This window comes from Dipodomys merriami, unplaced genomic scaffold (assembly GCF_024711535.1).
Source record: "Dipodomys merriami isolate MVZ:Mamm:240054 unplaced genomic scaffold, mDipMer1.0.p SCAF_2, whole genome shotgun sequence".
In the NCBI taxonomy this organism is placed as follows: Eukaryota; Metazoa; Chordata; class Mammalia; order Rodentia; family Heteromyidae; genus Dipodomys; species Dipodomys merriami.
This window is the reverse complement of record NW_027203381.1, coordinates 86,996,512-87,068,600: the sequence shown is the minus strand read 5'-3', so window position 1 is coordinate 87,068,600 and position 72,089 is coordinate 86,996,512. Positions and strand designations below refer to the sequence as shown.

The window sequence follows — 72,089 nt, the reverse complement described above, 5'->3', positions numbered from 1 at the left end:
TAGGATTTATCTAGGTCATCAAAAAACACAGGGAAGATGAGATATGGTGTGTGTGTGTGTGTGTGTGTGTGTGTGTGTGTGTGTGTGTGTGTGTGTGTGTGAGTGCGCACTCACATATATCTGGAAGTGACAGAAAAGTAACTAAATCAAACCCACACTAATTATTTTTCTACTGATATTTTCATGTCAGATGACACACTAAAAAACCTCTGTCAATAGCCTGCCTATCATATACTCATTCCTATCGCTCTAAGTAGGTCTTCCAAAAAATGTCTTTATTTTGCTTATGTTCAGAAGTTCTAAGATAAAGCAGGTGGACCTATCAAATATATTCAGTGAAACAAAAGAGAATAGGTGTCAGTATGTCCACTTGTAAATTAGAACCATAATATTCAGCAGGTACTACCATTATCTTTTCATAGTGTATAGTATCTGAATTAAATCTCTTCTGCATTATATGGGTTCTTAGAATACTGAGGTACTCATTGAACAACCATCAGTGTGTAGAATATTTCAACACTTAAAATTGTTTTTATTTGGTTTTCCTTATTTTATAAGCTGAAAAAGATACAATCTAATGTGTAGTTCATTTGTCCAATCTTTGTTTAGTTCCAAATGCTATATATTAAATCTTCACAAGTCACGTTGTGACACTGGAAGACACTTGGGCTGGTGGATGTGGTATTTTGAGTCCTCCAAAATAGAGTAGGTGATACTCAGAAATACCTGAAAAGGATAAAGTATATGATATTGTGATCTGCAGAATAAATATGAATATATGAAGACAATGTATTTCATATCCTAGTTAATAATTACATTATCCCATGGAGAAGAGCAACTTCAAGGAAGAATCAAAGGATGTCAGAGTAATGGAGAATGGTGAGTGACAACTTTAAAAGATATCTCTTGTCCTTCAGAGAGAAATATGTTTTTCCTTCCTGTGGCATATAACATACTTTTATACCACTATAATAAATATTACCTTTGCGTGTTTCTTAGTCAACTTGGTATATCATACCTACTTAAAAGCAGTAATGAGATCTTACCAAGCCTGGATTAGCTCTAGTACTAATCCAATATTTTAATCTAATTAAGGTGTTAGGAGAAAAGGTAAAACAATATATGTTAGTTGCTGTCATATGATATATGCCTACTAAATCACTAAAAGTAAAATAACACATGATGGCATTTAGAGAGTTTTTTTCTTTTTCAACAGAGCAAGAAGAAACAGATACCTAAATGACAGACAATATAATGTTTTCATCTGGAATATATGCTGTGTCTTCAATATCTTCCTAAACTAGATTTTGGAACCTCTGTTTGTGTTTACCATTTGTAGTCCTGTTTGTTCAGGATGACCACAATACATAGTTAATAGTTGGAAGAGCTAAGGACAGACATAAAGATCACAGCTCTTGAATCAAAATGATTTCTGCTAGAAAGGAGACAAGAGAGAATCAGTTAATGCACCTGAGCAAGGCATGTGATCTCAGAATATATTAACATCCAGATTTAGCAATGTATGCACAAATAGAAAAGGTCTGGCTCCTCAGAAACAATACCAACGAGATACATGAATATGGAAACACAGAAAAAAGAGAGAGCATGTTTTACCAAGGACCCTCATGACTTCTCAGTTCTCAACTATCAGTATTTTTATTTTGGTGTCTGATTTACAAAAATACATCTTTTTTGTGAGTATTGAGATTTGAACTCTGAGGTTTGAACTTGATAGGCTGGCATTCTACCACATGAACCATGTTTTTCACTGTTTATTTTGGTGATGGAATCTAGCTAATTTTCTCCCTGGATAGCCTTGAACCATGATCTTCTATATCTCAGGTGCCTGAGTAGCTAGGATTACAAGTACAATCCACCTGTGACTGGCTCAGAATAAATTCTTGACCTTCATTTTCTGGTGGTGTGTTTCTATTATTAAAATATATTATTTATTATTTTTCTATAAGCTTCCAATTTCCTTTCTGTCAGATCTCATCAAGACTTATCTCATTAAGATAATTAAAAGAGTTACCAAAGAGCTACTTATTATTCTGTGTTATCATTATCTGATGCTTGGTCTATATAGTCCTATAATATATTTAATCTTACATATTTCCCTTCTGATTCTGACATTCATATTCTAAAATCTAATAATTTAGGTGGGTTACACAAAATAGAATGCTTTGTAAAATGAAAAGATGAGTTTTTAAACGTTTATATATAATAACATTTGATGTAAAATTGAGTCTTTAAAAAAATTTAAAGATGCTGTACAGAGAGGTTACAGTTACATGAGTAATGTAATGAGTACATTTCTTGCTGAGATAATTGAGTCCATTAATTCACGAAATATTTGTTATTGACTATTTGTACTTATAGCCACAATCTTATTTCTTTGACTGTTTTAGTTGAAACATTAGAATTGGGTTGAATGCTAAAATTCAGATGTTTATTTCAGCTCTATACATGGTCTTACCCATCCACACAATTCTCTTACCAATCACATACATTGATTCACCCAGAACTTTTAACAAGATTAAATCCATTCACAGAATGAAAAGCTATGTGCAAAGGCATAATGAAATGGCTCCTCTGTTATATGCTGAATTGGTAGTAAGCACCTGCCCATATAATGCTAATGTTTCAGTGCAGTACTGTTCAATAAATTAGAAACAAACTAGTCCAACAAATGGCTTATTCAATTATAGGGTAAGGTGAAATTTAGGCAGAAAAGGTAACATGTTTGAGATGAGGTATTTGGCTGGGCACTTCCTTAATCACAGAGGACACAAATAGTGATAGTGCTTTCATGGACACAATCCCAAATAATTCTCATTGGAATTCCTTTGACTCACAGGTGATAGGTAATTTTAATGATGTGTGAATAGTCTGTTGAGAATAAAGACATGCCTTTCATACTGTAGACGGAAGGTAGAATGTTGTAAGCAATACATAGCATAAGCCATTTTTACATAATGTTGTTTGCATTTTTATTTGAATAGATTACTTTCTTTTCAGAACATGTTTATGTGATTTGTGCCCGTATAAAAGAGATGTAAAGGTAGGTCCTTGTTCCTTCCACGTGTTCAGCCATTTGAGGAAATAGAAGTTGCCTCTTTGAAGAATACAGTCCTGATCAGTCCTTTCTGTGCCTTTCCTATGCACTGTCCCTGCCTATTTTTGCTCAAGGCTGGCACTCTACCTTTTAAGCCACAGCTTTTACACCCAGCTTTTTGGTAGTTAATGACCAGTTAACTACCAAAAAAACCTTGTCTGACAGACTTTATGCCTGGGCTGACATCAAACCCCAATCCTCAGATCTCAGCCTCTTGAGTAGCTAGGTAGGATTATAGGCGGGAGACATCAATATCCAGCTTAAGGTCCTTTCAAAAAACAAAAAACTTAATTATACAGCAGACCTTATTTTGATATTTCCATATACATATATAATTTGCTTTGATGATTTCCTTTTTTTTCATACTATTAATCTTTCTTATTCTCTTGATCTTCTCCATAGAGTTTAATGTATTTCATTATAATTTTTCCATATATGCAAATAAGGGTAATTTTTATCATACTCACTCTGCATTTTCTATAATTACTGTTTTGAATATCTTCTGGTAGCAGTCTAACTAGAGTAAAGCACTCACAAGTGGGAGAGAAGGGATGATAGGGGAAAAACAAAGGAGGAGGCAACAATGCTGGATAGGAAATGTACTAATTACCTTGCTCATGTAACTGTATCCCCTCTGTACAGTATTTTTACAATAAAAATGTACAAAAAGGTGCCTCTCCTTATAGCTTGCTTTCCTCTTTCTCATACCAACATTCTCCAGTCAAAGTATGTCTAAAATCCTTCATTCTCTTTCTTCTTATTATAAAGTTTCTCAACTACTCTTTTTCTGAGTGCCTGCCAAACGCATGTGACAAAGTGATGGTATTTTCACTCATTTGCTATATCAAGTCTGAATAAATAGCATCTATTCTAATTTGAGTGACTGTTTTACCTTTCAAGTTTCCTGGAAGCTTCACTGAGATGATCCATAGTGGTCCTTGCTACAGAACCCAGCCCTCACCTAGCTCAACTACCAGGAAGGCTTTTTAGTGTGCTGCTTCTGGCTTAGTGGATCTGTATCTGTGTGTAACACAGCACTACTCTGTTCAATAATTTCTTCACTTCAGTCTCAGTGTAATATATATTCATATATAATCTATAATATATTATATTAATATATACCTAATCTTCACTTTATATGCTTGTTGAAATCCAAATATTTTTGTGTACTTTTGATGTTGTATTGTCTATACTTATGCTTTTTTTGTTTTTTGTTTTATTCAAAGAAGGAGCTATAGGACAGAACACAGTCACTGACACTCAAATATTTTGTTTGACTTGGCCTTTCACCTATTTTTTCCCTTTGGTTTTTCCCTAAACTACCATCCATTTGGATCAAGTTTGGTATAGATAATCAATGAAACAAGATGAGAATTTCTTGCTATCTTCATCTTTGGCTTTTGTTTCAAGATTGTGCACTGCACTTGATTTAGAGAGAGTATGCCTTGCTTTGATTTTCTATCTGCCAGGAGAATAGAAATATATACATGGTAGACTCTACTTTTGATGGTAGCTTTTCCAACTATTGAGTGCCCCTAATGTACAAAAGAAAATGGGGAATTTTGTATCTGCTATTGGCAGTTCTCATTGGAGACAACTAGGTTTAAATCCTCTCCTCGACATATATGTTATGTCTTATGTATATTCTTATAAACTTAATTCTTAAATGTAATTTTCTAATAGTATAACTATCTCAAGAATGATTTGATTCTTCAGTTGTCACACAAGGGAACACTACACATAAAAATAACTATCCATCTGAGATACACTTTAGTAAAGAAAGGGAATTACATTTATCAGTCTCAGTGCACAGGAGATTGGCATGCAGAGACATCCAAATCAAACTCTGAATAAAAGTTGTTTCACTTAATGATTCTTCTTCCAAGAGTAATACGTGATTTCAAACCTTAAGCAATAGTAAACTAGACTCTTTGCCTCCTTTCTTTCTTTCTTTCTTTCTTTCTTTCTTTCTTTCTTTCTTTCTTTCTTTCTTTCTTTCTTTCTTTCTTTCTCTCTTTCTTTCTCTCTCTTTCTCTCTTTCTTTCTTTCTCTCTTTCTTTCTTTCTTTCTCTCTCTCTCTCTCTCACCCTCCCTCCCTCCCTCCTTTCCTTCCTTTTCTTTCTTTCTCCCTCCTTCCTTTCTACCCTTTTCTTTCTTTCTTTCTTTCTTTCTTTCTTTCTTTCTTTCTTTCTTTCTTTCTTTCTTTCTTTCTTTCTTTCTTTCTTTCTTTCTCTCTCTCTCTCTCTCTCTCTCTCTCTCTCTCTCTCTCTCTCCCTCCCTCCCTCTCTCCCTCCCTACTATCCTTCCTTTCTTCCTTCCTTCCTTTCTTTCTTTTTTTCTTTTTTTTGCTGGACCTGGTGCTTAAATAATTCAGGGCCTGGGTGATGTCCCTGATGTTTTGTGTTTAAGACTAGCATTCTACCACTTGAACCATAACTCCACTTGTGGCTTTTTGATGGTCAATCAGACACAACAGTCTCATAGACTTTCTTTCCCAGGCTGATTCTGAATCACAATCCTCAGACTTCAGCCTTCTGTGTAGCTACAATTATATTTCAGCTATCACCATTTGACTTGACTGATTTCTTTAATAAAATTTCTGCTAATTTTCTCACCTGTTTTCAATTCTCCTTATATCTAATATCCCTTGCCTTATATTCCTTCATAACCTCCTTTTTTAAATTTTTTGCTGGTCCTGGTGTTTGAATTCATTCCCTGAGTCTGTTTGTGCTCAAGGCTAGTCATCTACCACTTGAGCCGCTGCCCCACTTATGCCATTTTCTGAGTAGTGTATTGGAGATAAGAGCCTCACAGACTTTTCTGCCTGGGCTGGCCTTGAACCGTGATCCTCAGATCTCAGACTCCTGAGTAGTGAGTTATGTTCTCCGAATGACTTTCTTGCCTCAATAAGTTAGAACCTTTAGCAACTCATTTTTCCCTGAGCCATGTCAATTTCAGGCTTTGTCTTGAACCTAGGATGAATGTAAAGCTGATTTGGATTTTCATGAATTCACAGCATCAATTATTACAAATATATGATCATTTTTGATATATGTGATATAGACATACACAATCTACAGCCATGATGGTCAGAACCTCAGGTACTGTGGTATGGATGGCAAAAGCTATTTGGACTGAAACAGACAGGGACCTATGTCTTCATTTTTTACCTTAAGAGTTAAAAAAAATGATCTCCAAGTCAATCGATGCAAACTTTTGAAACTCCATGTCTGGAACAGTTTTAATACAATAATTAGGCTATAAAATTAAGATGTGGAAAAAGAAAAGATAAATATAAGAAAATTTTCAGATATACTAGAAAAAATGTCAGTAACAGTTGAGAATTAAGGATGTTGTGGATGCAATAATAGCCTTTTCCTATCATTTTAAGTAGTTAAGCATGAAATTGGAGACTAAAGTTGATTCTCCAGTGAAAAACTATCCATTTTACCTTAACTGAACATTCTGAGATAGCTTCAAGACAAAAAGAAGATAAGTTCCAAAATAAGTGTATAGACCATATAGCTGGTTACTTTGCTTACTTATCAAGCTATCACCAATAAAGAACATTCATAGGTATTTATTGAACTACAAATAAATGATTGCTATACCTTTTAACATAAGCCAAGGAAAAAGAATTCCCTCAGTTCAGGTTGCTCTAAGAAAGGAAAAATGCCTTCTATTCCTACCTTTCCCTTAAACACTGAAGATGAATTAATTGGAAGTAGAAGTGGTTAGTTTCATCAGTTCTTCATAGACATGGGTGAGTATGTTCATTCTATAGTGAACTGTTTGCTCAGATATCCCTTCAACTGGTATGTATTTGCAATATAATTTTCTTATCTCACCCCTTTTACTTTAATCACTCAATTGTAGATTGAAAGAACCCTTTTTCTATTATTTTGCTGGTCCATCTTCTTTATGCATGTATGGTGTATTCAAGTGTCCATCTTTGAGAGGGTGCAGTGGGAGGTGTAGAACTTGAGGGGAAATAGGTGAAAAAGTGCAGCAGTGGAGGTCGCTGGACACTGACGAAAGTGAACCATATAGCTGATAGGCGGAGATGGGAGGGAGGGAGGGATAGGGAGAGAATGAGGGAACAAAAGACACCACACAAAAGGAAATCACTCTCTACCTGATTCACGTAATTGTAATCTCTCTGCACATCACTATTACAATCACAACAAAGTAAATTAATGAAAAACACTTTTTTTCTGATCAGTACAATTACAACAAAGCTTAACTTCCTTTGAAAATGCCATTGCAATACTAATTATACAAGGGAGATACTACCTTATCTCTGGAGTCTTAGAAATATCTACTATTTGTATTCAAGCTAAGACATTTCTCACTACACCTTTTCATTCCTCATTGTCATGGATGATGGATGATGGATGTTACAGATGTTTATCTTGGTACTATATTGATTAGATTTGGGTAAAAGGTTTCATAAAAATAATAATTTAAGCAGAACCCATTAAAGTTCACACAGGTCCATATAAACTAGTTATTCACACTCTAAGCCACCCCTAAATCCTTTGAGACAGAAAGCATAGAAAAGACTCAAACATGGGAATTAAAGCCTTCTATCTGAAAGTCTTTTCATGCTCCACACTAGCCCTGGTTATGTTCACATCTTTCCAGTAAAGAAAACAAATGGATGAGAATATTGATTTGTTCATGTCCTCAGGGCCTTCAACAAAATTGTTATTACTTACCTCCTAGTAGTAACTAACCCAGAAAGGATCCTGTCATTAATTTCACCGGAAGCCACTTGCTTCCCTGTAGTGGTTCTTTACTCTGCTTTTTTCAATGGATTTGAACAGTCAATAGGTTTGAACTGTCACCTGGGAAGGACAATAGTACCTCAGAATAACCATGTCCCAGTGCTTGCCCATGTTCCCTCCTAGTTTTCAAGCTCTCCATCAAGAATAAAAGGATTTTCAACATAGTGTCTTGTACATCTCATTGTTACAATGGGCCATTCTATATCCTTATTTAAGTATTTTGTTATTTCCATTCCCCTCCCCAAATTATAAAAATGTATATACAAGATGCAGGACACCAGAATCGGATATATATGTTGAAAATGAACTTTACAATTTTGGGGGGTGGGAAGGGAGGAATTGGGGATGTTAGGAGGGAAAGGATAGAGGGATAGTAGGGGAAAAACAAAGAAGGAGATCACAGCGCTTCATAGGAAATGTACTCATTACCCTGTTCATGGAACTGCAACCCCTATGTACAGTATTTTTACAATAAAATATATATGGAAAAAAAATCAAAGAAAAAAAAGGATAAAAAGGTTATTTCCTTTATAACTTAGTTCTGATTAATAGACCCGAAGTATGGTATATGAAAGATTGACTTCTTTGCGAAGTCACTGACAATTTAACCAAATGAATTTTAGGAACTTGAAACATATTTTGTCTAATGGGGAGTGGGGCTGAAGGAGACAGGGCTGGATAAATGGAGACAGAAATGGGGGCAGGGGAATAGAGTCATATTCAATGTACATATGTGAAAAAGGAACCAGTTTATTAAATTCTTATGAGATTATACTTCTCTCTCCTTCTCAGTTTTACACTCATCATTGTAGTTTCATGAATCCATTTTCCTGCTCAGAAAAAGCAATTCTTTTTTTTTAAAAATCTCATCCTTTATTTTACCAATCCACGTTCATTATCATAAATTCTTTTTTTTAAATTTAATTTTATTTTATTTGTGAACATACTGTACAGAGGGGTTACAATTACATGGGCAGGATAATGCATACATTTCTTACCAAGCATTGCAACCTACTCCTTTGGTTTACCCTTCACATCCCTTCCCAGCCTCCCCCCTCCTCCCCCCAATCCCAATCCTTCTCCTTCTCCCCCCTTCCCCCCCCCACCCCCCCACCCCCGCACCGACGTTGTAAAGCTCGTTTTGGACATGACAACTTGTACTTCTCATTGTTGCAACAGGTCCGCCTGTATCCTTAAACAACTGGTTTTTCCCCATCTACTCCACAAGTTATACTCACATCAAATATAGTGAAAGCAGGGGTTATACTGTGGGGGAGGGACATACAAAGCAACAAAGAGATAATCTTATAAATACATTAGAAACACATGCATGAAAGAAAAAAACATTAAAATACATATCTAAGGGTTCATTTTCCTGACATCACATTATCTGACCTTTTCTGCTTGACTCATACATATATTAGATATTGCAAATAAGGGAAACCATGGGATCTATGTTTCTTTGGGCCTGGCTTACTTCACTTAATATAATTTTTTCCAAGCCTTTCCATTTCCTAACAAATGGGGCAATGTCATTCTTTCTGATGGAGGCATAGAATTCCATTGTGTATATATACCACATTTTCTTGATCAATTCATCTACTGAGGGGCATCTGGGTTGGTTCCATATCTTAGCTATGGTAAATAATGCTGCAATAAACATTGTTGTGCTGGTAGCTTTAGTGTGGTCTTGTTTGTATACATTTGGGTAAATGCCCAAAAGTGGGATTGCTGGGTCATAGGGGAGTTTTATGTGAATTCTTTTGAGGAACCTCCATACTGCTTTCCAAAGTGGTTGAACAAGTTTACATTCCCACCAACAATGAAGTAAGGTTCCTTTCTGTCCACATCCCCTCCAGCATCTGTTGTTGTTAGAGTTCTTGATTTTTGCCATTCTAACTGGGGTGAGGTGATATCTCAATGTTGTTTTGATTTGCATTTTTTTTATGGCTAGGGATGTTGAACATTTCTTCATGTGTCTATTGGCCATCCTTCTTTCTTCTTCAGAGAAGTTTCTCTTTAAGTCTTTCGCCCACTTATTTATTGGGCAGTTGTTTCTTTGAGGATTTGTTGTTGGGGGGTTTAATTTTTTGAGTTCCAAGTGTATTTTAGATATGAGACCCTTGTCCGTTGTTTGGCTAGTAAAGATCTTCTCCCAATCCGTGGGCTTTCTATTGATCTCATTATCATAAATTCTATAGCATTCTACAATTTCTGTCCTAACTTTTAACCTATTCTGAATTCTGTTTTATTTTTATTTTTGTCCACTTAAATATGTTTTTAAAATTTTCTTTTTTATATAAATTTTTTATTGTAAATATACTGTACAGAGGAGTTTTAGTTACATGAGTAAGTTAACGAGTACATTTCCTATCCAGCATTGTTAGCCCCTCCTTTGTTTTTCCCCTACCATCCTTTCCCACCTGCCTCCCTCCCACCCAAACTCCTCCATCCTCCCCAAAGCAATTCTTTACTATTTTATAGGAAAAGGGATAACTTTCTCCACTTTGTTCAGATTTATTAGTGACTACTATTTAATATCAAATGCTTTTTCACAACCACTCTCTCAGGTGATAAACAAGATGATATGACAAAAAAGTGAGGTACAACTTGCAATATATTTGGCTATGGAGATGACTGAATAGTCCCTATGTGATAGCTTTATTGACTAGCAATGACCACACTTGAGGCAGAAGCAAATTAACAGAGGAATACCTTATTTTGCTCTCCATTTCACAAGTTTCAGTCCATCATAGTTGGAAGGGCATTGTGGAGCAGCTCATATTATGGTGGACACAAAACAGAATGGAGAAATAGCAGGAAGGATCTAGGTCAACACAGAACCCTCAAAAGCACACCATTCAGTGAGCTATCTCATCCAACCTGGATCAACAGCCTACAGTTTGTCTAGGTAGACAAATAATCTATTCAAAATGTGGATGTATTATGAATTTATTAGTTAAACATCCCCCAAACTAACTGTATCATGAAACACTCACAGACGCCAGTCAAGTTTAGAGTTAAGATTGTATAATGAAGAAATGTGTTGTTTTTTATACATATTTATTGGTCTTTATAAAGTGAGGAAATGATCATGAGAGTCCTGAGTCGCCAAATGTACAAAAGTTAGATAAATAGTGCAATAAGATGAAGGTAAGTAACATTATAAAATTCAAGAACTATGATGCTGTTACTCTAGGATAGGTGCTTTAGCTGTTTGAAATCTAAGGTGAGGAATTCAGTTCTACATGCATCCCAGGGATAAAGCCAGCCTAAACAGATAAACATGTCAAAAAGTCACAAAGGCAATGCTGATCTTGCTCATCAGTAGGACAGAGCAAGATAAAGAATATACCACTAGGTAAGGAAAACAAAATATCCGTAAGAGGGTAAAGTAAAAATTTCTGCTGGGCAAGACTATAATATACTTTTGTAACAAGTTGTAAGATGTCCCATAAATACACTGGTCTACAAGTACTTATTGATCATCTGTATATCAGTACTGAAGGATCCTCTGGTATACAAAACAGTTTAAATTCTCTGTTCACATAGAGCTCACAGTTTAAAATGTGATAGGTAAACTCAAATGTGTTATGTAAGCCTATGGAGATAAAGATTTTAAGAATAGTACTTAGAGTAAGAGAGAATCTATAATTTGGAAAATTTCTAGTTTGGCAGAAAGTTACTAACAAAGTGATAAAGCTTGAAAGGAGTACAGAAGAGAGGTGTGTATAAAGTAGGAATAGAAAATTTATTTCTGTTAGGTAGGTATTCTATGACCAGAGAAAAACCTTCAGCCTTTCTTGCATTCCTAGGTATTCTTTTTTAAAAATTTTTTATTGTAAAGGTGATGTACAGCGGGGTTATGGTTACATAGATAAGATAATGAGTTCCTTTCTTTTGGTATAGTGTTACCTCCTCCTTCCTTTTCTACCACTTCCCCCACAACTTTCCTCCCCTTCAAGTTGTAAAGTTCATTTCTAACATAATATCTAGTGAGTATCACTGTTGCATTGGTTCACCCTTTCCCACCATTTTTTGTACTTTTTTATTGTAAAAATGCTGTACAGAGGGATTACAGTTACATGAGTAAGGTAATGAGTACATTTCCTATTGAGCATTGTTGCCTCTTCCTTTGTTTTCCCCCTACCATCCTTTCCCTCCCACCTCCACAACTACCCCCCCACCAAAGTTGTAAAGTTCATTTTCAACATAGTGTTTTGTACATCTCATTGTTACAAGATGGGCTTCAAATCTAGGTCTTCCTAAACTCAGCTCCAGGAGTAGCTAGGAGTAGAGGCATGCATCATTGTTTATGGCTCAATGAAGCAGTTCTTGACCAGCTCTTCTCTGAGAATTGTAGTAACTTTATTAGAGGCAGCTGAATGTAGACTTGTGAATTTTTTGGTAACTTTTTTTTATTGTGAAGATACTGTACAGAGGGGTTACAGTTACATGAGTAAGGTAATGAGTATATTTCCTATCAAACATTGTTACCTCCTCCTTTGTTTTTCCCCTACCATCCCTTCCCTCCTTACCTCACCAACTCCTCCTCCCCCCACAAAGTTGTAAAGTTCGTTTTCAACATAGTGTCTTGTATATCTCATTGTTACAATGGGTCAGCCTGCATCCTTATTTCAGCATTATGTTATTTCCCTTCCCTTCCCCAAATTAGAAAAATGTATCTACAAGGACTTGTGAATTTTTAAAATTTTTTGTATTATGGCACTAATTTAGGTATAGCTTACCATCTAGCAATAGACAGCACCTAAAGAGCACACATGAAATTTAGTAGTATAGTTTCCCTCAAGTACAGTGGAGAAATAGGACAGTACCTAAAGAAAAGCATGGGACTAAGAACACATTTAAGAAATCAAAATATGAGCTAGGGATGGGAATACAAGCCTGTAGTGCTTCCAGCTCTCCATGACAAAAGATAGTAAGACCATATCTTCAAAAACAAGCCTCATATGATAGCTCAAACTTGTAGTCCCAGCTAATCAGGAAGTAGAGATAGAATAATCTTAGTTTAAAGCCAATACAGACAAAGGGAAATTCAAACATAATTTGTTTATGAAATAATTGATGTGTGGTAGCAAATTCTTGTATCTCAGCTCTTCAGGAGGTGGAGATAGGAGCTTTAGGCCTGAGATGCTATGGGAAAAACAAACAATATGAAAGGGCTAGGGAATGTGGTTTAAGAAGTCAAGTGTTTGCTTAGCAAACAAGTTTTGCTGTTCAGTTTCTTGTACTGGGAGGAAAATCCTTGTTTTATGCTACTAGAGTTGAATAAAGAAGGAAAAAAATAAAATGTAGAAACATATGGATATAAATTCCCTGATGATAGTAAGGACTTGTTAAGGCAGTTTTCCCACTCTTTTATCTCCACTGTTTCAATCAGGGTATAGTATATAATGCTGTTAGTTTTGTTTTCCAAAAAACAATGACTACAAATACAGGAAAATGTACACATATTTCTGTACAAAAGATCCAACAAGATTTTAAATTCTGAACATCCAATAGTAAACTTCTAAGAAAATTTGCTCCCTCCACCAGAGGGAGCAAATTAGTTTTACTTTATTCATGGATTTATTCAAAGATGCACGTTTGTTCAGTGACTTCTACATGCCAGCTGCTGGACTGACTTGGAGAACACAGCAGTGAAGGGAAGAGACAGTGCTGGTTATTTCCCCAGTGCCTGCTCTCAAAAGTAGAAGAAAAAATAAAACAAAAAGCAGGATCTGAAGTATTTAATTAGGTACAATTGTAGGAAATATCATAAAGGTCAAAAGAACATTTAACAGATAATCCAGAGAAAGCAAATTATTCTTTAGTATGTCACCTAGAAGTTAAATAAACCTTTCATTCCTTTATTGTCTCATCAGCTGTGTTCAGATAATGACAGGTCCACCTTGGTTTGATTCTGGAGACATATTTTCATATTCATTTTAATTGTCCTATATCAAGGATGATGCTGTTAAACTATTTTAAACACTTCCAACTATCTTTATTTACTTACATTTCTCAAATTTCAAATCCACTGTGTGTTAAGAAGGATAAATAGGAGCTAGGAGGCAGTGACTCAGACTTGTAATCTAGTTACTCACTCAAGAGAGACTGAGGTCTGAGAAATGAGGTTCAAAGCCAACTTGGGCAGAAAAGTCCATGAGACTCTTATTCCCAATTAACCAGCAAAAAGATGGTAGTAGAGATGTACCTAAAATAGTAGGGTGTCAGTCTTCAGCAAAACAAACAGCCAAGCAAGAGTGTAAGACTCTGAATTTAAGCCCCATTACTGGCACATGCGCGCGCGCGCACACACACACACACACACACACACATGAAATATACACAGACACAAAAATGAATAAGCTGTGTCTATAAGCTTCTTTAAATCTTATCCCCCAACTAACTTTACAGATTTTTCTTTAAATACATCCTTCCATCCTTTTAAAGCAGTATCCTAGGATTCTCTTTTCAATACAACTTTTCAATTTAAGTCAAGTTGATTTGATATAATTGCTGTTCAGTAAACAATGATTGCTCCTTAATTCTGCTCAGATCAGCTGCTCATCTCCAAAACTATTTCTTTTGTGTGTGTATTTGGTGTGTGTGTGTGTGTGTGTGTGTGTGTGTGTGTGTGTGTGTACTGATATGAGTATTTGGATTGAGGGAAAGATGCTCTCTTTTTCTACTTTTTAATTTTTTGCTGGCACCAGCCACCTGAATCACGCTTCCAGTCCAGCTCTTTGCTGTTTAACCAGAGACGGAGCCTTTCAGATTTTTCTGCTGGATTTGTTTTTAATACTCCAGAACTCCATATACTCCAATGCTATCTTAAACAGGTAGTATTACAGAGAGAAGCCCCGGTGTTTGGTTCTTTCACTTTACTGAAATAGCCTGCATTTGTTATTAACTTAGGGGATTTCACCTTCTCCTCTATGTCCATATGGGCCTTATTATTTGAAATTGCTCTGTATTTATCTGCATTTCCTTTCAATTCTTAACTATAAAACATGTGGCTTGAATTTTAAGTTGTGCCAATGCAACCCAGTAACTACATTTTGAATTACCAAGTAGTCAAAGACTGTAACTTTAGTATATTTGAAAATACCTATTTTGATCTATTATTCCTACTATTGGTTCAAAATCATAATGCAATTGATCAGTTTTCAATTGTTGTACCAATTATGGTTTCTTACCTAGTATTCCATTGTTCTAACTCAGAAGCTTATGAGCCATATAAGTAGATTATTTTACTCAAGGTAAGTACATTAATGAGTACATTTTATGGGTACAATAATGAGTACATTATTATTTGAAATAATAAGCATATATATTTTGTTAGTAAAAGCAAGTGAAGGGAATGAAGCAATCTACAAAGTCAACACTAATCAAAGAGCAGGAAAAGTGGGTTATGTGCTGGCTCTGGGACCAACAATGAACAAACTGGCCATCAAAGCACACCAGTACTATTTCAAGCCAAGTTTCAGTCTCTGTCCCAAATCCTTTCTCCCTACTTACAAAGTATAATTGATCTAATTTACACATATTTTCACTTCTACAAGTGTAGTGTCCAAGTTTTTGAAGCTTTCACTCATGATGAAAGGAGACCCACAACTCATAGTAAGAAACTATAAGAAAACCCAAAGAAGAATCTTCTTCAGAAGACAAGGGAAAACAAAACATCATGCTAGAGCAAAAGCCGAGGCTTAGACTAGGCCAGGCTCTTCATGGTTATAATTTACAGTCCCTGATGTCAATTCACTTAATGTGTGAAGATGATCTCTTTGTCTAATTAGTATTACTTTGACATCAAAGGCTGTTCCTGCACCTAAAGTAGGACAGCTCAGTGAAACTAAGAGGTACACTGGGAGTGAGGACTTACGTGTCTTTTAAATAAAGGCCTTTATGTGTAGGGCTACCATGTAATACTGACACTTCTTTGAAGTCTTTTAACAACTCTTCACCTTCTAAAATTTTAGTATTCCCTGGCTTAATCTCGAAGTATATTTTCTTCTCTACTTCCACCTGACCTTTAGTTATGTCATTCTATTTTTCATTTTAAACATCTATTTCTGATGATGTGCATATTTTTATATCCATTTCAAACCTGTCTCCTGAACTGCCAACTTATATACCTTGTCTTTCAGTGCCTTGTTCTGTGGTTCTCTTATATATAAATTAGACATCACATAGCCATGTCCAAATTTGTCCCTTTCAAACCTGCTTCATCCATGAGATTTTCTATAAGGTAATCATTGCAGTTAACTACACACAAATTAATATTTTTTTTCTAGTATTTTCATATCAGAAAAACCTATTGGTTTCTATTTCCCAACATAAGAAGGTTTTTCCATCTCACTGGCCTTACTACCACTCTAGTTGAATCCAACATTTGCTGTTTCTAAAATTATTCTAATTCTCCTTATTTCCTCAAAACAGTTAAGTATTTCCTATATCTTGAGCCTAAAGGTTCTGTTTGGGAACTGTGAAAATATTCAGAACTCTAGCCTTTCTCTTTCCCATTGAGCATAATAAGCTCTTTCAGCACAGGATGCTGGATGGACAATTTAAGGGGTTTTAACCTCCTCCTTCTCCTTCTCCTCCTCCTTCTTCTTCTTCATCATCATCATCATTAGTAGTAGTAGTAGTATCTTTAAGGAGTTGTACAAAGGAGTTTCCATTTATCAGAGCAGTTTATATCTATCTATATATTTATATATAATACGTATTATATATAATTTACATCTTCATCATTTCTCAATATTGGAATTTTGATTTATTTCTAGAGTATGCTCAGTCAGAGGTGTGTGAATGGAGGGACATCTAGTGGTCATCTTCTCAGTAATGTGACACAAATGCTCATTTCCTGGCCCCAGTGACTCCATCATGCATCATGGATGATGCAGGATCTAGGCCTTGTGTCTATAACTACTCCCTGTTTATCCATTTATTCCCCTAAGCTTTGTTTGTGTCTCTGACTGTTATTTTCTTGTGAATCTGATTCTAACCAAGACAATCCAATAAACTCCTTATCTATACAATGAGCTACCCCCTTTTCTTTTCTGTTTTTTTACTTTTGGCCACTGGCAGAGCTTGAATTCAAGATGCCATACTTAGTTTCCTTGCTAGAAGCCGGTGCTGTACCACTTTAGCTATGTCCCCAGCCCTGCTTTTTGCTTTGCAGATGGACTTTAGTTATCTTTAAACCATTATCTTCCAAATCTCATCTTTCTGAGTAGTTAGGATTATAGGCATAGGCAAACAACACTGCCATTTTGGGATAGGTCCAAATCTGAGTTGAGAGGAAGGAACCTACTTTCAAAATACATACTTAAATCTGCTTTTTTTCAAGTTCTTTTAAGCTCATTATGTTTATAATTCTATTATAGTTTGCAAGGTGATAATTCCTTAGGACAAATAGCCACTGTTTAAATTACTCTGTGGTATCTGCCTCCTCATCAAACTAAGAGTGATTTTGCTAAATAAACTTAGGGTCTATTGACTAGCTAGCATCCAGAGAGATTTTTTTTGCCGAAATTCTGAGTAGGTCATTTTTCATATCAAAGCCTAGGTAAGTTCATATTTCATTCAGAGCATAGCCAAAAGGCATTTGTTATTTGCTGTGCCACCCCAATGTTGAGATAGATTAGAGGGACCTTTCTCTCCTTGGGCACCAGGCCAGTAATTAGGCATTGATAAATTATCACTAAATACTGTTAAATCACTGCTAACAAGAAGCTTTAATTACAAGCACCTTTCCAGATACTTACTTTTCCCTTAAATATGCTATGATATTGAGGCTTGGGATGATTTGACTGAATTGATAACTATTTAACCCAGCCTTGGGTGCTGTGGCTTCTTGAGTGAAAAGGAGTATCAGGCACTCAGATAGACAGACTTGCCTTTGTGCCAGCACCCGCCGCTGCTTTGAGGGAGCCTCACAACACCGCAGCTACATGAAACACAAGTTGGCCTTCTGAGAGCCCATCAGCCACACTGTGTCGAAAAGCGCATGCCTGACATTTTCCCATCACAAGCCTCTGTGAATTCGAGATGATGCAGCGGAGAGGAGCATTTTGGGGAGCACAGCCCTTCATTAGAATGAGGAACACTGCTGCAAGCATGGGCGTGCCATGATGGATATAAACACATTTGCTTCAAGGGCTATGTAGACAGGCTATTTGGCTTATTTTGTCAGCCAGCTGGGAGATAGCCTCTTCTGCGATACCCTTGCCTTGCAACTTTATCTTGTTTTGTATCTATTTCTGTTTTTATTGGAAGCACAGTGAGCAAAACTGTCATTTACATCTCAGAAAAATGTCCCAATGATGAAAAAAAAAGTCTTTCTTTTAAAAAAAAGACAAAATTCTTTCTTAATAGGACACCTCTTATGTAGCAATAAACTGTACTTTACAGCACTCATATAGACTTAGTGGTCCTTTTCCTTTCTTTTGCTTGTTTTGGGGCTTCATCATTAGACCAGGCTGAGTGGCAATGGGAAGGAAATAGGGAGCGTCGGTGGTGAATGTGGTGGCCCAGCCAGCCTTGGATGTAGTAGAGCCAGCAGTGGCAGTAGAGATAAGAAGCAACTGAAGATTTTCACAGTGGCCAGGGCATTAATAGCAAGAAGCAAAGGTGGCAGAGCCAACTAGGGGTTTCAAAAATAGAGAGAAGTGAGACTGGGTGGAGAGGGGAGGATGGGAAAAAAAGAAGGCACAAACAGCCAGAGAAGAGAAACACAAGCACTGGACACTGGGGTACTTTCAGAGAGCTTCTATGCATGAAGGGCTGAAGATGCCAGCTATCTAGGCTCAACACCCATGAAATCATCCCTCTCTCAAGGGCTGAAGCTCCAGATGACCCAGGACTAAAAGCTTCAACATTTATTCCCATAGGCACAAAGGCACGAAGGTAAAAGTGAGATTTTTTCGTCTTCTCAGAACAAAACAAAACAAAACTGTGTGACTGCAGCAAAGGGAATTGCAATGTCATCCTATAAAATGTATGTCATATTAAGCACAATTTTCCCCATTATCTCAACATATTTCTGAGATGTATGAATAACCTGAAACCAAAGGCTGTTTTTCATTTATTTATTTATTCATTTATTTTGTTTTATTCTCCACTAATGAATTCAATTGAAATGGAAAAATGTCCAAGAAGAGCTAACTGAAGAAAAGGAAGTTGTCTTATTTCTTTTTATTTTTTGGTCTTTTATAGCTTCCTTCCTCCCCACCTGAGGACTGAACTCAGGGTCTTTCACAAACCAAGCAAATGTTCTTACACTGTGATACACAGACATAGACACACACACGTACACACACACACACACACACCAACACACACACACACACACACACACACGCACACACACACACACAATGGAATTCTATGCCTCCATCAGAAAAAATGGCATCACCCCATTTGTAAGGAAATGGAAAGACTTGGGAGAAAATATATTAAGTGAAGCAAGCCAGACCCAAAGAATCATAGGCTGCATGATATCCCTAATTTGTAATAACTAGAATATGTCTAGGGTATACTTAGCACAAGATCACAATAGCTCAATAGCTATGTGCATATGACCATATAAAATGATGCTTAGTGAAATGAACTATAAGAAATGGAAACAAGAGTTTTGAGTAGACTGTTTGCAGTTATTTCATTTTTTTTCTTTGTTTTTTCTCCTTAGGTTTATTCTGTGTTGTCACTGTTTTTGATTTCTGTACCCTTTATCTTGTATCTGCTTATCTGCTTTGGGGAGGGAAAGGGGAATCATAGAAACAGTGGGGAAAAGGTTGAACCAATTCAACAGTGATACTGGATATTATGTTGGAAATGAACTTTACAACTTTGGGTGGGGGTAAGGGAGGTGGGGGAAAGTGGAAGAAAATGAAGAAGGGGGTATCACTGTTCAAAGAGAAATGTAATCATTACCATTACCATATGTAACTGTAACCCCTGTGTACATCACTTTTAGAAGAAAATTTAAAAAGAAAGAAAAGGAATAACTCAGCTGCTGGTGATGGAACTAGAATATTTCTTATGACAGTAGAAGCATTCTATAATAAAATTAACCAAGCCACCTGTTAATCCTGGAAATAGCTGCTTGATTAATAGGAGAGGCCTTCATTTAAGGGAATAGGACATAGTCATTGCTTCTTAAGCAAGTAGTTATTCTAGGTTAATAGGAGTTCAACAGTGCAAGTAACAAGATGTTCAAATACTATACAATCAGTTTAATATCTGTTTAATATTGAGCTACATTGTAGTCAGAACTGTTAGAATCATCACCTTTGCCCTACTGTGGAGAAAAGGTAGAAAATTTGAACACTGATCATTTAAAGAAGGTGTTCCTATGACATATATTGGTTGGTAGAAATACAGATGAGCATAATTGGGAAAGAAAATGTTGCAGTATTGTAGCTCTGATTAGAGTTCTGAGAATCAGAGTCTACCAAAATGAGTCATTTTTGCTTTCCAATTCATGTCACTAGCGTAGACAAATATGCCATTTTTATGACATATTCATCAAAGAATAACTCTATATTTTGATTACTACGTAAATATAACAAGCTTGTGGATCTCAGAAGTGAAGGGCAAAATTACTTTGTGAGTATTCAGAAAATTCACATTTGAGGCATGCATGACCTTAACCAAAATTATAGGGGATAAATTGTCTAATTTGTAAGTGATGTAGCATACAATGCTTGGCACCATTGAAGGGTGTGTGATTGCAATTCACGATAGGTTGATTGGCACTAAAAATTATTGCAAGTACATAATGAGAACAAACTTCCTTGATGAAATAAGCAGATGAGATATAGTGCCTAACAAGACAATAGAATTTGTAATTGTATGACCCACTGTGTTTCCTGGTGTAGATCAGGTGAGCAGTCACAAAAGTATTACAATCATGTACATAAAAATGAGATCCCAGTGATAAATTAGTAAATGGATTATTAATATTGTTATATGGATAATAATTTAAATATAATAAGAGAAGCATGCGCTTGAGAGCTCTATAAAATAAACAGAATAAAATACTGTGATTGCTGGTAAGTATCTCTACTGTGTGAAGAACTTAACAATGGAATACAAATTTCTGTATTATGGCAGTTAAAGTATGGATTGTGAAGACAATGAAACACTGAGAATTGGCAAGGGAGCCTCTTTACTTTCATAACAACTTACTAGAAAATAAACTGGAAAGATCATTCTGCATAATTTTTTGCTCTGTATGTATTTGGGGAAAGTCCATTGCAGTTAGAATGCCATTATATGATTTAAGAATACCATGTATATTGCAAATTACTAGACTATTAAGAGCCTTCTTTGCAAATTATATATGCAACTTCATGCACTAGGTAATTAACTTTGTTTTACTTACATTTTTATATTTTTAAAAGAATGATGTGTCATCGATAATCTTCTCCCAAAAGTGTGCAAAAATCTGGAAAAGATTTGAATCAATAATCCTAAAGAACACATAAGCTAGATTTAATTAATTCTTTCCATTATCTGAAGCATTTCTATCAGGTTCTTGAAGAGGATTTATTTTAATGTGTTCATGGTGACTAATTAAAAGAACCTGAGTAAAAAGGAAATCTAAATATTTGTCATAATTCACTTTGAATGCTTGTCTAATCCCCTGGTAACTGTGAGGTTGTGAAGAATCTATCTCTAGGTATCTGTAAGAAAACTAGAAAGGAACATATCTACATTATAGTAGATGAAGCCTTTGTTCAATGTGCTGCAGTCAAGATTCTTAAAAGATTCTGCTAGGCCGTTCATGTTACTAAACTCCAGCTCTCTGTCTCCTGCCACATCTCTTATTATTGTGTATCTAGTTCCTCTGGTTACATCACTTCTTACACTAGAAGGGGTGGGATGGAGAAAAAGGTAATTTCAATAAGTTTACACAAAAATGTCTTCTTGAGTCCTTCTTGTCAATTATGACTAGAGTTGTGTGTGGGGTTGCTGTTGGAACCTCGCAGGGCATAGACAGAGATATTGCTAAGTGTCCTATAGTACAGAGGACAGAGTCCCAACAACCCTTACTTGGACTAAGTTGAGAAATCCCATTACAATTGCAATGATGTCTTTGATAGTCCCGTATCAAAATATAGTCATAGTACTCTATTCTCCATTTTTTGAAACTAAATGTTATCTCTCTTTCCAAGCCTTTTATTATTTTTTTAAAACCTAATTTCCTTGTTATTATTCAGGTTCTATACAGAGTTACCATTTCATAAGTCAGGTAATGAGTATGCTTCTGTTTTTTGGACAATGTCACCTCTCCTTTTGCTTCTGCCCCATTTCCCCCTCCTTCCTCTGCCCATTTTCCACAGTGTATACTGAAGAGCTCATTGAACCATACTCCCTCCCTCCCTTTTTCTGCACCTCCCTTTTGCTCCTCCTAACAAAAAAAATTAAAAGCAGAAACAAACATCACTACCACGAAGAACAACAATAACAACAGAACAGTAACAACAGCAACAACAACAAAAATCCATTGCAAGCATTCTTTTAGCAATTAAATATATACTCCCCCCCCCAGGTTTTACTCATTCCTCTTTAATATCAACTTTGCTGACACAAACTATACTGTCTCCTCTCTATTATTAAACCTACTTTGATTTATAACTGTAGGTTATATGTAGCTTTTTATATTTGGTGTTGTCTACTTCTATCCATGAGAATATAGTCTACATTTTGGAAGGATTTGGGTTGCTACTATATTCCTAAAATACAGACTAGTTTATGTACGAAACATCACAGACTCTAAATATATGGTGAATTAATAAATACATGGATTACCCAAAGTCAACTCATCCTGTTTTTTTTCTGTAGCTACAATAATTTTAATCTCTCAAGTTTTTTGTTTGTTTGTTTGTAGCAGTACTGGTGCTTGAAGTGAGAACCTGTGTAGCTGACCTTTAGCTCTTTTGCTGAAGTCTGACACTCTACCACTTGAATTATAACACCTCTTTTTATGCCTTTTTGGTGGTTAATGGGAGATAAGAATCTCTTGGACTTTCCTTCTAGGCTGACTTTGAACAATAATCCTAAAACCTTAACTTTTGGAGAAGCTAGAATTTGAGTAGCAAAAATGAGCTACTGTGCCTATTGTTCAAACTCCCAAGTTTTATGTCTGTTTCTTCCTTTGTCATATATACTTACTGCTTATACACATACTTCCAGTTTCAGATGAAATTGTCAGAGTCTGTGTTCTTAACTTTAGCTACTTAGCAGGAAATGGCCAGTGCAAATCACTTATTTGATGTAGTTTAATAGTCTACTGCTTCATAAAGTATTAGTAAAACTACTCTGAATTATCAAATTTAGATCTTGCATTAGATATTATTTCCTGGTTGACTAAGCCTAATTTTTATGGAAGCATACACTTTTGAAAAAAGACTATCACAATCCTTTCTAAAATATCACAAACTATGACAATCTGAACCATAAATATTAAATTCAAATTATAGAAGATAGTCTCATGATATTAAGGAAAAATGATTCAGACTCTTCTGTTAGGAAGTCAGTTAAATTATATGGGCCATGAAAAATTTACTCTCTTTCTTCAGAAATATTTTATCTTCATCTACATGACTTAGGAATGTAGAATTCCATATTAATTAACAAATACTATAGCTAATAAGATGGAGATAAATTAAATGGACATATTAAGCATCACCATGAGATGAAGACCAAAACTCTAATTTTGAGTGTTTCTCCTAACAGGAAAAGATCAATTTTGAATCTTAGTCCTCTTTGATGTGGATATATTTTAATCTATGAGGAGTTAGATAAAATGCCAGAATTTTCTTTCTTTCTTTCTTTCTTTGCTGGTCCTTGGGCTTGAACTCAGCTCTGAGCACTGTCCCTGAGCTCAAGATCAGCACTCTACCATTTGAGACATAGCACAACTTCTGGCTTTTTACTTTATTGGAGATAAGAGTCTCAGATTTTCCTGTCCAGGCTGGCTTTGAACTATGATCTTCAGATCTCAGTCTCCTGAGAGGCTATGTATAAGAATCTTTATTATGTTATCAAACTTCTTTTTAATTGTTTTTTATTTTATGTGATTATTAATAGCATTGAAATAAAGTCTACTAGTCAGTCATTTTTAATGTGGTATCTGTGAACTCTACTTTACCTCTGTTTTCTTTATCAACTGTAGTTTGAGCATTTTATGGATTTTATGGCTAAAATCTTATTATTTAATTTTAAAGAGATTTTTAACTGTACTGTGTGAACCCATTTTGCCAGTTCATTTTGGATTTATGTTTCAGATAGGGTCTTATTGTATACAAGACTGAGATGTACAGCAATACTTCTGTGATTTATTGTGTAGCAGGGATGACAGATATGAGCCACTGCACTCAGTTATTTGTTGAGATGGAGTCTCAGGAACTTTTGATCTGGACTGGCCTTAAATCACAATCCCCTGATCCCTGCCTCTCAGGTAAATTAATGATTACAGGCTTGAGCCACTTCATGGGACTCACAATGCTTTAATTTTTATAATTTGAAATTAGCATCTCTAAGTAGGTGCAAACTTTAAATAACACACCACTATGGTGTAAACACAAAATAAATACCTATGATTTTATTTTATATAGATAACTAAAAATATTGAGAAAATAATTATTTAAATTCCTTTTTTGTCCCTGTATATCAAGAAGATAATTCTGTATCAACAATTAATTATCTTCTTTTCATTTGTCCATTATCTCAGAATCAGACATCTCATATCTAGTGTTTCTGAAATCATGGTAGATTAACATGTGTGTTTGTATCTAGGTCAAGTTGTAGAACCTGCATTGTTCATGAGCTATGTCTACAAAGGTATATATTTTTTCTGTCTAATATTCTAGACATACCCATCCTAGCTGCTAGATGCTTCTTGAACATGGACCTCTATCTTTCACATCAGTGAGTCCCATTTATTCTCTATCTGTTTTCCCCTATTTGCATTGTGGTTTCTAATATGCCATTGCTCAGGTTCATATCCCAACATTGCCTATGGTCTTAGTCTAAAAATCATTTTGTACTCTACAGGTTTCTAGTTTTTGTATTTTAATATTAAAAGGATTCATCTTTTATCCATTATTATTGCATGGCAATCTATTTCATTTTTCCCATACCATCACATGATGCTTTTGAAATAATCTTATTTTATCTGGACTCATAATTTTTCCATTGTCTTATTTAGCATACTTAAAAACAAAACAAAACATATTATTATTTCAGTACCAAGTTTGAACTCAAAGCCTGTTGTTTATGTTTGGCATTTTGCTCAGGGCTGGCACTGAATCACTTGAGCCATGTATCTAGCCCAATTTTTTGGTGGTTGATTGATGATGGCATCTCTGAAACTTTTCTGCCCAAACAATGGATCCTCCAGGCCTCAGGCCCATAAGAAACTAGGATGATCAGCTTATTTACACATTTATACATTTAAACATTTGAAGGGATTACAGCTATCATCTTGTATGCTTAATATTCATTGACATATTTACTTACTTATTCAATTTTGCTTACTAAATTTTCATGCAGAGTAGATATGTAAGAGAAAAAGAAGATAGGAAAGAGTTAAGCAATTGGAGTAAAGGAATAAAGGCATGTTCTCATTTTGTTCACTGTAACTTAATATTATATATATATATATATATATATGTTCTGCAGCATGCAAATGAATTGTAGTACAAAGATGGTGATATGAGTTTTATAAAATATTCACTTTTGAGATAAGTTTGAGAAATCACTCCTATTGTTAAAAACATGAAATAAAACATTATTTTTTGTTTATAAAATATGTTACATATGGTCTAGAAGCAAAGGTTAAGCTCAGTATGTCATGTCTAAGAATAAATGAAAGATGAAAAGAAACTGTTCTTGAAACTGCCTTTTCTTATGAGACTGCTTAAGGATTTGGTGAGATTGGTGATTAAATTTTAATTTTTACATCAATGGAAGAACAGGAGGAAAGCATGGTAAAACATCAATAAAGCTTTGTCGACAATATGATAGGAAGTACATGTAAAAGAAAAATTGTATTTACTAGTCATCATCTTGGATAATTATGATTCTTGAGTACATATTGATTCCTGACAACAGATGTGGTATAATCATGTTAATCCAAAACAGTTTCAAAAGCTGATACATTAATATAATACCTGATAATTTCATGTGAATCACTCATGTAATTATTTTTTAAAAACTCTTTTGATTATATCTTCTACTTAACTGATTCCTTAAATTAAGAGTTTAAAACCCAGTTTGTTTGAGAGAGGCTTCTGTTGAGCAGATAATTTGAAATCACAAATGCCAAAGTCACCAGAGACTCAATTGTAAATGTGTCTCTACTGGCATAAAGAAAGAGGAAAAGGATCTTAGGCATTATAAGGATATTTTTAGCTATGAAATAGACACAAATCTGAAACAAAACCCATTTCACTGTTCTTTTATTTTTCCTGCTCATCATTGTCATTAATAGGGAAATTACAAAATAATAATGAAATAATTAGTTACATTTTAAATAATTCTTACAAGCCTTCTATCTTTCAAAGAGAATAGACTCACTGGAGATATACAAAACGGGCAATTTAATAATTAACTAAATTTCCCTAATGCATAAATTTATCTTTAGAAGTATTCCAAGTCAATAATAATAATAATAATAACAAAACACAGGTCCACTAAGACTTTTTTTTAAATAAGCCATTGTTGTGTTATGAAAGGGAACCTAGGAGACTCAAAGAATTATTTTTTTGTCAATTTGTCAATGTTATTTCTGAGAATAGAGTAATTGAGTAATGCAATATAAATGACCATGAGTAATTTTCCATGTTCTGTTTCCACCAGATAGCCAACCTTTACAATTTTGTTCTAGTTCATATTTCTCAAATGGTCTTCATATTAGAAATTTGGTTTTCATTGTACTCTTAAAAATTGCATTTAAAAACATGTGTATGTTATATATTCTTAAATTTATTTGCAAAAAAATGAATAAGAATGCTGATATTTTAGTTGTAACCATTTTTGTTTTTGTTTTGTTTGTTGTTGTTGTTAGTTTTGAGTCAAGGATTCATTATGATCTAGCCAAGGCTAGCCTTAAACTCATAGTCATCTTGGCTCAACCTTTTGAGTGTTAGAATTATAAGTGTATACCACAAAGCCTAACTAATTTTCAATTGAGTTTCAAATACATGCCTTTATTGTTTTATAATTAATTTTCTGCTAACTAATTGATTTGGGATTTATATGATAATCTCAAAAGAACCTCAATATCAATCTATCATTTGATCATGTCTAGATAAAGAGTGTAATACAAAAATCATTTTTTCTTTCTAAATTGGCAAAGTATTCCAAACAAGCTATACAACCTGTTTATAAGACAGATCATGGCTAATGATATATATATATATATGAATATATATTATATATATATAATATAAACCAAGGACTATAGAATTTCTGCAGCCACTATAGATAAATATATCATTTGGATTTTATTGTCCTTTATATTTTTCTGCCTCTTTTCATAGGTTAAAAAGAGCAATGGTAGATTTTCATTGAGTTAAATAAATTAAATTGCAAATTCTTATTTAATACCAGAATATATTAATAAACAAAATAATAACATAAATGTTGAAAACTTGTTTTGATTCCTTAACCAGTCCTACTCTTTGAAGTGGAATATCTTCCTAGAGGTAAATTTGGTATAAATAAAATAAATTAGGTATAAATTTCCTTATTTTATTTTACTTTATTTTTTGCAATGTTTGAACTTAAGAATTTTAAGGCAAGATAATTATGATTTAATATAAACAGTGGGATAAAAGGTGAACCAATTCAGGAATGATATTCATTAGACACTATGTTGGAAATGAACTATGCAACTTGGAGGGGAGAAAAGATGGGAGGGGAAAAAACTGGGAGAGAATGGAGTGAGTGACACTGTTCAAAAGAAAATCAACTCATTTTCTGCCTTATGTAATTGTAACCCCTTTGTACATCACCCTTACAATAAAAATTTAAAAACAATGATTTAATATTCTTTATTGGAATCAAACTAAAATTAATAAGGAGGAATTTTGTGTGGACGAGGCTTATCAAGTTATACGAAATATGCGCATATGCTCTATACACTATACACAGTTTAAACATCTGTCCACTGGTTCAGGGTTTGATTGCAATTACTATGATGGACATTTTGGTGTAAAGCCTTTTGATCATCTCTGGATTTGTAAAAGAATCGTTCTGACAAGCCAGCATACCAAAACTTTCTCCCAATGGCTCTGTGGTTAACATGCCTTTACCAGTTGTCTTCTATAATTAAGACGGCAAAGGTGCTCCAATTTCTAATTTGAGAATGTGAGGGTATTAACCCTTAGTGCGTGATATGTCACCAATGCTTCAGGAGAAAAACTTTAGCAAGCTTCCCCCCTGCGCGGAGCACTTCCCACCGGCCACAGTCTGACAAGTTGCGCAGCCCCCTGTCTCCGGGGGGCCGCCTCCCAGGCATGGCACAGGGCCTCTTCTCACTATGGCCGCAGCAAGGCAGGGCTAAAGCTGATGGCGAGACTATTCTAATAGGCTCCAGTCCATTTTCCAGGAGCAAGAATGGCAGAGTTGGTGCATACCTGGCAGGACCATGGCAATTTAGCAACCTACACAAACAAAAATGGCATCTTTGCCAACTTGAGAATTGGTCCACATGGATTGGTGTTGCTGGACCTTCAGAGTTACGACAGAAATGCGCAGGGCAAAGATGAAATTGACAGCCTTCCGAACCAAGTAGAAGAAAGAATGAAAGAACTGAGCTGGAACAGCTCTGGCCTATAGTTCGAGGAGGCACCAGTGACAGATACTGGCTCTCTGCTGATGGGCGCCTTGTTGAGTATGACATAGATGAAGTGGTGTATGATGAAGATTCACCTCATCAGAACATTAAAATTCTGCACTCAAAGCAGTTGGGAAATATTCTCATTCTGAATGGGGATGTTAATTTGGCAGAGAGTGATTTTGCATATACCCAGGCCATCATGGGAAGTTGCAAAGAAGATTACACTGGCAAAGATGTCCTGATTCTGGGAGGAGGAGATGGAGGCATATTATGTGAGATAGTCCAACTGAAACCAAAGATGGTCACTATGGTAGAGATTGACCAAATGGTGATCGATGGATGTAAGACCTTTGTGCGAAAAACATGTGGCGACATCCTAGACAATCTTAAAGGAGACTGCTACCAGGTTCTAATAGAAGATTGTATTCCAGTACTGAAGAGGGAGAGAGTTTGATTATGTGATTAGTGACTTGACAACAGTTCCAATCTCCACATCTCCAGAAGAAGATTCCACATGCGAGGTTCTCAAACCGATTCTTGACCTCTCGACGAGTGTACTGAAACAAGATGAGAAGTACTTTACACAGGGGAACTGTGTCAATTTGACTGAAGTCCTGACATTCTTTGAAGAACAGCTTGGGCGCCTGTATTGTCCTGTGGAGTTCTCCAAGGAGATTATCTGTGTCCCTTCATACTTGGAATTATGGGTATTTTACACTGTTTGGAAGAAAGCTAAACCTTGAAGATGATCTCCCGAATGTGCTGCAAATAGCCTTCCTGACCTCCATATTCTGTATATGACCTCTAAACGAGTCAGGCAAATGAATTTTTTTTTCTTTTTAGGAATTATTTTTAATTTTAAAAAGATTTTCAATTTGGACATTTGGAGGAATGAATATCTTTGTTTTGTTCTGGAGGGAAGTTCTTTCTCACAAAATTGACTTAGGTATTAAATTTGGTGCTTATAAGAGGAAGAGTTCAAAATGAGTAGGAATGCTTCAATTAAAATTACAAAAGAGAAAAAAAAAGTTAAAAACAAGGCAAAAGAAAGTAGTTCCTGTGTTTGTAATGACAACTTTTTTTTTTTTTTGGTCAGTAGTGGGGCTTGAACCCTGGGCTCAGGTGCTGTCCCTGCGCTGTTCAGCTCAAGGCGAGTGCTCTACCACTTGAGCCACAGCTCCACTACTGCTTTTCTAGTGGTTTATTGGAGATAAGAGTCTCACAGAATTTCCTCCCGGGCTGGCTTTGAATGGTGATCCTCAGATCTCAGCCTCCTGAGTAGCCAGGATTACAGGTGTGAGCCCGGCCACAACTTTCTTAAATTGAGAATTTTTTTTTTGAAATGTGAGTGATGAAAAAGTCCTTTTACAGGCTTTACAAAAACTAATTACTGAAGAATAAAATTCTTGGTAATAGTTTTGGTGTTTTGTTTTACTATACTTTGTATAGCTTGACTTCATTCTTCTGAAATAGTAGAATGTCCACAGGCGTGTTTATTTCCAGGTCAGTGCAAATAGATACATGTATGAAAATGAGGTAGAAATGATGGATATATTCTTAAAATATTTACTTTTTTAGATCAGAATGGAAAGGGGTATGTTATTCATCTAGGGGTCAGAGAATACTTAAAACAGCTATTGTATTTTATTTTCTATTTCAAAAGGGCTCAATAATAAATAGGTCTTGGAGCTTTATTAACTACTGAGGATTTCTAAATTTTCTTCATTGTCAGAAATGCACTTGTTCTACAGGGCACAGTGGGGAAGAAGTGTTCATTCTGTGTGATTCAGGTGAGTAAGATAGGACACAGACCTTACTCCTGTGCATATCTCAGTTCAGTGTGACTCATTTTAGTTAGGTTTTGTACAATGGATAATAAATATAAGAAATAAGGAGGAACATACGGCACTTGAAGCAAATGGTATAAATAAGTTTAAGAGGAAAGTAGACATTTTTATTGCAAGAGAATGTTAGGCTGATAACGGAGTAAAAGAACAAGGAGTCAGTGAGACAAAGAAGCTGATGTATTACATCAGGGGCAGGAGTCTAGGACAAGTGGTCATTTTCTACCCTGTAGTTTTTCATGTCTTACTGGAAGAACCTGTATTTTAAGATAATTATGTACAGTCAGGAAAATGGCAACAGCTGCATTTTGGCAAGTTGGCATGCAAATTACTAAGCCCTATTCAGGTCATGTATGCATGAATTGATGAGAGATTGGAGATGCAAGAACTGTCAACAGCTTCTGGTTGGAGAAACTAATCAGCATTGTGACAGTTAATGAAAGGATGAAGGCCTAACCTTGTCTGAATGGGTTCAAAGGTTTTCAATTCAAAGAATATAGGATTTCAAATGATACTCACAAAGTATCTCAGAGGATGCACATCCATAAGGAACATAACATCATTACATATCCTGATTTCTCTAACCGGTTATACACACATAATTTTAAGTTTCATTTACTGAGTCTAACATAATTCCACATCGAAACAGCTGCAAATGGTATATAATTGGGTCAGAATGTTTTGTTGTCAGGATTCTTGGTTGCTTGCATTGGCTTATGAAAAGGTCATTATGAGAAAAGGATCTGAATAGTGAAGAGATTCCAGCTGGTTAGCTATTATTTTAATTATGCAATGCAATCAGCTATTTCCATGCCAATATCTGAAGTTACTTAGAGAAAAGTCATTCAAAGACTCTGTGAAGATATTCTTGGCATTGTTTTCATTGCACCTCATAAACCTATTTGTCAACCTTGCTATTTGTTTCATACTTCCTGTCAGTGTGACTATGCTAGTCTCTTAACCATCCCTCTTGAGGGCTGAGTTGAACTGGCTAGGAATTCAGAGTCCGTTTCAAGAAATAAAACATGAAGTAATGGATGATATAGCAACTCACTCCTGTCAGTATAGAATTCTAATTTGGGTTCTGTATAATTTTTAAAAGCTCAGAATTTTAGACAGCTGAAAAAATAAGATGATTTTCTATTGTTTTTCTATTGTCTTTTCTGTTTTTCTCACCTATAATAAAGTTACATTTTCAGATCCTAATCTTCAGAAAGAAAGGAGATTAAAAATGAGACAAAACTCGGACTTTCCATTTACAAATTTTCCTAATCTTGGGGCTACTGTTTTGTGAATTTCACTAAATGTACAAATGAAAAATAATTTAGTCATGTGCACAGCAATTAAAGTACAAAGGTTTTAAAGAGCTCACAGAAGAAATTTCTATATATTACAACTAAATTCAGAAGCAAGATTTCTCACCAGTTCAATAACTGGTAAGAAAGTCTTGAGTCTGGAGCTCAAAATCTAAGCTCACAATTGCTTTGGGAGTAGTGGGCAGAGCAGAAACTGGTATTATTCCTTACATAGAGGTTTGAGCCCCACTTCCTTCTTCTACCACAAAATTGCTGTGGGTACTTAAAATGGAAAGACTAAGTGGGAGCATACAAAGCTAATTATATTAAATAATGTAACTGGGGATGGGAATGTGGCTTAGTGGTAGAATGGTTGCCTAGCATGTATGAAGCCCTGGGTTCCATTCCTCAGTACCACATACACAGAAAAAGCTGGACGTGGTGCTGTGGCTGAAGTGGTAAAGTGCTAGCCTTGAGCAAAAGAAGCTCAGGGACAGTACCCAGGCCCCGAGTTCAACCCCCAGGACTGGCAAATTATTATTAATAATAATAATATAATTAAAGCCATTTGTGGTTTTTTTGTTTTGTTTTAGGTCATTGACTATACAAGCATTTAACCAGAGCATGTGACAGTGATAGAAACCTTCTCTCAGATATTATTTTACCCTCTTTTCTCCAATCTAGTGCAAACTCTTTTCCTTATTTATTTACTTTTGCTTGAGTTTCATATATATAGAATTCTGTTCTCATTTTCTTCTACCAACCTAATAAGTTAAAAATTTTGTGCATTGGTTCAGCTTTCATCCTTTCCATGAAGCACATGGTATTGGCTTCATTATTATGGCTTATTTCTCTTCATATTTAACTGCAGGAATTTATGGCTTCCATTCCTCCCAATATTTTTATCAAATATTAGATATCTATGGGTCACTTTTCAAAAATCTGATGATTGTGGCATATATCTATATTCTTAACACCCAGAAAGCTGCAGTAGGAAAACCAAATCTAGGTCATCTTAGACTAGAACTTAGTAAGACCTGTCTGAAACATAAATAAATAAATAAAATCACTTTTTATGAAAGATGACTTACTTAAAAGAAGCATTTTGATTATGTAAGTCCTCTGTAAATATAAATAGCTAATGTAAGCATTGATGATAATTCCAAATAATTGAACAATATATTATATATAATGTATATTTATATATATTTTCTTTAGGGAGAATATATTTATATGTTACCTATAAAACAAAAAAAGGTCATATTGTTGTAATCCTAACTACTTAGCAGGCTGAGATCAGAGGATCATGTTTCAAACCCAGCTTACCGATTAACCAAAAAACAAACAAACAAATAAAACCTTGGAACTGCAGCTCAATTAATAGAGTGCTAACTACAGGTAAGTACTAAGAGTATGTGGTCTTGAGGGCCAGTCCCAGTGTCAGCATAACCAGCATACACATACACACACACACAAACACACACATACTTGTGTTAGAGAAATAAAAGTATACAAATACCTGATGTATATCACTCATGAACAAAGAGAAAAAGATTGGCATGGGAATGATAGTAACATATAAATGTTGAGTTCTGCTCATAACTCAAAACATGGTTCACTTGCTTCAGCTGAAAAAAAATGTCTTTTGAATTTGCCAAAACTCCAGGGAATAATCACTACCATTCATTTTAGAATACGGCTTCATCAAGGACAGAATTCATGCTGTTTATTGCTTCTTTACAACTCAATACTGATATCAGAAACCATTTCTTTATTTGCTTAGTGCAAATAAATACTTGAAGTATTTAGTGAGTGAATGAATTTAGAAAATGTTATCTTGCTTCCATATGTCTACATGTGGGAATTGCTTTCACTGATACATATTGTACAATACTGTACAATGCATCAATGTATATCAGGTCCTAGGAGCTATAAATTGAAGAAAAGCATTTACAAGATATAATATGTATTTATATGTATAGAGATATAATTTTTGTGCATTGTCAAGGTCAAGTAAAGAACTTTACTTCTGAGTGTAAAATGTAAGGAGTTCCATGTGGAGGATTGGTTTTATATCTGAGCATGTGGGCATTAGTAATCCCTGTGGGGGTGGATTTTAGTGAGTGTTATGGATCTCGAGCACTTCTGTTTAATTCCTTTTCATCTCATTTTATTTTCAGAGATGTTCCTTTGCAGATTGTTTAGAAGAAATATATGGCTATGTGGGGGAAGACAGAGCATCGCGGGTAGAGCATTAAACAGGCCTGTGTACATTCATGGAACCCACAAAACACAGAAATGTGCTGAAGCAGCTGGAGTGCTCTCTCTTTTTCAACAGCAAGTTAGAAGACAGGAGGATGAACAAAAGTGGCAATTGAATTATACTGACAAAGGAAGACTAATTCGTGCAAAGAATTGACCATGAGGTAGGACTGAGATTGGCATGTGGAATCACATTTTACCTCCATTAGTAGGCAGATCAGTGGTTTTGAAACATAATTGTCTAGATACACCAAAAAGTTTTCTGAATACTCTCTGAGCCATTGTTGCTTTAGGTCCGGCACCATTGGAGAAATATGGTTCAATACTGATGTTTCATAAAATGTTCCAGCTTGGTGTTTGGTTAGACTTATGAATGACTCAAGCTGTATATAGTAAAAATAAGGTACAAAAACAAGGACACAGGATGAGCCATTGCAACAAGGATACCCAGAGGGCAATATATTAGAAAGAACCTTACAACTTGGTGGGGGTGGGGTGGGGTGAGGGTTGGGAACAGGAAGAGTGGGGGAAGTAGGGGAGGAGAGAAATAGTGGGACAACAAGACAGGAAGGGAAGAGGTAACAATGATTGACAAGTAATGTACTCATTGCCTTACTCATGTAACCCCTCTGTACAACATCTTCATGATAAAACCTAAAAAAAAAAAAGTGTTTCATTTTGTTTTGTTTTTAAAGCTGGGCATTGGTTGCTCACATCGGTAATCCTGGCTACTCAGGAAGCTGAGAGCGGAGGATCACAGTTCAAAACCAGCCTCCGAATAACTACCAGAAAACCGGAAGTGTCACTGACGTTCCAGATGGTAGTGTGCTAACCTGGAACAAAAGAGCTCAGGGACAGTACCTAGGTCCTGAGTTCAAGCCCATGACCAACCAAAACAAAGCAAACAAAAATGATTTTTGTCCATATTAGTGCTTTAATACATCCAATGAAAGGTCAGCAATATACACACAAATTTCTAACATTCAACTACTTGGACTTTCTCAGAAGTTCAGTGAACCATCCATTGGGCAGCATGTCCCAAACTAACAACCGAATGCTATGGTAAATACGGCCATGATAAACATAGATGACAACTCTTCAGGACATTTTGTGTCGTAAACATCATTGCAGTTCTATTATTTCCTCAAGGTATGCATACATAGAAAGGATCCTTCACTGTCCATCCCAGGGAACCACCCAGAGGCAAGCAGGCTCAGGAGAATGATTATTATAAGATTATTATTAGAGAGGCCATATTTCTCTGGAGAGGGAATGCATGGCATTTGTCCTTATCCAGATAGCAGGAGAGTCTAGGGGACAGGAAGTGAGGTAGGGAGTGGCCAGGGGTAGGGCGGGAACTCCAGGCTAAGGAGGGGCTCAGGGCTGGGTGGAGCTGAGGACCAAACGTGGGGATAATACTAACAAACCTAAGGTTTTCCCTTCTTTGCTTTTTTTTTTCTTTTGTTTTTGGTCAGTCGTGGGACCTGAACTCTGGGCCTGGGCGCTGTCCATGTGCTCTTCAGCTCAAGGCAAGCGCTCTCCCACTTCAGCCACAGCATCACTTCCGGTTCTCTGGTGGTTAATTGGAGATGAGTATCATGGACTTTCCTGCCGGGGCTGGCTTTGAACCGTGTTCCTCAGATCTCAGACTCCTGAGTAGCTAGGATTACAGGCCTGAGCCACCAACACCCAGTTTGTGCTTTCTAAAGTTTTTTTTGATAAATAGGCATAGTCAATCAAATTTTCTTCTCTTTTCTGTTAGTTACAATAAAGTTTGTATACAATAATTTAGGTCAATATATTCATTATTTAAAAAGATATCTCAGCAGAGTGGAATATTTATGAACATTTTTCCTTTTGTTTCTGCATCAGTAACTTTTAGAGATTCTCTTTCCTTGCCTAAAAACACGAATAATTGGTATGTTTTATATAGCTTTACATTCTCATCTTTCATGATAAGATTACAATTCTTTAGAATTTTGTTATTCTGCAGACTCTGAAAATAAACCTGAGGAATTCAGAGAAATGTTTCCTATTCATTACTTTAGCTCTTTCATTTTTCTACACAACTTTCTCTGGTCAGCTCTTTTTTTTTCAGCAAAAATATTTTTGCATAGAGTATCTTTCTGAATAATGTGCCCCAGTTTCTTTTTATGGGGTTTATTTTCAACTATCTGATGCCTCTAGTTAGGCAGGTTTACATAATCTGCAACAGTCTTGCAACACATTTCCACATATAACTACATCTGAAAATCATAGCAAATTCATAGGATTTGCACAATCTCAAGCTGAATTATTCAGACACTTCGTTCGTATGTCCACTTATGTATCTATACACCTATATACATGCAGTTTTCTTTTCATACTGACATCCCATATTTCTGAAAAGACCCTGATTTGACTGGCAGCACACACTGGTCAACACTGTTCACACCAGCATCAGTGGTTACTTTCCTCTTGGGTGTGTTCAATCTTTTGCTTTTGGTATTAGATGTGCAGCAAATCTAGATCAAGAGCTATATTTCCAGGCCATTTTCCACTTCTAAATTCCAGAAGATTGAAATATCTATCAGGTTAACTACTGAGACTTACAAAAATCATGACACCACATTCTTATTTCCACACCTCTATCACTTGTGCATCTTCTAAAAATTTTTAACCTTTTTTCATATCACTGTAATCTTCAAGGACAGAGGTCAAGTTGGACAGTCTCCTCTGCTCTCCATTCTGTCTAATACAATACTTAATGTTTTATCACTTTCAGAAGGATCCATATTTCTTCTATTATATTGATTAACCTCAACATAATATTCAAGCCTTTTTATTACTTCCCTTTCCAAGTGAATATCTTTGATTGAAATGACTTTGCTCTCTACCCCTCTCACTCATACACTGTAATCTATATTTTCTTCTTTTGGACCTTAGTCAGTCCATACCTTTGAACTCAAATGTTCAACAACTGATTCCTCATCTTATTATGTGGTTGTCATATGTGTCTACTTTTACCAAAATATTATATGTTAAATGCTAAAGTGGAAAAGGTATTCACTCTGTAACTCTGTTCCATTTTCAGCTCTACAGTTTACTGTGTCTCTGACTGCTGTGGTTGTGATGAGTTAATGCAAAAAATCCTTGATGCTGGGTTACCAGGGTGACAGTATTAGGATAGAGGGAATTTTGGGAAGTAGGGGTTTTGTAAAAAGCCAGGCGTCTTTTGGATGAAGGATGTGACCTTGAAAGGGTCTTTGGGCCTTTTGTATACTAGTCCATGTGGTAACCAGTGTACTTTACAGTGTGCCCCTTCCATGATGTGTTATACTTACCAGAAATCCCAAATGATGGACTATTCATTCTCAGACTGGAACATCCAGAACCATGAACTGTCATTTTTCTTACCAGTTGATTGCCTTGAGTATTTTTCTATAGTAACGGGAAGCTAACGAATCTTACAGACCTCGGAGAAAAAGTCTGATTTGTTTAAGGCAGTTGGATTCTGGGATATAGATATAACCTAAAAATCAGCACAGTTTCATACATGTAGCTATTATTTAATAAGTATGAAATAAACATGATTTTTTATTTTTAATGTTTTTTTATTGTGAAAATACTGTACAGAGGGGTTACAATTACATGGGCAAGTTAATGAGTACATTTCTTATCAAGCATTGTTGCCTCCTCCTTTGTTTTTCTCTTCCCATCCCTGCCCTCCCATCTCCATGGCTACATTCCCCCCTCCCCTCCCACTCTGTCAAAGTTGTAAAGTTCATTTTTCGACATAGCATCTTGTACATCTCATTGTTGCAATGGGTCCACCCGTATCCTTATTTAAACAATTTGTTTTTTCCTTTCCCCTCCAGGAATTATACCAACATCAAATACAGTGAAAACAGGGGTTTTATACCATGGGGGAGGGTCATACAAAGCAACAAAAAAATCACCTTATAAATATGTTAGAAACAATTTATTTTTCATAATCAGCCACACGTTGAATTTCTTTTATCAGTGTCCTCTGTGTAAATCTTTTCATTAACCTATATACATATTTTAAATCAGTTATATCATAAAGTATTTAATCAGACAAAATCTTGCTTTATTAAACTTTTGTCATTTGTCTTTATCTGGTTATTGATCTCAATTTCAAGTCCAGTGATTTAAACAGAGTAAGTGCACAATTAATATTATTTCCATGAACATGAAATGAATGTTTGCCTCACCATTATGTTAAAAAGAATGAAAAGTCTTAAAATCCTTACAATGCTCACACTAATATTTCATATAAATATCACATTTTATGTATTTTATTTTTTCATCTTCCTTTTGGTGCTTATTTCTGATACTTAAAAATTGAGATGATAAGAACTCAGAAAAAGTTAAATATTCTGTATAATAAATCCAGTAATATTATTTTGAAATTTAATACTATACTTTAATATTTATACTTCTTTTGTTATACAGCAAAGGCTATGCCATATAGAATTGTTTGATAATTGGACAAAATTGGCACAATCTTTCCAGTGATGTTTTCCTTACAAAGCATGTGGAATCTTAGCATAGCATATTTGTAACTAGGATGTGTGAAAAATATATATCAGCATAATGACAGGATGAAGAATCATAGAAAAGTCAGAGGAAAGGAGCAAATTATTATAGCTTATATATATATAAAGTATTCATTAACTGTCAAAGAAAACAAAACAATAGAGTCTAAAATCCACTTAAAATACATTGTTACATTTTTGAGAGCATATTTTAAGCATTGAGGTTAGCACAAGTAATCAACTGACTTTACTCTTAAGTCCTGTACACTTCCCATTTTGATTAACAGATACTACAAAATATGTTTAACTGTGTTACACCAATACTTCTTTTAATATCTATTTAAATCCCATTTGCAAGTATTTCTCTGTTGGCATTCAAAATGTTTCATAAAATCCAATTACGACTTTTGATTTTATGGGGAACTATCAAAATGTCTTTGGTTAATTCAACTGATATTTAAGACAGTAAAATTCCCCAAATGGAGCCACCAAGTATAGAAGTGATCACATGCAACTCATAATAGTTATAGTGTACGTGGTTTTCATGTAATCATAACTCAAAATTCCTATGTACATATATATTTTCTTTTTTAAGATATCAATTGCAATATTCGAATCTCAGTATTCAGGAAAACTTCTACAGTTTCATAGACAGTTGTTATCTGATGCAAATCAAGGTTTTATTTCTGCTCCAGTTTTCAGTATGTATTCTAAACTAGCTCACTGGTAGAAATCAGTAATAATTTTGAACATGGATTATTGATCTAATAAAAGATTTATGAGAAATTTATCACTAGCATATTCAGTGTAGCTGGGCATATTCAATCACATAAAATTAGAGTTGCTTTAGTCTTTTTCAATTGGAGTAGGGATGGTTATTGGATCATGAAAAAGTATAACATAGAACTGGGGAGGTGGAAAGAAATTGGTACCACCGAGAAGTCAGGCAAAGACAAACAAGATTTGAGCAACAGAGATTTAGATTTTTTTTAATTCAAGCTCAGTATATAAAATTATTTTATAAAGTAAATACTTAACCATGACATTAATTTTATGACTGTTTAATGAAGGAGCAAGCTCAGAGAAAGAAAAGATTCCATAAAGCAAAGAAAACTTCTATTATTCTATGTCTGAACTCACATTTTGCTTTTTTATATCTTTTTTATCATTGGATTTATGCTATATAAATTGAATCATAGAATGTAAACTAAATGTTGACTATCTTGATCTAACTTTCTAAATGAACAATAAAATTGAACTGTTGGATACAAAGAAAGATAAAAATGACTAAATTTATGTAAGCCTGTTTTTTTCTCTTTTGGGAAAAATCTCATTTGCGTATTTTATCTTTACTAATATTTTTAATTTCAATGAGAGTGGCAGAACTACATTTTTTTCTTATTACATGCACAGGTTTCAGTTTAATGCTAATATCATGGACTATTGAATTTCCTTTACTATGGTTGATGACACATGAAGGGTTAAGCACAAATAAAATTTAAATTTAAACCTTCAGATGTTTAAATATAAACCAATAATCTTGTAAGGAGCTGTGTTTCTAAGGTAAATGTGTTCTTACATCTATGAACCCATTCCCAATCTTTTTGACAATGGTGTTCAGAGAACTAAATTTTAGACTATCTAAGACTTGAATTGAAAGCATTTGCAGGCTTGAGGACTTTCTGGCACTTCTCAGTTTCACATGGTAACAACTGAATTTATGCAAATTAAATAATTTGCATGTGAAAATCAGATTGAATTAGAGGAAACAGTGTTGCTTCTCTAGCCTTAAAAATGTCCAATGACCAGAGTCCTATAAGTTCACCAGTATCTCTTTTTGTGTCACACTTGAAACAACTAATTATTTCTAGCAAGGTAACTTCAAACAAATAGGAAAGGTCTTGCTATTAAAACAGGACAGCAAGTGCAAAGTCATTTTGATGGTTTATATGACCCTACATGAACTTGCTTTCAATTATTGCTCTAATTCTATCCCCAGCAGTTTCTTCTTCCTTCTACTTAGGCCCATTAATCACTTTGTTAAATTACTAGAACAATATAAACCTGGTTCCATCTCAGATTTTCTGTGTGCCATTCCTTCAGTTCCAATATATCAACCTGATAGTCTAATGACTTATCCCTTCAATTCATTAAGTTACAAAAGCATGCAATTATGAAGGCAATTTGTTTTGTTTGTTTGTCAGTTGTGGGATTAGGCTTGAACTCTGGGACCTGGGTTATCCCAGAGCCTTTGAGCTCAAGGCTAGTGCTCTATCACTTTGAGCTACAGTTGGACTTCTGGTTTTCTGGTGGTTAATTGGAGATGAGTTTCATGGACTTTCCTGTCCAGGCTGGCTTATAACTGTGATCCTCAGATCTCAGCCTCCTGAGTAGCTAGGATTAGAGGTGTAAGCCACCAGAGCCAGGCTATGAAAGCATTCTTGTTCCATCAAATAAATATGTTTACAACATCTTAATCCCTCAATTTAGTAGATTGCCTTCTTTTTATATTTTTTCTTCCTATGTAATAATATGTATCAAATAGGAAATGATGCAATTATTAACAAGTTTATCAAAATTGTGTCAAGCTTTTGGCTTTTTAAGTAAATTTTAATTACATAATCTTATTTTTATTTATTATAATATTTATTACAAAAGGATTTTGTAAGCTGCAATGATGTTTTGAATATTACTATGAAATAATTTATGTCACAGATGATAAATATAGTTTCAGAAGTACAAAATTATATACAAAATATAAATTGAGGAAATTAAAATGGAGAATACTCCACATTTATTTCTGATTCCTTCTACAATGAAAATGTCATTGCAGATACTTTTGGTATTTCTTGTAAACCTGCCCTTTTTAAAAATCATATCTTCTGTATATCAAAATAGGTGACAAAAAACTTTTACTTCAAAATTGAATAGATTTTAGTATTTAAATTTTATTTTGTCACCCTTAATAGTTCACAACAATTGTCATATTTCTACAAATGTATCTCCTTTTTCAAATGCACAACAGAAACAAAAAAAAGTAGAAATGTAGATACTAATCAAACTAAGGATCTTTCTTTGACTTTACTGGGGGCAGTGTGTGTGTGCGTGTGTGTGGTTTCAGAAACTGTGAGTCTTAGTAATCAATTATGGTTGTATTTCTCTGACTAAATGGTAGATGAAAAAGAAAAGTATAGAGGACATAGCCAGAGTATTGTACAATCTCATGGTACATATTCTGATTTCCAGTTTATCCAGCACAGCTTGGATAATTTCATACTTTACATCTTTCCTTGTTTTAACATTTGATTTTATTGTCAAGATGATGGACAGGGGTTACATTACAGAACATTGTTACCAGCTCCCTCACTTTTTTCCTCACTTTTCCTCCCCCTTCAATTCCCCCTACCTCCAAGTTATACAGGTCATTTCCAACATATTGTCTTGGGAATATGGCTGTGGCATTGGTTTGCCCTTTGTCCTTTGTCTCACCATTTGTGGTTTTGCCTCCCTTCCTCAATTCAGAAAAATGTATATACAAGGCACAAGGTACCAAAATCGAATTCAGTGACAACAGAAGATAAACCAAAGGTATGCAGTACATAAAAAACAACAAAGAAAACTCTCATGTTTCCACATCATGGAGTTCATTTGGATTAGCATAATTTTATATGGTCATATGTACATAGATATAGAGCTATTGTGATCCTCTGCTAGGATTATCTTAGATAAATAGAAATTATTAGATGGCTATAGGTCTGTAGGTTCATTTCTAGGTTTTCAATTCTATTCCATTGGTCCTGAGGTCTGTTCTTGTGCAAGTACCAAGCTGTTTTGATTACTATACCTTTGTAGTAGAGTTTGAAATTTGGTATTGATACTCCTCCAGCACTGTCCTTTCTGTTAAGGACTGTTTTTGCTATTCGGGGTCTTTTATTATTCTATATGAAGTTTTGGATTGCCTCTTCGATTTCCTTGAAGAATGAGGTTGGAATATTGATAGGTATCACATTGAATTTGTAGATAGCCTTGGGTAGTATTGCCATTTTCATGATGTTGATCTTTCCAATCCAAGAGCATGGGAGTTTTTGCCACTTTCTAAGATCTGTTTTGATTTCCTTTTTCAGGTTTTTAAAGTTTTCATCATAGAGGTCCTTCACTTCTTTGGATAATTCCTAGGTATTTAATATTTTGAGGGGCTATTAAGAATGGAGCTGCTTTCCTAATTTCAGCCACACTTTTCTCATTGTTGGCATACAGAAAAGCCATTGATTTTGGGGGGTTAATTTTATACCCTGCTACTTTGCCAAGGTTTTGAATCACCTAGAGTAATTTGGGAGCGGAGTCCATGGTATTCTTTAAATACAAGATCATGTCATCTGCAAAGAGGGAGAGTTTTACTTCTTCTTTCTCTATTTGGATCCCCTTTATGTTTGCATCTTGTCTTATTGCTGTAGCTAGGCATTCTAATACTAGCTTGAAGAGCAGTGCAGAGACTGGACATCCTTGTCTCGTTCCTGAGTTCAGAGGAAATGGCTTTAGTTTTTCACCATTGAGTATAATGCTAGCTGTAGGTTTGTCATATACAGCCTTTATTGTATTGAGGAATGTTCCATGGATTTCTAATTTTTCCAGAATCTTCATCATAAAAGGGTGTTGGATGTTGTCAAATGCTTTTTTCTGCATCTATTGAGATAACCATGTGGTTCTTATCCTTACTCTTGTTTATGTGATGAATTATGTTGGATGGCCAATAGACATATGAAGAAATGTTCAACCTCTCTAGCCATAAAAGAAATGCAAATCAAAACAACATTGAGCTACCACCTCATCCCAGTTAGAATGGCTATAATAAAGAACTCTAATAACAACAGATGCTGGAGAGGATGTGGACAGAGGCAACCTTACTACATTGTTGGTGGGAGTGTAAACTTGTTCAACCACTTTGGAAAGCAGTATGGAAGTTCCTCAAAAGACTCCACATAGAGCTCCCCTATGACTCCACAATCCCACTTTTGGGCACTTATCCAAATGATCACAAACAAGACCATACTAAAGCTACCAGCACAACTATGTTTATTGCAGCATTATTTACCATAGCTAAGATATGGAACCAACCCAGATGCCCCTCAGTAGATGAATGGATCAAGAAAATGTGGTATATATACACAATGGAATTCTATGTCTCCATCAGAAAGAATGACATTGTCCATTTGTTAGGAAATGGAAAGACTTGGAAAAAATTATATTAAGTGAAGTAAAAGCCAGGTCCAAAGAAACATTGGTCCCATGTTTTCCCTTATTTGCAATAACTAGTATATGTCTGAGTCAAGCAGAAAAGTTCAGATAAGTTGATGTTCAGGGATAAATATTCAAGTGTTTGTTTTTTTCTTTCATGCGATTGTCTCTAACATATTTATAAGATGATTTTTATGTTGCCTTGCATGTCCCTCCAGCACGGTATTACCCCTGCTTTCACTGTATTTGATTTTGGTATAATTTGTGGAGGGGAAGGGCAAAAACAAATCGTTTAACTAGGGATACATGTAGACCCATTGCAACATTAAGATGTACAAGTCGTTATGTTGAAAAACGAACTTCACAACTTTGGTGGGGGCGTGGAGAATCTGGTGGGGGGAGGCGGGGAGAGTATGGGAAGGGAGGGGGATGGGAACAAAGAGGAGGCAACTGCTTGATAAGAAATGTACTCATTACCTTGCCCATGTAATTGAAACTCCTCTGTATGGTATTCTCACAATAAAAAAATAAATACATTAAAAAAAAGAAATTATTACAGATGTGGGAAGCCATGGAGTCCATGTTTCTTTGGGTCTGTCTTACTTCACTTAATATAATTTTTTCCAAGTCTTTCCATTTCCTTACAAATGGAGTGATGCAATTCTTTCTGATGGAAGCATAGAATTCCATTGTGTATATATACACCATTTTCTTGTTATGTCTTTTTTTCCAGCTCCATCTCTCTATTCTGTCAACAGAGTAGAAGTGTGATTAAGAAGGACATGTCTCTTACTTTTTAAAGCTACATCCTGGAGACTAAACATATATTATTATTTGTGTGATCATTACTTATAATTCTATAAATAATACATAACATTTGGTTTCTGTCAATTTTTCTTATCATGGAAGTTATCTTTTATGTATATTCAATTATGTATGGCATTAATATTTCTAAACCACCAATTTTGTCTTTCTTCAGAAAGTTCAGAGTCCAGACACATGTCTTAGTCCATTTTGCTCTAACGGTCTCGATTTTATCTCATTTTATCTTTGCTGTTATTAATAATCATTATAACAAAATCAAGCATTCTTTTTGTAATGCTAATTGGTAATAGTCAAAGATAAATAGTGTATATACCCACAGTAAATGGAGAGGAAAAACACACAATCAAAGACAAATTAAGCAAGGAAAGGCTAGGAAAATGAATTGTGAATCATCTATAACACTTATTGTTGTAGGAAACACAAGAGTAAATAATGTATTCATAATTTCAATTGACTTCCAAGGAGGAATACCATTGTATTTTTCTAGCAAAGTTTATTTGAGCTTTTAAAACTGCGCTATATACTTCAAACAGAAAGAAATAATATTAACTTTATATTCAATCCTTATAAAATATTTTTACACAAAGTAAACCTAATTGTTAACATTAAAGTTATTTATAGAACTTTTGTTTTTTTTCTGATTTTATTAACCCAATAACAGAGGCTCAGAATTTTAGTTTATTTCTATGGTTGTAAAGCAAATCAAACGGGAACTGCTACTAAGGTCTTTGTGAATACAAAAATCCATACATTTTTGTATTATGCTGATAAATTAAGGTTCTCATTTGTCTCTGGAAAAATGAGAAGATATCCTTTGGAAACTCACCCACTTTATTTTAAAGTTTAATAAGTTTTAAAAACAACTGAATTTTAAATTCCAAGAGCCTTCTCTAGACCCCAGTCTTCACATTGAGTGACATTTTGTTATTTTTTTTGAAAAATGGGGTTATTGTTCAGAAAAATAACTTCTTCATCCCATATACTCCAGAGTTTTCCATGTGTTTTTTCTTAATATATATTTTTATTGTAAAGATACTGTACAGAGGGGTTACAGTCGTGAGTAAGGTAATGCGTCCATTTCCTATTGAGCATTGTTACACCCTCCTTTGTTTTTCCGTACCATCCCTTCCCTCCCCACCTCTCCAACTCTTCCCTCCCCCGTCTAAATTGTAAAGTCCTGTGTTCTTGCACATGTTTTTACATTTCATATCTTAACTTAGTGCAGATGACTTACAACTATCCAGTGCACTGAGAACTTCAGGATCATAGTTTGAGACTAGCTCCAGGCAGGAAAGAGTACTCCATCTTGAAATAACTGGCAAAAAGCAGGGCTGGTGGCATGGCTCAAGAAGCAGTGTCAGCTGTCAGCAAAAATTCCAAGTGATCATGAGGCCTTATATTCAAACCTCATACTATCAAACAACAAAAAGTTTCACATTTTGCATTAAGATTTTCAATACTTTTGGAGTTTTTAATGCAGGATGAAAGAATTTAGATTGAGCCATCTACATGATGATATAGTTTTGCCAGTAACATTTGTTGAAGGGGAATCTTTTTCTCCAGTGTATGTTTTTTAATCGTTTGTCAAAAGTTAGATGTCCTTAATTGTGTGGTTTCATGTCCACTGTTGTGTCAGTGTCATGGTGCTTTTGTTACTATAAGCTTTATAGTATAAATCAAAGTATGATACTATGAAAGTTTCTGCATTACTCAATTTATTAGAATTATATTTTCCATTTGAGGTTTCATTTTATGCTGCCATATAAACATTTGGAATCATTTTTCTTTATGTGTGAAAAAATGATACTGGAAGGTTGATTGGTATTGTGTTGAATCTACACACTGCCATGGGCTGTGTGGCCATTTTTCAAACATTAACTCTGCAAATGTATGACCATTGTCTGATGTCTTTGACTGCATCAAGGTTTTATAGTTTTCATAGTAAAGTCTTTTACTCCTTGGTTAAGTTTATACTTAGGTATATTTTATTTATGTTAGGTATGTTTTATTTATTCATTTTTAATTTTATTTAAGGTTATTGTGAAGAAGATTGTTTTTCTGATTTCTTTCTTCGCCTATTAACTGTTAGTATATAAAAGTCTGTTGATATTTGTATGGCTATTTTATATCTTTCTATGTTGTTTAATCTGTTTGGGGAATTTTTTTTTTTTTTTTTTTTTGCTATCCTGAGGTTGGACTTTCTCCTGCCTGAGAGTCAGGGAAATATAACAGGACTGCAGTTTGCTAGCTGACCCCACTGAGGGGTGGGTGGTGATTTGGTGCTGATTGGGAAAGGAGCTACCCAGAGAGAAAATATTGTTGACTTTGCAGCTCATGCAGATGTAAGAAGTAATCTTCACATATCTTTTGCACATAAGGATAATTTACCTTCTTCCTTCTATACTTTAACCCATTTTATTTTTTCTTTTGCCTAATTGCTCTATATAAGATTTCCAGCACTATTTGAATAAAACTGGAGCAAGTACATAACCTTATCTTGTCAAAGACTTAAGAAAAAGAACTGACAAATAGGTTTGCACTAAATAAACAAATATTTATTTCTTCACAGAAAAAGAAACACCAGAACTAAGATACACATAAGGAATAGTAAAACATCTCAAATATTCAGTGGATAGAAAGTTAATATGTAGGGGCTGGGAAGGTAGCTCAGCGGTAGAGTGCATGCCTTGCAAGCATGAGGCCCTGGGTTTGATTCCTCAGCACCACATAAACAGAAAAAGCCGGAAGTGGCGCTGTGGCTCCAGTGGTAGAGCGCTAGCCTTGAGCTGAAGAGCTGAGGGACAGCGCCCAGACCCAGAGTTCAGGCCCCATGACTGGCAAAAGAAAAAAGAAAAAAGAAATTAATATGTAGAAGGTAAAAAGAGCTAAAAGTATTAAATAGTATAAAACAAGTAATAGATTAATAAATAACAAATTGAGTAGTTTTCAAATAAAAACATGATTGGATGAGAGTTACCTGAAAAAAATACTCTATGTTCTTAGTCCTACCTTAGAGGAATTTTGGATTAAAGCTACACTAAGATTTTAACTTATTACAGTCAAAGTTAAGAATCAAGAGAACAAATAACAAGAAATGTATGGTTTACCTTATTTGAAGTGATTAGAATGTGCCTGTTAATCTATAAATAAACAAAATGGATGTTGAAAGATGAAAAATTAAACTTGGACATGCTAAATTAAACAGGAGTCTAAACATTCACACAGTGAGACCAAAGGAAGATATTCTTAGGAGAGGATCACAAAAACTCAATAGCAATGTGTATATGGTAACCTAAAATGATCTTTATTGAAATGAATTATAAGAAAGGGAACCAAGAGGTTTTTATTTTATTTTTTCTAGTTTCTTTTTCCCATTTTGTCACTGTTTTTAATTTCTGTATTTTTTCTTATATGTAAGTTTTGGGGAGGGTAGGAAGAAGCACAGAAATTGTGGGACAAAGGGTAAACTAATTCAGCGCTGATACTCACCAGACACTATGTTGAAATGAACTATACAACTTATCAGGAAGAGTCAGGAGGGAAAAAAACTGGGAGAAAATGAGGGAGGAGGTGACACTGTTCAAAATGAAATGTACTCGTGACCTGATCAATGTAACTGTAGCCCCTTTGTATACCACATTACAATAAAAATAAAATAAATTAAAATAAATTAAGAAAAAAAAAAAGAATGTAGTGAAGGAAGTGACAATGAGGCTTAAATTGGTAGAGTGCTAGTCTTGAGTGCAAGAGCTCAGGGACAATACCCAGGCCCTGAATTCAAGCCCCATGACCAACCAAAAAACATAAAAACAAACAAAAAGGAATATAGTGAAAAAGAAATAATCATATATTGGTGGGAACATAAATTAGGCAAACACCATGAAAATTAGAATGGAAGCTTTTTAAAAAATTAAAAATAGATCTATCTAATAACCTTACAACACTACAGTGGTCACATATCCAAAGAACTATAAATCAATATACGAGAAACAATCTTGCTTATCCATATTCATTGCAGCTCCACTTGCAATAGTCAAATTGCAGAGTCCGGTTTGGTGTCTATCAATTGATGGATGGATAAAGAAACTGTGATAACAATATACCATTGAATATTATTTAGCTGTAAAGAAGCATGAAAGTACACTTTTTTTTTTTTTTTTTTTTTTTTTTGCTGGTCGTGGAGGCCTGAACTCTGAGCCTGAACGCTGTCCCTCAGCTCTTCAGCTCAAGGCTAGTGCTCTACCACTTGAGCCACAGCAGCATTTCCAGCTTTTTCTGCTTATGTGGTACTAAGGAATCGAACCTAAGGACTCATGCATGCAAAGCAAACACTCTACCAAACACTGGGCCACCTTCCCAGCCCCTGAAATTACATCATTTATAGAAAAATAGATAGATAAGGATGCATGTGGGTAAATCCCATAAAAGAGCAATAAGTTTTATTTTAGAGATTTTGGATACAGTTTGAGGCCAGGTTATTATTATCTACTGTGACCAGGCAATATGAGAGATCTTTGATGTCATTATCAGTAATTAAGGGAATAAAAAGCCCTGCATCTTTAAAGAAAAGGCATTTTATGGCCATCTTTCCCCACATACAAATAAATGATCCAAAGTGAAAACAGTTTGTTGTCACTCTTACGTTGGTTTAGATAAATCATATGAAGAAATCCTGAATTATACCACATGACATAATACAATGATGCTCAGATATAAACTAATCATCTGCCTGTAATCCTAGCTACTTACAAAAGGTTATGAAACCTCCATCTCAACCAATAACCAGGCATAGTGGTAAGTGTCTGTTGTCCCAGATTTGGTGAGAAGCATTGATAGGAAGGTTGTGGTTCAAGCCAGCTGGGGCAAGAATTAGATTCTATCTCAAAGATATCCAAAGCAAAAGAAGCTGGGAGATATGGCTCAAATGGTAGAGTGCCTTTCTAGCAAGTCCACATCTTGAGTTAAAAACTTCAGTACCAGAAAAAAAGTATAATTATTTAAATTTATATCATCGGTGCAGAAACAGACTTGTTTCTGTCTCTATTACACTACCTGTATGAGTTACCACTGTGAACTCTATTCAGAAAATAAATAAATAAATAACAGTAATTACCACCAGTAATGCCCTAGGAGCTTTCTGGCTGTTATAGCACACAAACAAAGACAACGAACATTTTGCCAGCTCCTGCCATTCATTAGTTCAAAAAGTTGGTCCAAGATCTCAGGGATAAATCCATGGTCACTACCACTTCTCGGACTCATTGGGTATAAGATGTTCTCTTTCCAAGAGCAGAGGTTTCTCACTGTTCTATCTCAACACATTTCTTTTTTCCCATTTATTTCACCCTTTCTCCCCTACCCCTGATTATCTCTCACTTGAACTATTATCCAAAATGGGTCCATATGGTCTGCTTTTGTCCTGATCATTACCTCATTAGCAGCCAAGATAGAAAAAAGCTTGTTTTTAAATACTACCTCAAGAGAATGCCTCATTCAGTAATAAAACCATGAGGTCAGTAAGGACAATATAGTAAAAAAAACTATTTAGAAATAAGCAGGAATGCCCAGAATACATGACAAAGCACCTATCCTATGCCTTGTCAAGCACCCTTGAAATAGAAATGGGAAAATAGAAGTTAAGTTTTACATAATGCATTTCTTTTTCTAAGAACTAAAGAGACAAGACTTATACATGAAAGAAATGTGAAAATGTGGTTGCATAGTAATTGACTGTTTATTATCTGTTCAGCTCTTGCCTTCCACATACTTCCTAACCACTGATGATAATAAGCTTCATTCACTTCAAGTCTTCGACAATGGGGATTTTTCACCTACATGTTTCTTCCATGAATTAATGTGAGTCTATTTTATACTTAGCTTCTTATTTGAAATTCTCAAATTCAAATTTTAACCTCATTCTCAATAAGTCTTCAGTGAGTGAAGTTGGTTGAGTAGTCCATTTCTAAATGAAACCATGCCTAAATTCAGATTGTCAGTAACTGAGATCTTTATCTTCTCTTCCACTTTATTCTGTCTTTGCATATTTCTTTTCTCACCTAACAATGGCAGAGACATCTGTTCTGTTTTCTGGACCCTAAATCAAAAAGTCAGTCATCAGTTTCCATATTTATATTTAAAATGAGCCAGTATCATTGATGATCATTCAAGCTTAGTCTCAGAAAATGCTCTTTGGTTCTTTTGTTGCTTTCCTTTCTCACAGTTTACATGACAGTATGAGACAACATGCGCTCATTTCTGGTATATATCACCACTGTAACTGCCACCTAAGTAACTATGTTAAAACTATTATTCGATCTGGCGCCATTCTGCGCAAGACATTTATACATTGGTGTTGGTTTTACCCAAGTCGTATCTCTAACAAATATATAATTTGTATTCAAGCTGAATTGAAATTCTTATTTGTTCTATGAATCAGAGGTTCTTTATACTAAAGAAAATTAAACTCTATAAAATGATTTGCAACATGTCTTTTTCCTCCCCATGTTTCCCATTTTATTGACATATACACAAGCATTTATTTTTATTGTCAATTTAGTTAATTGATATATATAATTCAACTAGGTTGGAAGAGAGCTTATTGATAGATTTAAGCAGAAACATGTTTTTCCAGATATACTGGCTGTCTGAAATATTCATAATTTTTGTCCAAATAATATGCCAACTTAACATTCTTCTATGAGACCTAATGTGTTACTCGATGCACCACAACTATGTTTGAACATCATTATTTTATATTAAAGATGACAAATTATCTATATGGAATTCTCACATATGGATATGATTTTCTAAAGTCCAAATAACTTACATAAAATATCTATCAATAAACAATTTATGCATCTACTACTATTTCAACTGCTCAAAAGTGAAATTTCATAATGCTGAAACATATTGAAATTGGATTGCAAACTATTTGCATTAGTTCTCATAGTCATGCAGAGTTAGCCTTTTCAATTTCATGAAATTGTGAAGGTATTTTAGGATTTTGTGATACTGGGAGAGAGGGAATGTTTTAGCTTCTTTTCATAGATCTTTGCAATTCAATATAGCCATCATACATACATAACAAAGCCTGTTCTGCGATTCTCTGTTACCTTTCATCTACTTTAATATATAGATCTACATCTACCTGACTCACTATCACTATCAGGTAGATCTACAGCTACCTGACTCATCTTGCTTTGGCTTATCATTCACATGGCTCCTTGGTCTTAGAATGTCATGAACTTTTAAACTTTAATAATTTCCATTCTTCCCTATGTTTGTCACTTAATGCAGAGGTTGACCCATTGTCTTATTTCCATAAATAATAAGAGCTCTGTAATGACCTTTTAACAAAATATTCTGTTGAAATAAAGAGCACTTTACCCTTGTCTATGTTTTGTTTTTATAAGACCATTCCCATATTATAAGCCTTAGTTTTACTGAAGTATTCTTTCTTCATTAATAGACTAGCCATAGTGTTAAGGTTGCTTTCCTCAGTTAGACGCCCTCCTCACCCTTCATACCAGTGCAGAGTTCTATAGCCACTGTCAAATTCCCAAATAACTTCAATCCATATTGAATTCCTTATTTTGACCTTCAAGATCACTTATTAGTTGTGACAAAGATATTAACATTGGATTATACTCAATTTAACATTATGTATCAACTCCAAAATTGGTGGTCTGATATTGGAGCTGGAGTGAATGCAAGGAACCAAGGTACTGTTCTTCAAGGAGAGACATAAATAAGTGGCGGATATAGATGCTCTCTATATAAGATTTTCTTCAACCTATTGTACTGAATCAAAGCCTAAGAGACATGCTGAGTATTAGTGTATACATGTGACCAAATAAACAACTAATTAATTAATTAAATACTATTGTAATGTGACTCGCAAAATTGGGTTTACTTTTCTACTATGTGGCATAAGTTAAAATATATAGCTTCGTCTCTTCCTTCATTGAGAAATGAGAATATAAGGAACAAACCAGCTTGATGTCTATAGGCAATTTTGTCTTTAAAATTGAAGCTTTCCTATTGAAGTTTGGATTCTTAATTTGTTTGAAACCCATAGTACCATCTGTACTTGGATACAAGTCTAAATAAATATCGATTTAATTTTTTATTTTGAAATAATTCACATGTACATTTTCTTAACTTTTATATACATTTTCAGCCAGAAGTATTGGGTAATACATATGTACATTTAACACTTTCAATATTCTTTGTATAGTGTTAGAATTAAGAGAGCCATTTTTTAAAGTCCAATGGCCCTGTTAGCAAGCTATGATCATAATCAGAACTCATTTCGAAAACTCTGTTTCCATGGAAACAGTGACTCTCCTATTATTTATCAGACTATGATTTCAGTAAGGGAAATTGACTACAAATTTACTGAAAATTATTTATGAGAAGAAATTCTGAATGTCATTCATAGTAACAGGTATGAAAAATCATTAGAGAAGGCTTGGGATTCAGATATGGGACTGTACAGAAGAGTTCAGTTCAATTTGGCAATTCTTTAAGAAAATGAGAAATGTATTCCCAAGGTCTTGGACAATTTTCTTTCCTCTAAAAACCACATTCTCTATTCTTTTTCCAAAAGGAGATAATTGGCTTCACTATTTGTTTCTCTAGAAAGGTTAAGAGAGAAACTCGCAAGAATAATAATCCTCTTGTTTCTTGATAGATGCTTTCGTTTTAATTTAATCTCACTGCTCTATACTAGTTAACTGCTGAAAATGGGATTAAATTACCACTGAGATCCCAAAGTCTGATCATTTCCATGAAACATATTGGGCTGTAGAGACATTTCAGTAAGTAAATTATTGTTGATGCCATCAATTTCTTTTTGTATCATGACACTGGCCAATATATCACTTATAATCCTAGTGTCCAGGCTTCTCTGTTTCAAAAAGAAGAAAACAGAGCTCTGCTTTCTTCAGGATTGCTAAACCCCCCAAAGTTCATTTCCAATCCTTCTTTTGAAATGGTTGTAGACATGTGGCTAATCCTGAGCCAGGAATTTATGGCCAGAATGGTTCTATAAGACTTAGAGAACAAAATGTCTTAATAAGACTTAGAGAACAAAATGTCTTAATATGAGTTAATTTAATGACTGTCTCAATTTTTTGTGTGTGTTCCTTTTCTTTCTTTTAAAATGTACAGAAAAATAAAGGGCTTCGATTCCAGCTAATAACAACATGATAGAGCCATGCAAATAAACCCACATGTTCCCAGTCTACAAGCATGGCGTAGAATGATTCCTAGTATTAAAATTTGACCAGCTCAGAGGAAACTGAACAACAATAATCACTTGGTAATTGAATCTTTCTCATGGAAGATGAATGAGTTTTTCCCTTGTTAGTATTCTAGAAAACACAGAATGCATATTTTATTATTACTTCATGTAGCATTTACTTTCTAAAATTTGCTTTGAAAATAACTATGAACCATATCACAGTCTTCAAGTATACAATAATACTTTACAATACTGGGTGGAAAAGAGAAATATGGCAAGGGAAGGGGAAAAACAGAGAGAGATGGAGAGAGAAACAGAAGGAGAGAGATTGAGAAAGCTTGCGAAACATCCTATGTAAACATTTACATGTAAAAATAGTATTATCAAATTCCAGAGATCAGGATTTTTGTATGAGATAAAAACTAGTTTTATCTTAGGCTTTGGTGGCTTACAGCTGAATCCTACTTACTGAGGAGGATGGGATCTGAGGATCACTGTTCCAAGCAAACTGGAACAGAAAGGGCTGACACTCTTATCTGCAATTAACAACAACAAAAAAGCCAAAAGTTGTGGTTCAAATGGTACAGAGCTAGCATTGGGCTTGAACCCAGGCTCTGCATTCAAGCCCCAAGTCTGGCATATACACATACACATGCACACACATACACACAAAAATAAAAAAACAAATATAGTCCTCATTTTTCTGCTTAATAAAACAATAGGGAGTGTCATATGTCAGACATAGCTTTAGATGAAAAAAACTCAGAATTTTAGAAGGTTTTATCCTCCATTATCCACTGAAGTTTTCACATCTGGTCACTTACCTAAAGTGCTAACAAATGTTCCAGATAATATCATCAATATATCAGACTTTTTGCTACATCCAGGAAGAGAAAGATTTAAGGCTAATCAGAGCGCTTGTTGTTCATTTTGTTTTATTTTTAACTTGGCTAGATTACTGCTTTCAGCAAAGACATTAAATTTCTTGATGATATAGACTAATTTCTCAATGTATAAGAAATTTCTAATAAGGATACTTATTCATATTTCCTTGCCTTCTTGCTTCCCTTAATAGTTTCATTTAACAACTTTAGGCAGATTTTAAGAGATTCCTCTACATTAACTATTTTCTTTTAGAAAATTGCTGTTATTAGCATGTAACCCCATCATCTGATAAAAGTCACTCCCTGATCACTCAGGGCTTAGCAGCTAAATGTGGACATTAGACTAAATTATTCTAATGAAAGGTAAGTAGTAATATACTGGGGTGTTAGGAGAAAATTCTTTTCCTTAAAATGGAAGGAATATGTACATCCTAAAGATTTTTTTTCCCTTTTGTGCTATAATAGTGCTCACTTATGCTTTTACTTTATGTGGTTTCAGTCTCTGAAATTCAACTGAAATCTGAAATTATTAAGTAGAAAAATTTCAGCAATGAACAATTCCTTATTTTTTAAAGTGTGTGGGAATAGCCTGAAGAATTCTTGCCCTGCCTTCCTCCATCCTACCCAGGCCATTAATCATCCCTTTGTTCAGTGTATGCATGCTGTAAATTCGACAGCCAAATTTAGTGGCTATCTTATGTATAAGATCATCAACCAAAGGGATGTGAAGGGTAAACAAAAGGAGGAGGCTGCAATGCTTGGTAAGAAATGTATGCATTATCCTGCCCATGTAATTGTAACCCCTCTGTACAGTATGTTCACAAATAAAATAAAATTAAATTAAAATTAAAAAAAAAGATCATCAACCACTATATAAGCAGGTTTGTTTTCCAGTAACCCCTATTTTCTTCAATCAGTTTCCCAGTCATTATAAGCTTAATCATACAAAGGACAAGGGCACACAACATGCAAGAGACATGATGTCATGTGGCACCATTGTAGAGCATACAGGAAGATCTTAGAAAATATATCACATCCATGGTTGGAGGACATGCCCTACACAAATGGAAGGGAATTACTATGAATGATATACTCATAAGTTCCTACAATTTGATATGTAAGACAAAGGTGAATTTAGATGGGGCTAAATCTTAAAAGACAATATTATTTGTCTCGGAGAAAAGGGAAGCCCGAGGATCTGGGGAGAATTGATTAAAGAGCTGGTGACATTCATAGCCTTTATCCATTCAATTCATTACCTTGTATAGGTAGAGTTTATGATGCCTTAATACAATCACAATAGTAACATCAAAACATTACCAATCTCAAGCAAGGCATTGGTAACTTGGGTCTGTAATGTTAGCTATTTGGGAGGTTGAGATCTGGACAAATGAATCCAGATAAAGGTTGGTAGGAAAAAAAAATCTATATTTCACCTCCAAAATAACCAGCCCAAAGCAGGGCTGGAGGTACCAAGTGGTGCCTTTATCACTAAGTGATAGATCACCAGCCTAATAAGCAAGTTAAGTAAGCACTAGGCCCTGAGTTCAGCTATGATACCAGAAAAAAAATCACTGGTTACAGATTACCATTTCAACATAATCATAATGAAAATGTTTGATAGAGTATGAGAATTACTAATATGTAACACAGAAACTTCAAGTGAGGACAAGCAGGTAGAAAAAATTGTGTCAATGTACTAGTTTCAACTCAGTTTTGCCACAAACTTTCTTTTTTTTTATTGTGAAAATACTGTACAGAGGGGTTACAATTACATGGGCAAGATAATGAGTACATTTCTTATCAAGCATTGTAGCCTCCTCCTTTGTTTCCCCTTCCACAAACTTTCAATTCATACAAAATACACTATTTGTGAAGTGGGAGAAAATGAGCAAGCAATTTAGGATGACTTTTTATAAATGGAATATTAAATATAAAAATGAACTTGTGCAATTACCTTGTTAACTCATGGATTGATTTCAAAATTTAACACACACTACAGTTTTAATAATAGTTATTTTAGTAAGAATTTTGTAAAACTTGGTGGCATAAATACATAAATATTTTACTAGATAAGGAAGCTTATAAAGATGGGAAAGATCTGGGGCTGGGAAGGTGGCTCAGTGTAGGGCACTTGCCTTGCATGCCTGAGGCCCTGGGTTCGATTCCTCAGCACCACATAAGCAAAAAGAAAAAAGCCGGAAGTGATGCTGTGGCTCAAGTGATAGAGCACTAGCCTTGAGCTGAAGAGCTGAGGGACAGCCCAAGATCGGACCCACAAAAAAAAAAGATGGGAAAGATCATGCATGATCATTATATTTTACTTAAATAATCAATAACATAGTTCTATCAAATTTATTTCATTCAATTCTTAAGTTTCAGAAACACATTATCAAGGAAAAATATTTTAACCAAGGCTTTTTGAACCTGGTATTTATAGAAGCAGAGATATTACCAATAGCAGCAAAAATATCTAAAGCACTCAAGCACTCTATCTAAATGATAGGAATAAAATTCAAGGCACTAAAAGAGCTTGGATTTCATAATTTCAACTATATGTTGGAGAAAGGGACAGTTATTGCCAAATTAGTCAAAGATTTATGTCCTATCCAAATATTTCTGTAGACATTTAATTTTGAGATTAGCCTGACAGGAAAAAAAATGGAAAATATTCTGTCTTTAAATCTATGCCTACATATGTGTGAGAACGGATGTCAAAGTTACTATATAATGTTATCAACTACTTTCATGATGGACTACATTCATTATGGAATTATATAATCATATAGGTGCATTTAGTTATTTTTCTTTAATATAGTGCAATATATATTTAAAATAATAATTTTAAAATATCTTCTTAATATCTCTTAGCTTGAATATTATACTAAAGCAAAAAGACTGATTTTTAAGGTAGGTTACATACATCATGCCACTTCTTTAAAACCATTAAATATAATGACTAACTAAAATATTTTATTTCCTTAAATATGAAAACCAGAAAAGTGAGTGGTATAGGATTCAATCCATTTTCACAAACTTTTTTACTCGTTTGTATAAAAACAATTATTTAACATCATAGCACAAATAAAAAGATGATTCGTGGTTAAAAAGAATATTTATGTCTATTATTTATATATCTCTACTTGCTTCTGCAAGTGTTACTATGTTTTTGTTTGGACTTGAGTTCTTAAAGACAAATTTGCTATACTGATGTGGTGGAAAGGTGTACACTATGGATGGAGTGAACAATTGCTTTCAAAATAACTTTCAAACTCAGAAAGCCTTGAGCTGAACTTGCAAACCTAAAAATATAAAGTGATGACAGTATTATCATAGACTGCTTAGAAACTTGAAAGAAACTTCTTAAGTGTGAAGCCTACTGTTTGTTTTGACAGTGTTAGAGAGCTGATAATTCCTTCTTGCTAATTCATTTTTCTAAGCAACTTAATTTGTCTAATACATGCTTCCCAATAAACCACATCTAAAATTTTTAACTTCAAAAAGCAAAGTAATGTACCAACTTGAAAGTGAGAATGAGAGAGAATGTGTGTGTATGTGTACACATACACACATGTATACGTATACATATATATACATATATATTTATTTATCTGGTGATTCTGGGGAAAAGGTTCTGGAGAGCATATTTTAAGATTTGAGTCAGTCTCCATGTTTTTAAATTTTCTGTATAGTCCATATGCTTGATATTATAAATTCAAATGAAACCAAGGAGTGTGAATCCTTAATTTACCAATGAAAGTAGCAATTCAGACACATGTGGAAATCTCAGTGAAATGCATAGGAGCTGACATTTTTCCCTGCCAAAAATATTAGCCTGTTATAGTTTTGTGGATATTGGCAGAAGATATGCTCTTTTGAGTTAGACATGAATAATATTATTACTCACTACACAGACAACAATATGAGTACACGCTTGTCCCAGTCCCCTTGCCCCTAAACTTCAGAGTACCAGTAAATACTAAACATGTAAAAAAATCCCAACATTTTATAAGAGAGCTGACAAAGAAAAAAAATATCCTTCTCCTATATGGAGATAATATTTTTATTATTCTCAACTTCATTCTATCATACCGTTTCTATGAATCTTTCAAGGTTATTTAGCTCTCAAACATTCCTAAAATTTTAACCTACAAATACATACACATTAATTATCAATTGGAAATTATCACTTAAGGAAGTGTTTTTCTTACTGAGCACTGATAGCTCAAGCATGTAATCCTACTCAGGAAGCTGAGATCTGAGTATCACCAGGAAACTCTGTGAGAACTTTGAGAAAACAGGATGTGTTGTTGTAATTCGAAGTGGTCTAGTGCTAGTGTTGAGTAAAAAAGCTCAGGGACAGGACCTAGGTCCTGAGTTCAAGGCCAACCACTGGGAAAAAAATTCACCTTATGAGAGAACATGCTAAAGCAGAGGTTCACGCCTCTCATTCTACATATCCTAGATCATACTAGGACTTGAATATTTGGCCTCTTGCTCTTGGCTCAGGCTTTTCACTCATAGCTGGTACTCTACCACTTGATCCATACCTCCATTTGCAACTTCTTACTGACTAGTTGGAGATTAGAATCTCATGGGCTTATTTGCCCTTGGTTAGGTTTGAATCATGTTTCTCAGATCTGATCTTCATGAGTAACCTGAGCCACTGGTGCCTGGAAGAATTTTCCATTTTTACAAAGTATAATCATAAAGCCCTCACACTGGCAGTGTGACCTGTTCATTTTTGCCCTTCTCTGAAGAGAGACATGAAGAATTTTCTCCAAATCCTGAAGTTTCCTGAATGTGGTAAGAAGATGTCCCCTCAGTTTAGTTCCAAAGCAACTTCAATCTCCAAACTTCAGGAAGACCATTCTATGAAGTCTTAGGCACTTCAACTCACAAATCATGTTTGTAAGCTCTCTGGTCTCTTCTTTGCTCAGCTTTCTTCTTTCTGTTCTTCCTGTGTTCTGTCATCACTTCAGTCCCATCTCCCATCTACTCTGTTTTGTCCTGCTTATAAGAATTGCTTTATATGGACTGGAACAAGGAGAATAGGATCACACAGTTGATCCAGAATTGTCTCCAATTTCCATCAGGTTCCTTCATTTAATTGTGGAAACCAAAACAAATTGTGTCACATGGGGTAACATCTTCATAGACTAGACGATTAGATGTACTTGGTGGATTATTATTAAACCTGCTCAAGAAACACATATTTGACGTCTTTAAAAGTAACAATACAGGGGCTGGGAAGTTGGCTCAGTGGTAGAGTGCTTGCCTTGCATGCCTGAGGCCCTGGGTTCGATTCCCAGCACCACATAAGCAAAAAGAAAAAAGCCGGAAGTGGCGCTGTGGCTCAAGTGGTAGAGCACTAGCCTTGAGCTGAAGAGCTGAGGGACAGTGCCCAGGCCCAGAGTTCAGGCCCCATGACCGGACCCAAAAAAAAAAAAAGTAACAATACATATTGTCTTGACATGACCAGATGTCATTAATCCTGTTAATAATGTAGATAACATAGTAGCAAAAAGCTAATCGAACTGAACTAGGCCATTAGGAAAGAGAAAAATGATCCTCAGCTTTTTCATATTCTCTCATGAAAGTGAACTTCTAATTTATTTAATAAAGATAACTTCTTGAACAGTTTTTAAAACTGCTGTGAAAAATTCTGCTAATAAGCCAGTAGTTGACCTCAAAGTAGTCTATTAGAATAGACTCTGCTTGCAGCTTATTGATTTTTTAGCTTGTTTGCTAATATTCTATTGACAAATGCAACATCCAAAGCTTAAGAGGGATGAATACATCCAACTCCACAATTTGATAAAAATTTCAGAGAAAAACAGGTGAGCTTCCTATCACAATATGGTAATGTTTTGACACCCTGTCTAATCTGAAGTCAAAAGACTGTAAAGGGCATACCCTTGAAGCTTCATTCTGATGTCACACTGTGATATGAATGAATATTCATGTTGTCTAGGATATGAGATGCTGTCATGGTCCCATCAGCTATTAAGCAATGACAACATGATGTTGTTTTGATGATCCTTGTTTTATTATTCCTACCAAATGCTACAATGTTAACTTCAGTATCAAGCTTCTATAGCCCAAGTCTGATTCATTATTTTAATGGCATTTAAAGACAACTTGTAATTTAAAAAAAGAACAGAAGAACAGGAATATATGGAAAATATTCATATCAAATCTAACAAACATTAGGAATTTCTTTCAGATTTAAAAATGTAATATTATGTATGGAAATAACATAGTGAAACACATTAATTGGTGATATTATGATTAAAAAAAAATTGGTCCTGGGGCTTGAACTCAGGGCCCTGGTGTTGTCCCTGAGCCTCTTTGTGCCCAAGGCTAGAATTCTACCACTTGGAGATTCAGAGTTTCACAGACTAGTCTGTCCAGGCTGGCTTGGAACCACAATCCTCAAATTGTACCCTCCTGAGTAGCTAGGATTGCATGCATGAACCACCTGCACCAGGCTCCCTCCCTCCCTCTCATCTTTCCTTCTTTCCTTCCTTCCTTCCTTTCCTTCCTTCCTTCCTTCCTTCCTTCCTTCCTTCCTTCCTTCCTTCCTTCCTTCCTTCCTTCCTTCCTCCCTTCCTTCCTTCTTTCCTTCCTTCCTTCCTTCCTTCCTTCCTTCCTTCCTTCCTTCCTTCCTTGTTTCCTTCCTTCCTTCCTTCTTTCCTTTCTTTTTATTTAACACAAATTTGAACTCAGGTCCTCCCTTGATCATCTGACATACTACTTTTAAGCTATATCTTTAGTAATGTTTTTGGCTGGTCATTTCATAGATGGAGTCTAGTTGACTTTTCTGCACAGGATGGTTTCAAACCATAGTCCTCCAGATAGCAGATTCCTGAGTAGGTAGGATTATAGCTATAACCCACATGCACTTGGCTTCATTATTAATTATAATAAACTTTATTTATGTAAAATTAAGATGACTATAGCTACCGTCTTTACAATATCAAAATACTAAAAGATATGATAAAATGTCTTGTCAAAACTTTTAATCTATATATGTTTGACAAAGGGTTGTTATGGTTTTACATAGTTTAATGTATTAATTCAGAATGAAATATGTCTACTTTTATAATAAATACAATGGGTATATGCTGAAAAGTAAATAGATTATTAATGCTCCCAGAAAGATAAAAGCATAGATCTGTAATTACTCTTCTTACTTGAAATAATTAAAACAAACATTTCTGAGACCGAAGTTGGTGATGTCTTTGTAAGCTGATATAAATAGGGGAATACCAGGATTGTTCAAGCTGTTCTCCACTAAGAGTGTTTTCAGGCCACATTACAGACAGATGCTATTCACTCCCAAGCTTAGAAAAATCACTGAGATGGTGAAGCCATGGCTAGAGAGAATGAGATAGATCAGGATTGAAATTATATACAACACATATTGTCTTGAATCTGATGGGAAATAATTAATCCTATTAATAATGTATATAAATTAGAAACAAAAAGCTATTAGAACTGAATGAGGTCATTTAGAAAAAGTTATTCTCAGCCTTTTCATATTTTCTCATGAAAGTGAACAAAAAGAAGGGCTGGACAGAAACATAATTTCAGTCATCTACACAAGGTCATTCAAGTATCAATTTCTCCACAGTGTGAACAAACAACTTGAAGCTGGGGAAAGAAATAGTAAATGGGATAAATGAATGCATGAGGACAGGGATGATGCTTTTTCCCATGAAGAATCACAAAGCTCCCTAAAGTCAGTGAAACTTAAATAGCTAGCATAAGCAGAAGTACAATCTGATGTTACTTCAGTAGAAGGTAACAATTACCCTAATCAGGGAACTACTCCAACCCCATCAGACATAGTTAAAACTTTTAAAAAGGAAAAAAAAGTACTTCTAGAAACCTAATTTGATGCCAAAATTAATATATATTATATATATGAATGAAATATCCAACATAAAAGCAAATTTCACGGTATTTTGTATAAATAAAAATATTATATATGCAGAATAAGAGCAAAAGTGAAGGAAGAAGCCCAATAGTCGGAAAGTTGCTAGAATTTGGAAATAAAAAGTGCAATCAATTATTATATATTCTTTATGTCCAAAAGTTAGTAACCTGAAAATTTATAGAAAAATTCTATCAATTAAATTTCAAACATTTAAGAAGAAACCATGCTAGATGAGATTTACAGAAAAGAAGAGCCAACTAAGTTAAATTGATGGAAATAAAAATTTTACAAACAGAAATAGATACAAGAAGATACAATCACAGTGAACAGAGCATCAGTTACTCTAACATTGAGTGATATAATTCACTTGTAATAGAAATTCCCAAAATTGAGAAGTGTAGATGTAAAATAAAGAAATAATTTATATTGTTATCAATTTGATGACTATCATAGAATTAAAATAGAAGTCTGAATCTATGCTTTGAGCAAAAGAAACACAAAGGCAAAATAAATCCAGGTCATACTACAATTAAATTGCTTTTAACCACAAATGAAACAAAAGTCAATTAAAGAGTTTGAGAAATGTAAACTGAGGAAAGTAAACCTGACATAATGGCAAGCAAGAAAATTGAGGAACATCTTTTAAGTTACTTGGGTAAAAGTCCTTCAAAAAGACTTTTATATTAGTAATATCATCTTTCATGAAAAAGGAAAATAAAGATTTTAAGACATACAAAAGATGAAGTTTTTTTTATCATTATCTTACCGCACTGCAAAGAAGATTTAAAGGATGTTTAAACAAACAGAAAATTAGATCTAGATAAAATAATGCTGAAGGCCATATATGATTCTTCCATATGGAAATAATATTTATTTCTTATTTTAATAATTCATTAAATACCTTCAAATAGTCAAGCAAGTAAAAGACATACACTAATCCAGACATGATGGGAAAAAGAAACTAGAAAATGACAGGGTGGAATTAATTTCTGATGTATCAACATAATATTAAATGCAGATGGTTTAAATATAATTAACAGCTTGATAGAATGAATAAATAAAATTAAGGCATAACTGTCTTATATACAAGTAACATGTTTCAAATTTAATGGTTTAAAGGGACATACGTGAAGGGCCAGGATGTTGTACAAATACTGAGGGAAACAGAAATAGCTATACTAATATCTAGTTAATGAATTTTAGAGAAAAACCATTTCCAGAGAAAAAAAGCCCTTCAAATTGCTGTACTAATCAGGAATATATCATATCTTTTATTTGCCAAACATGTAGTGCTCCAACTTTGGGTTTTACAGGCTTTTTAAAAAATATCTATTGTCTAAGTTTTATTAATTTAAAAATATTCTTTGCTATCATGTCATCAAATATTTAATAAACCTCATCCTGTTTTTTTTTATTCTTCCAGATCTCCATTTACAGAAAATAGGTCATTATATAATGTTCTATTCTTTTGAAAGAATATTTTTGTTTCATCCTTTATCATTTCTGTGGCACATCTCCAAAATCACAGTTTGGGATAGGAGTTATATTGACATTAATGATAAACTGTTCTTTGTACAGGGCCCTCATGTATGCCAAACCACTGTGTAAATCTGCATCAGTTCTCAAGCATTTATAAACATCAGCTGACTTGATTTTATGAATATTTACGGTGATTAGCTCTGTCTCATGGTCCATTACGGATCTAGACCTTTCCAGAGAGAATATTTTTCTCCTTTCAATTCAAGCTTTTACATTTTTCTTGGATTGGCCCAAGAAAAATAATCTTGCAGATTATCTTGGCTTTCTTATAAAAGGATGAAAAGGGGAGAGATGAAGAGACTGCTGAACAGAGTTGACATGGATACAGATACATTGTATTCACAACATGCTTTGTTAATGGCAACTTCCTTGTACAACTACTTAAAGATAAAACAAAAAAGAATAATTTAAAAACCTTTAATTTTTAAACTGCAAAAAAGATGATATTATTTTATAGTCAGAGTAAAAATGTAAATTCTTTATGGGAATTTATTTCCATGGACTTAAAATAGAATCTATGCATAGAGGTAAGACACTTAAAATACATGGTAAAATTTAAGATGGCTTTAGATATTGATTTTGAGTTGAAAAATATTCTGATGGATGTAAATATCTTAGTATACATAGTCAAGTTTTGATCCTTTTATGCTTCAGTGTTTTTTACAGCAATACTTAAATAAAAATGGTCTTAAAGCCAATTAAAATCAACTCAACTCTAGTTCAAACTTTTTGTATCTCAACTTGTACTTACACATAACTCAAACCTGCAATATTTTATAAGCACTTGACTGTCATGTTTTGTATTATTATATGGAATAGGAACAGAATGAGTAATGTCTATTTATTTAGAAAAACAAACTCAGGTTTGAAATTATTGGGTGGGTGTTAAAATAATTGTTAGCACTAGGTTCAGTTTACTATTTAGGCATTAAACTCAGAAATCGAAAGAGATTTCATTGCCAGGGAAGTGCCTCTTTCAATAGTTTTTCCAATCCCATCTCTCTTGTCACTGGGAGAAAATGAAAAGTATAGTAAGCTATCCAGTTATGTATGGGTGCAGCCCGAGCATGGGGCTCAAGGTTAAATGCACAGCAATGTGCATGTGCAACACACACACACACACACACACACACACACACACACACACACAAATTAACAAACTATCATTTTTAGTTATAAATAGTTTGATACATTGATAAGTTTGAATGTATTCTAAAGAAATCATAGTTCAGTAAAAATAACAGGTATTTTTTTTCACCCCTTACTCATGTTTCTATGCCAAAGCTCTATTAGATTCAAAAGGTAAAATAACATGGACAAGCAGTCATGTTAGCTGTTTATGTATCTACTAGAAAGTCTAGTGGAGCCAAAGGGGCTGGAAATGAAAATGAATTTTGTCAAATGTTATAATAAGGAACACATGACAATTGGGAAGAAAATAAAGTATCTTCTATTTTCTTTTTTTTTTTTATTGTGAAAATACTGTACAGAGGGGTTACAATTACATGAGCCAGATAATGAGTACATTTCTTATCAAGCATTGTAGTCTCCTCCTTCCCCCCCCCCCTACTATCCCTCCCTATCTCCCTCCCACTTGCACCCCCCTCTCCGGAGCCCTTGCCAAAGTTGTAAAGTTCGTTTTTCGACATAATGACTGGTACATCTTATTGTTGCAATGGGTCCACCTGTATCCCTATTTAAATAATTTGTTTTTTCCCTTCCCCTTCACAAATTATACCAGCATCAAATACAGTGAAAACAGAGCAACAAAGAAATCAAAGAAACAGTTAAACGATTTGTTTTTTTTCCCCCCTGGATACAGGTGGATCCATTGTAACAATGAGATGTACAAGTCGTTATGTCGAAAAACGTGAACGTTTACAACTTCGGTGGGGGGTGAGGGGAGGATGGGGTGGGGGGAGGGGAGGAGTATGGGAAGGGATTGGAAGGGGAAACAACGAGGAGGCAACAATGCTTGATAAGAAATGTATTCGTTATCTTGTCCATGTAATTGTAACTCCTCTGTACGATATTCTAACAATAAAAAAAAGAAATCAAAGAAACAAAGCAACAAAGAAATCATCTTATAAATATGTTAGAAACAATAGCAAGAAAGAAAATCCATTTGAGTCCTTATCTTGGGGTTCATTTCGCCTAACACCAACTTAATTTGGGTCGGCTATTCAATGTGGAACACTGGGCTAAGTGCGGGGTATTCTGACAGCGTTCCCATAACAGAAAAGAACTCTGCACTTCATTAGATGAAAACAAAGTGCCATTTGACATTGTATTTTCACTTTCCAATTTTCACATAAAACAAATTTGATAACTTATGCTAACGTAAGTGGAGTATAATATTTTTCTGAATGGTATTATTGAAAGCATGTTTAGCTTCTACCAGGATGTCAAGAAGCAATAGGTGTTAAGTTTACATATGTATAAAATAGTAGCTTGAACTGAAATGCAATTGCTCATATGAGCCTGTTGTTTATTTTTATTCCCAGTCACTTAGAAGCTACATGATAAAAACCATTCACTCAAGGCAAAATGAAAATGGATTATCTATTGTAGTTGGTTAAGAAATCGAGTTTGTTAAGAACTTAACTAAAATACAAGGGTAAATTTTCTGCAAGTTCACATAATCATGTTCCAAATGGAGGGACTTTTCTGCCCCGTGACAGGCAGTGTGTTAGGGTTCTCAGTATGAGATGTTTGTCTTTCGTGGGGACATAGTAGATGATGGGAAATGGGAAATGCATAATGGAAGAAGGAAATAACTTTTAGACAGTGATAAGTAGTAATGGGAAAGCAGGGTACCATGATAAAGGAATCCCGGCTCATGGGCAGAAGCTAAAAATGTGTTTGAGATAAATTGGTCAGAGAAGACACCTCAGAAGAGATGACATTTGAATGATATTTGAGCAGAAAATGAAATGATGATCCACACCAGCTTGCTAGAGGGAAATCATCGCAGGTACAGGCCATAAAATGCATAACGTGTCTGAACTAAGTATGTGTTTTAACTCTTTTAATTGAAAATGATAAGCATAATTCAGCTCAAGTGTAGAAAATCTAAGAGATAAAATGCTAAGGTGAATATTTTAAAGACTTTAATAATCATTCCACTCATTTGTGGAAATCATAGCACATTTAAAAAGTAAATTTTAATTGATACACAAAAAATTACATTTTATGGTATGCAATCTAATAGTTCAGTTTGAGAATAAGCATATCTATCTCCTCAAGTAGATATTATTGATTGTTTTCTGTGCTCTAGATAAAACCCAGGGGCTCACTTGCTAGGCCAGGTACTCTAACATTGAGCTACATCTTCACACTCAGTACATGATATTTTTTGATTAGAGAAATGAGAAACGCTCAGCATTCTACCTTGATTCGTATGCTTTTAGCCTACATTTCCTTGTGACAAAAATTTATATGAAGTAAGGAATACACGGCATATGTAGCCTCATACCTTGAAATACTTAAATATTAATAATTATAAATATTAAAATAATTATTATAAATTATTAGAAATATATTAAAATAATAAAGATAATTATAATAATTGTAATTAATAATGTGGGTGCTTGAATACTAAATGCTTAGATACAAATATGTATATATGCATAGGATATTATAGGGTAACAGCCCAAATGATTTCATAGAAAATTTTTGTTTATTTAGAGATTACAGACATACATTTTATACTAATCTTATTAAAACTAGAACTTTATGTTATTGTTAATTATTGAATAAAGCAACTTCTAACTATTTTACTTACAACATTTTAAAACAACTGAATTTCTTAAGGAAAATTGAGGTATTTTCTAGTAAGATTGCATAAGTTTACATGAAGAGAATTCTGATGCTTCTACTTAAATATTTTTAAAATATGTCTCCCTTCTCTGTTTTTAGTTTAAAAGCAGCCAGTGAATACTACTATTCATAAAATTCTCAGAGGCAAAATACAAATAAGGTAGATTCCATATTAGTATGCTTTTTTTGGTTCTTGGGGTCTTTTGAGAAAAATCTGTTTCACCAAAAAATTAAGAATTCTCAATAAAGTTTAGATATAATTCAAATTCTGTTACTGCTTGTTTTTTTAATAATCAAGGGAAAGAATGAAAAAGAATAGGAAAATCTTGAAGATAATATTTGAATGTTTTCCCTGAAGCTATAGAATAACTAATAGAGTTGAATGAATAAATGATATCTTCCTTCCATTTGTAACTTCGTATCTAGCAGAGTAGCCATGCAACTTCAAAGTTTAAAACAGTCACATGACAAAATGCTTCTTTCTAACTCATCATAACCTCTCATTGATAGTCTGCCTTAAAATGAATCCTTAAAAACATATGTATTTTCTAAGAGTTATGTAAAAAACAGGATAAACACAGTATATACCTCTGATACCATTGTCATATAAATAAAGAACTGTCCCAAACACAGTAAGTCATTCATTTAAAATTAACATGACCCTGTCGATCAACTTTAATTCAAATTTTCTCCCAAGGCCTTGTAACTCAAGAAACTTTTTTTTTGTACCAGTATTAGGGTTTGAACTCTGGGCCTGGGTGCTGTTCCTGAACTTTTGTCTTTAAGACTAGTACTCTACCACTTGACCCACAGCTCTACCTCCAGCCTCTTTGGCAGTTAATGGGAGATAAGAGTTTCATGGATGGACTTTACTGCCCAAGCTGGCTTCATATTGAGATCCTCAGATTTCAAACTCCTGAGTAGCTAGGAGTCACTGAACTCAGCCTCAGGAAACTTTTATCAACTATTTTCCTTTCAGTTTTTGCTCAGTTTTTACTCTGAATAAGTGAGTATCTAAGTTATGTTATATAGTTATTATTCAATATAATTTCAATTTAAGAGCTTTGTAAAAAATGTAAAATAGTTATGATCATTGCTTTAATCATTCTGGATTTCATGTGAACTAAAAGTGAAGAGTCACTGACAAAAACACATAGTTAACTGAGATGAAGTTTTTTTTTTGTCATTGATTTCAACTTGTCATGTATTAAATAAGAATAAAACACAGTCAAAATAGGATTCAAGTCAGGAGCCTGTGGTAGCTCTGTGATAGAGTGCTTGCCTACCAGGAGTAAGGCCATGGGTTTGATCCCTTGTGTTGTAAATTAATATACTTATCATTCTAATTTTCTTTACATGAGAAGAAGTTTAAGGAATAATCCACAGTTGCTACATCTATGACATGCACTAGTAGTAACAATACAAAGAATAAACAACCACAACAGTGTGTTGTTGTGTGTATCATACTAATTGAATATTCTAGTATAAATTCCATCTAATCATCAAACATTTAAAACACTTTGAGTGGATGACTAAGTTTACTTTTTGCTGCTATAACAGGGTCTTCTGAATTCCAGAAGCTAGGAAGTGCAAGTTCAAAGTCCTGCCTGCATTGGGCAAAGGCTTTTTGGCTTCACCTGAATATGGCAGAGGGTACCATATGGTGAGAAAACACAGGAAAGAAAGAAGATGGGAGCCTGGAAGGGACAAACAACACACACTCACTCTCATGATATCACACCACAGGGGAAGATTTCATTCAAATAAACATATCTTTTATACTAAAAATATGCATCTTACAATGATTGTTTCTGTTATTAAATGAATGGCAGGCATCATGACCTTAGGAACTGATTGAAAATATGTCCTTTTATTTTATTCTTTTTATTTATGTTTTATTTATTTATTCTTTTATTTGATCATCCATGAGAGGAAAGATTCTCAGACTTCAATGACTGGATCAGATCACACTTTAATTAGAGGAAATAGTGATAATAATATTACCTTGATAGTTTCATTGTAATCATTACATAAGTTCACCCATGAACACATTTAGAATGAAGGCAAACCCAATATAAACACACAACTAGTGGCATAGTGTTATTAGGGTAAAGTTCAGTCCTACTTCTACAGTTTGGGCTACAAAATATTGTTCTAGTTTATAGTTTCTGAATATCCAAATACAATCTTTACAAGTGCCTTGAGAAAAATGACTTCTTTGAAGGAAGATAGTAACATGATGTAGCTTATGATATATGCATTTTATTATTATAAGATTTTTCTTACAGAAAAATAAAAATTATTATTGCTATTATTATTACTATTAACTTGGGATACTATTTCATTTATATTATTCTTCATGACTTCAAAGACATTTCATCTAGAGTAAATAAATGACAAAGACAACTACAATTATGTTCCACTTTTTGGGCAAGACTTTGAACTTGTTTGGGGGTAAATTAAGACTTTACTTTCAATAAAGTCTTGAGGATTATATGAAAATAATAATGGCCATAGTGAGGAGTATGTACAACTTTCTAAAACTGTGTTAGTTTGTTATTTAGTCTAAATTTTATCCACAAGTAGACTATAATTCTATAAAATATGATTATGTTCCTTTGAGGCAGAATTGCAATAGTTTATCTTGTTTCTTCAAGAGTTGGTTTACTTCTCAAAGTTCATATTATACTTTCTAACAATATTGACCTGGGTCATTAGAGGAGGGCCCTGCAATGGTTACTAAAATGGAGATACTAAAAGGGAGATAGCTTTCTCAATATTATGCCAAGTGCAGCTTATCAGCAATATATAAAATTTGGGGTTGTAGAAACTGAGACAGTAAATTGGAGAATGTACAGGAAAAGAAGCGGAAAAAAAGAGAAAAGTGGACATACTGTCCACGCCCCACATCTGTGTTTACAGAGATATTCTTCAACAATGAGTGCCTGAGCTGTTTAACAGCATGCGTACAATTCTGTCCTTGAAACACAGTTCAAGTTCTCAGACAATCTCTTCCTTGTCAAATGTTTCACTGATTCCAAAGTCTGTGTACAGTTTAAAGTTGCCCATGCCAGGTAGTTCAGATTTGACTTCTGATTCACAGGAGGAAAGGGTTAAAAGTTTCTTCTAGAATGAGTGGTGCAAGATACGATGGATGTCTCATAGTGATTCTGTGTATGTGCCCTTTGTTCCCACCATATCTGTGGTATTATATTTATGAGACACTGATGCCTATACTCACACAAATTAATTACTACAATAAGACTTGAGTTTAACCATTTGTGTATTTAGAGGATGATATAGATTGAAAATTTTTAACTTGAGTATTTTTCTCTGGAAAAATGTGGCTACAATATCATATTAAATCTTATTTTTGTAAATGGAAATATTTTCTAGTAAATCAATCAAGGAAATAGCTTTATCTCTACTTTTATTATCTACCAGTATTCTGGAAAATAAAACATTTGACATAGTTGGGCCAACTTTTCACAAGGTCACAGGTTTATCAGTTAACCATGGTTCGTCACTAATCATGGTAACTAATTGTATTTCCTTTTCCTGATTCTTATGCTCTGAGCTCTAACAATTTATAATTACACGTAACCTTTTCTGACATTACAACTTTAAATTTTATGATTATCAGATGTTAATTTTTTGTTTTTCTTTCAGATAAGGGCTATTACTTAATGCTGATATGTAAAACAGAAGGAAGTGTAATGTATGGAAGGAAGTATAGAATAAGAAAGATGATATGATGTCTAGTTCTTTTACAGAATGGCTGCAGGTTGGCAAACAAATTGTTTGTATTTTCTATCCTCATCTACAAAGTATTTAAGTTATAAATGGAAGGGGATTGTTGATGAAGTTGAGATAAAATGCTCTGTGAAAAATACCTAT

At 34.5% G+C, this 72,089-nt stretch overlaps 1 pseudogene; it reads left to right on the top strand.

Moving 5' to 3' along the window:
- The first annotated feature begins 28,527 nt into the window (after window positions 1-28,527).
- Window positions 28,528-29,508, top strand: LOC138831687 (spermine synthase pseudogene; annotated as a pseudogene).
- The last annotated feature ends 42,581 nt before the right edge of the window (window positions 29,509-72,089 follow it).